Source organism: Sus scrofa, chromosome 17 (assembly GCF_000003025.6).
Source record: "Sus scrofa isolate TJ Tabasco breed Duroc chromosome 17, Sscrofa11.1, whole genome shotgun sequence".
NCBI lineage: Eukaryota > Metazoa > Chordata > Mammalia > Artiodactyla > Suidae > Sus > Sus scrofa.
In genome coordinates, this window is record NC_010459.5 from 8,639,742 (window position 1) to 8,711,830 (window position 72,089).

General features: G+C 44.0%; 2 protein-coding genes and 1 long non-coding RNA gene across 3 annotated transcripts in view; 1 reads left to right on the forward strand and 2 right to left on the reverse strand.

The window, feature by feature from the left end:
• On the forward strand, nt 1,207-2,688 carry LOC102164657. Its single transcript, XR_001301997.2, has 2 exons — nt 1,207-1,837; nt 2,544-2,688. It is a non-coding gene; the product is annotated as an uncharacterized LOC102164657 (long non-coding RNA).
• Nucleotides 4,647-25,263, reverse strand: LOC100154844 (heparan-alpha-glucosaminide N-acetyltransferase). The gene is made up of 13 exons (XM_021077734.1): nt 25,172-25,263; nt 23,742-23,839; nt 21,004-21,080; nt 20,013-20,043; nt 18,744-18,904; nt 17,315-17,430; nt 15,243-15,364; nt 14,755-14,881; nt 13,217-13,303; nt 7,357-7,434; nt 6,385-6,455; nt 6,183-6,295; nt 4,647-5,360 (listed from the first exon to the last, which is right to left on the reverse strand). Exons 3-13 carry the CDS (start codon nt 21,062-21,064, stop codon nt 5,179-5,181), a joined length of 1,149 nt encoding a protein of 382 aa, XP_020933393.1. The 5' UTR covers nt 21,065-21,080; nt 23,742-23,839; nt 25,172-25,263; the 3' UTR covers nt 4,647-5,178.
• The window catches only part of LOC110257387 (ankyrin repeat domain-containing protein 26-like), a 17,088-nt gene continuing 3,272 nt past the window's right edge, over nt 58,274-72,089 (reverse strand). The window contains exons 2-5 of the mRNA XM_021077675.1: nt 71,608-71,809; nt 68,831-69,014; nt 65,303-66,250; nt 58,274-58,544 (exon numbers count right to left, since the gene is read on the reverse strand). Coding sequence (XP_020933334.1) covers nt 58,323-58,544; nt 65,303-66,250; nt 68,831-69,014; nt 71,608-71,717 — 1,464 coding nt within the window. The 5' untranslated portion in view covers nt 71,718-71,809 and the 3' untranslated portion in view covers nt 58,274-58,322. The remainder of the gene's footprint in view (nt 58,545-65,302; nt 66,251-68,830; nt 69,015-71,607; nt 71,810-72,089) is intronic.

A 72,089-nucleotide genomic window follows, 5' to 3' on the forward strand; every position in this document is an offset into this window, starting at 1 on the left:
GTAATGATGGCCATTCTGACTGGTGTGAGGTGGTATCTCGTGGTTTTTTTTTTTTTTTGCCTCATCCATAGCATGTGGAAGTTTCGGGGCCAGGGATTGAAACTGCACCACAGCTCGGCTGTTCTGAGAGAAGCTTGGGAGCTTCTGTGAGTCACCAGTTTGTCAGTCCTGTGGGCACGGTTTCATTACTTTGCATAGAAAGTTTTAGAAGTCTTTTCTATAAAAGACCCTTAGGGGGACAGGGCACATGCCACAGAAGTGACCCAAGCCATAGCAGTGACAATGATGAATCCTTAACCATTAGGCCACCAGGAAACTCTGAAAGACCCTTTTATAGATGTAGTAAAATCAGTAAAGTAGTTCAAGCTGCTGCAGTGACAACACCAGATCTTAACCCACTAAACCACCAGGGAACTCCCTTTGTGCCATATTTTAGATTCCACACATAAGTAATATATGATTTTGGTCTTTCTCTTTCTGACTTACTTCACTTGTTTGATAATCTATAGTCATATCTATGTTGCTGTGAATGGCATTATTCTTTTTCTTGGCCGAGTAGTATTCCGTTGCACATATGTACTACATCTTCTGTACCCATTCATCTGTTGATGAACATTTAGGTTGTTTGCATATCTTGGCTATTGTGAATAATGCTGCTATGAACATAAGGGTGCATATATCCTTTCTATTTATGTGTTTATTTATAATATAGTCGATTTTCAATGTTGTGCTGCTGAATATATCTTTCCTATTACAATTTTGGCTGGATATATGCCCAGGAGTGGGATTGCTGGATCATATGGCAACTCTTTTTCAGTTTTTAGAGGAATATCCTCATCCCATTTTCCATCGTGGATGTACCAATTTACATTCCCACCAACAGTGTAGGAGGGTTCCCTTTTCTCCACACCCTCCCCAGCATTTGTTATTTGTAGACTTATTAATGATAGCAATTCTGACCAGTATGAGACAGCACCTCACTGAAGTTTTGATCTGCATTTCTCTAATTATTAATGATGTTGAACACTTTTTCATGTGCCTGTTGGACATCTGTATGTCTTCTTTAGAGAATGTCTATTTAGGTCTTCTGCCGATATTTGATTGGGTTGTTTTGTTGTTGAATTGTATAAGCTGTGTGTATATTTTGGAAGTTAAGTCCTTGTGGATCACATTGTTTGCAGATATTTTTGTCATTCAGTAGGTTGTCTTTTCATTTTGTTTGTGGTTTCCATTGCTGTGCAAAAGCTTAGTTTGATAAACCCATTTGTTTATTTTCGCTCTTTCTATTGTCTTGGGAGACTGACCTAAGAAAACATCGGTATGATTTATGTCACAGACTATTCCGCCTATGTTCTCTTCTAGGAGTTATACAGTGTCATGTCTTACATGTAAGTCTTTAAGCCATTTTGAGTTTTATTTTTGTGTATGGTATTGGCTGGAGTGAAGAGAGGTAAAGTCTAAGACCAGTCATTGATTCACTTAATTATAAATAGGAATTGGGAATGTCAAGTTATCACATCCCGACTCTGGAACAGTCTCTGCCCTGTTACTCAGGAACTCCCCCCTCCCCATAAGATGTATTGTCCCATGTGTTTTCTGAGGCCAGTGTTACAGGGGCTTGTCCCCGCCACTGTTTCCTGCTCTCCCCCTCGTCCCGTGTGTTCCTGCCCCTCCCCAAGGAGGTGATGCTGTCCCCCCACTCAGCCCTGGGCCTGGGCAGTCCAGGCTCCCTGTCTTGCCCAGCTCGGCAGTCCAGGGAGGCACCTGCAGCCAGTGAAATGTGCAGGAACAGCGGCTGAGCGACTTCAGGGAGGATCCTCTGCAGTAAAATCACAAGGTACAGAGGGACACCTGCTCCTTCCCGAATGTAATGTCTGCTGGGCGTGTGGCTGTCGTGACAGCAACCGGGTAGGCATCTCAGCCGTGAAGTGAGGGGGCTGAGCCTTGGGGCTACCTACGTGAGGTGACTTCCTTATAACCTAGCCGCATCAAGAGTTCCTGCTGCTTACGGCTCAGGACCCCCTGACAGACGTACTCTCCAGGCTGGGAAATGTTTCTGGAGAGGCGCAGCCCAGCCTCACCTGCTGGGCTTCAGGATGACCCAGCTGTGATCACCCACGAAGATTCACTGCAAGAGAAGTGTTTCCTCAGTGTGACAGCTCGCTCACACACACACACACACACACACACACACACACACACACACACTCCAGATACACACCAAATTATATCAGTACTTAAAAAGAGGAGTTCCTGTTGTGGCTCAGCGATAAGGAACCCAACTAGTACCCATAAGGATGCAGGTTTGATCCCTGGCCTCGCTCAGTGGGTTCAGGGTCCGGTATTGCCGTGAGCTGTGGTGTAGGTCACAGATACAGCTCGGATCTGGCATTGCTGTGGCTGTGGTGTAGGCCGGCAGCTGCAGCTCTGATTCGACCCCTAGCCTGGAATCTTACATATACCACAGGTATGGCCCTAAAAAGAAAAAAAAAAATATATATATATATATGAAACAAACCACTACCACTGCTTTGCTTTAACAGGTGTTTATTTAGCACCCGCTCTGCATGAGGCACTGTGTTGGTGCCGTGAAGAACATGCAGGTGGACGAGGCGTGGCTCCTGTCCTCTGCAGGCTCACTGTCCAGCATGGGAACTTGGTCATGGACACAAGTGACCGTCACACCAAGGCAGAAAACAAATAATGCTACAAGATCGGCCTCCACCAGGTATTAAGAGAATCCAGAGGAAGAAAATATTACTCTGAGATGAGAATAAGAGATTACAGAAGGTGCCCTAGAGAACGTGACAGGTCAGATGTGGATGGGAGAAAATGAAAGGAAAAAGCAATCCAGGATGACCGCACGCAGAGGCAGAGGCAGAGGCCCGCCTACCACTGCTGATGGAGGTGGTCGGGCCAGGACTCGTCGTGTGGGTCCAGGGCTGGGGAAAGACACCAGCGGGTATGATATGCTCGGCTCCGTGGAGGATGCATCCATCTGTAGCAAAGCTGTAAAAGGAGGGGCTTTGATCGGAACTGTTTTATGAAGCGTAATCTGAGGGTGACAGAGTGACTTTGGGGAAAGAGGCCGGCTTAAAAATGATTACAAGAGTCTGCACAAGCATAACAGGCAGTGACCAGGAGAATGAGATGTTCCAGGTGGGAGGTGGAGACAGAATTGAGAAGATTCAGTGACAACTGACCGTGGGAAAGGGTGTGAGATGTGGGAAAGACGACGGCACTTTTGTACCAAGACGACCATCCACAGAGCCAGGTCAGTCCAGCGGCGGGAAGGGCTGCATTTGGGAAGAGACGGGGGAGGGGCCTGGATGCTGGCGGGCATCCGGGGGTCCGAGGGCGGTCACAAGTTGGAAGGAGAGTTCAGGTAGAGATGGGGTCCCCGCAGGGACGACAGCGGACGTGGTGGGACAGGGCCCACGCAGAGGGTCCCAGGTACAGCCCGGTGCCACGTTTTCTTTCTCACAGGAAATTCCCAGGTACAAGGATGCCTCCCATGGAAGACCTGTTTCTCGCTGTGTTCTCCAACAAGTCCTCATTCTGGGGATTCCGAGCAGGAAATCTGCCTCCACTGCGAAGGGTCATTCTGAAAAGATTTACTCCGATGAGAGGTTTTTGTTTTTTTTTTTTTTAACTTTTCCTGGTCATTGATTTGGAAGAGTTTTCTGTAATAAAAATATTTTTCTAAGGATTTCAGAAAAGCCAGCGATGCAGGCCACCCCACTGAGCCTCAGAACTGGCAGGGAGCGGGGAGCCCAGCACCACCTCCCTTGTTGCTCAGGGACTTGCCTGACATCGCGCACGGCAAGGACGGCAAAGCAGGAGCCCAGGAGACACCGCAAGCTCCTCTCTTCCTAGGGACAGAGGCTGGCCCTGGGGACCAGATACCATCCAGATACACGGAGAGAAAGGCCCCCAAGTAGGAGGTGAGTGGGTAGGCTGACAGGTAGGCACTTAAGTAGTTAACTGTAAGCAAGAGTGGCTGCAAATAATACATCTATGGTTTTAACTGTTTTTAAAATGGAGAAAAGGAGAAAAAACAGCTTCTGATAGAAAGGCATTTTGGGGGAGTTCCTGTTTTGGCTCAGTGGTAACGAACCCGACTAGTATCCAGAGGACGTGGGTTCAACCCCTGGCCTCGCTCAGTGGGTTAAAGATCCAGCGTCGCCATGAGCTGTGGTGAAGGTTGCAGACTTGGCTCGGATCCTGCATTGCTGTGGCTGTGCTGTAGGCCAGTGGCTCTGATTTGACCCCTAGCCTGGGAACCTCCATGTGCCTTGGTGCAGCCCTTTAAAAAAAAAAAAAAAAAGCCTTTTTTGAATATGATCATAACTTTAATTCAACCTGGCTTTTTGGTTTGTTTTCATTTTTTTGGCCAGGCCAGGGGTCAGATCTGAGCCACAGTTGCACCTACACCACAACTGTAGCAACACCAGATCCTTTAACCCACTGTTAGGGGCCAGGGATTGAACTTGCATCCTAGGGCTCCAGAGATGCTGCTGACCCTGTTGCACCACAGCGGGAGCCCCCACTCGCTATGGTTGGTGCGTATCCTACAGCGTTTTCCCTAATTTGAGCCTTTTAAAAAATATGCTGTCATTCAATTAATAAAGTTTCTTCCCTACTGCTTAAAAAAAAAAGAAAGGCTTTTTATTTGGCCCCACCAGTGCCCTACAGAGCTGAAAGGAAATCGCTTGGACTTTCTTGAACTATTAAGCTGTACTTCACCAAAAATCTATTAGACTGCGCTACTGCACATACACCCAGCGAGTGTCACAGCCAGCCACGGCGGCCAAGGTGGCACCTTGGTCGGTGTGGATACGTGAGGAGAGGCAGGTGCAGGCAAAGAACATCAGGGAGCAGCAGACCGTGGATTGTGTTGCCCGTCACAGAAGCAAAATGGCCTGGTGAATTCCCTTCTGAAAAATTAAATGAGACGTTCCAAATGCATCCATTTCCATAGAAGACGGAGAAGACAAGACAATTATGTTTCAGGTATTTAAGTCCCACGTCCACAGGCAGATTCGCAGGAGCCACGTCAGCCTCCTTGTTGATAATCTGGAAATTCACAGCCCAGCCGCTGTTTTAACGAATGCCTCCTTTTAATGATTCCCCAGGCCCTGTGGTCTGCCAGTCACACATCTCATTTCAGCTGGGGCCTCAGATTTTCCAAAAGACGTTCTTCCTGTAGAGGACGTAGGCGATGAGCACCCAGAGTGCAGTGGCGACTATGTTCTGCACCAGATGCTCCCTGTGGGACTGGCTGTCCCCCAGCCTCCACTGGAAGGGGAAGTAGTTGGCAAACACCTCGTGGCCCACGTACACCAGGATCGAGTTCATGCCTGGGGAGACACAGCGGTCATCAGTCTCACTCGGGGAATCTGACTTCAGTGAAAAAAGAAAAGGCGCCCGCTTCTGTTACGGGCTACCTCCAAAAGTAAGTGGTGTGTATCTTAGCTACTGAAGTGCAAACTATATCAAGAAAAGTAGCAGAGGCGTTCCCACTGTGGTGCAGCAGAAACGAATCCGATTAGTATCCATGAGGATGCGGGTTCGACCCCTGGCCTCACTCAGCGAGTTAAGGATCCGGCATTGCCACGTGCCGTGGTGTAAGTCACAGATGCGGCTTGGATCCCAAGTCGCAGTGGCTGTAGCGTACGCTGGCAGCTGCAGCTCCGATGAGACCCCTAGCCTGGGAACTTCCATATGCCGTGGATGTGGCCCTAAAAAAAAAAAAAATTAGAAACTATTCACGTTGGAGATGTAATTGTGGAATATTTAATCTGAAAGGAATGCCAGATTATTAACTTATAGACCAAAGAGACTATTATTGGACTCGGAGGCTCAGGCGAGTCATGAAATTATCTGCTGCACTCGTCTCAGGCGAAACCCTCGCATCCCTGGGGGCATCTCTCACGCATCAGGTGTAAAGCAGGGCATTTCCATCAGAAAGTGCGGCCCCATTTCTGAAGCCTTCGGAACTGGATGACGTGACTGAAGAAGCCATCGGAGCATTGTTTACGACCCCACAACCTAAATGGTAAAACGAGGGGGTGCTGCCCGGGAACACACCAGGGACACCCTGCTTGGGCCCCCCTCGGACACACCCAGCCCCAGCTGCTTGCAGGTCCCCTCCTCCGCACGGCCTGGGGCAGGGGGCTCACCCGGGTAGAAGAACGGGGTTCCTGTCCACAGTCCCTTCACATCCACAATGGGGTACAGGACCAGCAGGATCAAGAAGGCAGAGGAGCTCAGCGTGGTGACGTAGGAGGTGGACCTGGGGGACAGCGGGCGTCTCAGGGCTCCGGAGAGCACTTCTGACGTCAGCCCAGTTGGATGTGCACATGACACGTCTGCTGTACCTACCAGAGATTTTTGTTCACTGGAATAAAGCCTTCATTTTCAGAAGCTTTCGTCAAAGCAACAGAAATAAGCCCCTGTGAGGGGAGAGAGGTGTTAAAGTTTCTTACATCATCTCAGGAAACAATTGCAGGTCACTTTGCTGAACAGCACAAATTGATAGGACATTGTAAATCAATGACAATAAAAATTTTTTTTAAAAGAAACCACTGTGGTTCACAACTGAAAAATATGAGCCACTAAGTTGCTTGGGGAGGACTGAAAATCGTGCTTGCCATTTTCTTTTAACTGGAAAAACGTTTTAAAGTTGTACAATTGAGTTCCCCTTGTGGCTCAGCAGGTTAAGAATCCAACATAGTATCCATGAGGTTGCGGGTTCGATCCCTGGCCTTGCTCAGTGGGTTAAGGATCCGGTGTTGCCATGAGCTGTGGTGTAGGTCGCAGACGTGGCTTGGATCCTGAGTTGCCGTGGCTCTGGTGTAGGCCGGCTACAGCTCTGATTTGACCCCTAGCCTGGGAACCTCCATATGCCACAAGTGCAGCTAAAAAGAAAAATAAATATAAATAAATAAATGTTGTATAACTAAAACTATTCTCCAAAAAATACCTCTCCAGCATTGCTCTGAGCTGAAGGTAAATGAACAGATCAATGAGAATGAATCCTGGGAGGAAACCCACCTGCAAAGTCGAGGGTTGAAGGAAGAGCTTTATCTTTTACTACCTGTGAACCTGTTATCATTGGCCTGGTCCTTCTGGAAAAGGTCCCAGAAACCCACACCCCAGCTCCATTTCTTCGTGCATGCGTGGATTTATTTATAAAACATTTTCCTGAGAATTGGGCTGTAGAGTTTTTTCCTCTCTGCTACTCAGAGGAAGGCTGTAACAATCATGACGTGACAGCTCTATCCCACTGCTGCCCAGTGTGAAATAAATGTGTGTGAAGAGAAGGAATTTCAGTGAAAAACATGGGTCACTCACCAGAAAACACCCCCAGGCGGCGAATCTGATCAGGATGCCTTTGGTCCGATCCTTGTGATACAAGAGTATTTTCCCTGCCTGCAGAAGAGAACACACTGTGACCAAGAGACCCGCTTACGGGGTCTTCTTCAGATTCATCCACCATCCTAACCACTCAACAGACAGCCTCAGCTGCAGGTAGTGGGGTCACAAGGAGAGTGAAGGAGGCCCCTGCCTGTGGCTAAGTGCAGGCCGAGAGGCACAGGGACCCCTCGGGAGGGAGGTGGGGGAGGCGTGCAGAGGAGCAGCTGACCCGCTGAGGATATGGGCACGAAGCAGGACCAGCGCTTGGGCAGGATGGAACAGCGAGCACGGAAGCGTGTCATACAGGGGGAAACACAGCCTCCCTGAGGTGCTGCGGGTAGTTCAGAAGGGCTGGGGTGGGGAGAGGTGGGCCTGCAGGTCTTACTTTAAGGCACAAGCTTTCTCCCCTAGGGGAGGGGAGCCAAGGAAAGTCACTTTTTCTCCCCACGTAACAAGGGACCAGCTCAGGCTGGCCTGCTGGATAGTCCCGTCTGGCAGGGACACAGAAGGGGGGCAGGGGCAGGGTGGACCTGGAGGCCGGGAAACATTTTTAAAAACAGAAAAATCTGGGCTTGGCATAAAAATCCCCCCAAAGTAGGAATTAGCTTCTGAAAACGCTGAAGAAAGTGTCAATAATAATTTATCGGGGCTCCAATCAAGGTGGTGGAGTAGGACGTGGGACCCGCCTCCTCCCACAAATGCATCCAAAAATGCATCTACTGGTGGAACAGTTCTCCCAGAATACAGAACACCTCCTGCGCACGAGCCGAAGACCTCAAACACCTGAAAGGACAGGAAAGACCTCCACGGAATGCGGTAGGACGGAAGGAAAACAAAAGAGGAAACAGGATGGGACCTGCACCCCTGAGAGGGAGCTAAAGGAGAGGAGAGGTTCCTGTACCCTGGGGAGCCCCCTCACTGCTGGGGGGGTCAGCCGGGACTGAAAGGGAGCTTCAGAGGCTCGGAGGAGAGCTCAACAGCTGAGTTGTGGCGGGTGAGACAGAGACCAGCATGGAAGGCCTGTGCCACCGCCCTGCGCACCCCAGCCTGATAGAAGCATCTGCTAGTACAGAGGTAGCAGGGAGAGGGAGGCTGGAACTTGGGGTGTAGAGGACAGACGGGGGAGAGGACTGGCGTTGGCTGCACAGAGACAGTCTGAAGGGCTGGAGTGTGGTACAGTCGTAACTGGGAGTGTTTACAGAAGAAGCCCAGACTTGTCATAGAGGCGAAGTGCCACTGTTAAGTGGCGCTTGAAGCGGGGTGGGTGGGGGGGCTGCCATAACAGCTTCTTTCTCCCTGGGCCAACTTCTGCCTCCGCAGCTCTGGAGGCAGATGCCACTGGGTTGCTCACATGCAGAGGCACGTCTAAAACCAGAGCTGAGCCTCAGAGGCCACACAGCTTAGGAAGCAGGGCTGAAATCTCTCCCTGAGGCTGTGCAAGCTGCAGACTCTGAGTGGACAGTGGGTGCTCCCACGGATGGGATGGGCCTAGACTTAGCAGCTATGGGCTTTTGTGGGACACATCTGGACCCGCTATGGGAGCCATAGAGGCAGCTCAGACCCTGGCCCAGCCCAGCCCCCACAACATGCACATGGGGGCTTGGCTGGGCCAGGGTCTGAACTGCCTCTATCACTCCCATAGCGGGTCCAGATGTGCAATGACTGCAGCCCTGGGACCTGACTTCAGGAGATCTGCGGTGGTGGCCTTATGAAAACAATGCAAGGGACACCACGGCCGATTGCTGGCATTCCCATGGTTGGGTGGGTCCAAGGGTGGTGCCAACAACAGTGTACTTTGTGTGCCTGCATAGTGGGAGACAGATGGCACAACAGAGCACACTCACAGGTGAACAGCTCGGGCAGAGGAATACTCAGGGGCTCCTCTCCCAGTGGGAGTGCTCCAATCCCACCTACCTCATGCTCCAGCTCATAAATGTAGCTCAGAAATGGAACTGGGGGCTTCTACCCTAAAACTAGGGAACAGATCTGGTCCCTGACAGGGCAGTGAAAACCACAGAGCAAAGAGGAGGTCCTGCTCATATCCACTGCAGGCTCTGGTCACCACACCCAGTCACACCTCCTACCAAGGTGATAATGGCCAGCACAAACTGAAGAAAGGAGTGGCAGGCATCCACACTAAAAACAGCTCTTGCAGAGTTCCCGTCGTGGCTCAGTGGTTAACGAATCCGACTAGGAACCATGAGGTTTTGGGTTCGATCCCTGGCCTTGCTCAGTGGGTTAAGGAGTCAGCATTGCCAGAGCTGTGGTGTAGGTTGCAGACATGGCTCAGATCCTGTGTTGCTGTGGCTCTGGTGTAGGCTAGCAGCTATAGCTCTGATTAGACCCCTAGCCTGGGAACCTCCATATGCCACAGGAGTGGCCCTAGAAAGGCAAAAAGACAAAAAAATTAAAAAATTAAAAAAATAAAACAGCTCTTGCAACAAAAATATTAAACCTACACAGGGACACTCCCCATAAAAATAGCCCTCCAGGACCAGCGTAAATAACTGCTTCCCCTAAACTCATACAGTAAGAAAAATATAAATTAAATGAAGACACATAGGAACCACTCCCAATTAAAAGGTCAAAAAATTCCCCTGAAAAAACAATGAAATAGACCTCTCAGTGTGATAGACACCGAGTCCAAACAGGAGATAAAAATACTGAAGGAATTAGGACTATTGATAAAAATGCAGATTACCGTTAAAAGAAAAAAGGAGCTAGAAATCATGAGGAGCCAAGATAAATTACAAAATTCATTTGCTGAAATGAAAGCTGAACTAAAGATGATGAATAGCAGAATGAATAATGCAGAAGAACAGATAAGTGATCTGGAAGATAGAATAATAGAAATCATTGAATCAGAATGGTAGACAGAAAGCCAAATGAAAAAGAAAAAAAAAGTCAAAGTAATATAAAAAACCTATGGGATAATATAAAGTATGCCAACCTATGCATAATAGGCATCTCAGAAGGAGAAGAAGGAGAAAGGGGGATTGAAAATGTATTTGAAGAAATCATGGCTGGAAAAAAAAAAAAAGAAAGAAATCATGGCTGGAGATCCCACTATGGTGCAACAGGGTCAGCGACTCTGTGGAGCACTGGGACTCAGGTTTGATCCCTGGCCTAGCACAGTGGGTTAAGGATCTGGCATTGCCACAGCTGTTGGAGGGGTCACAACCACAGCTTGAATCTGACCCCTAGCCCAGGAACTCCATATGCCGTGGAGTGGCCAAAAAAGAAATTATGGCTGAAAACTTCCAAATCTAAAGAAGAAAATATCCAGATACAGGAGCCACAGAGGATACCCAACAAGTTGAATCCAAACAGACCCACACCAAGACATACTATAATGAAAATGGCAAAAGTTAAAGAGAGGATTCTAAAGGCATCAAGAGAAAAACAAAGGGTTAGTTACAAGGGCATCCCCATAAGGCTCTCAACTTATTTCTCTACAGAAATGTCACAGGCCAGAAGGGAGTAAATGGAAGGATACAGTCAAAGTTCTGAAAGGGGAAAATCTGCAACCTAGGATATTCTACCCGTCGAGATTATCATTTAGAGTAGAAGGGGAGATAAAGAATTTCTCATACAAGCAAAAACTGAAAGAATACTGCACTATTAAACCTGTCCTACAGGAAATATTGAAAGGTTTTCTCTACATAGAAAAGAAGTAAGAATCTATAGGAAAGAGAAAATCACAATTGGAAAATCCATTACTTACATAAGCAAGTACAAAGATTTGTTGTTGTTGTTGCTTTTTAGGGCTGCACCTGTGGCATATGGAGGTTCCCAGGCTAGGAGTCAAATCAAAGCTACAGCTGCCAGCCTTTGCCACAGCCACAGAAACACCAGATCCGAGCAGAGTCTGTGACCTACACCACAGTTCATGGCAATGCCCGATCCTTAACCCACTGAGTAACGCCAGGGATCAAACCTGCAACTTCATGGTTCCTAGTCAGATTTGTTTCCACTGCACCATGATGGAAACTCTGACAAAGATTTTTTTTTTTAAATCAAAAAATTTCTGTGAAAGTGATGATAACCATGGTGAATAGCAAAAAGATGAACATGAAGATGTAAAAGAGGACATCCAAATCATTAATGTAGGGGAGGAAGGAAAGAAAACTTTTTTTTTCCTAGAATGGGTTTGAGCCTATATGACTAAGGCACGTAGATATAAAAAGGGTTAACATGCTTGAAAAACAGGTAACCACAACCCAAAAACATGCAATAGATTCACAAAAACCAAAAGGAAGAGAACATAAACATAATACAAAAGAAAATCATCAAGCTGCAAAAGGAAAAAGGGACAAAGAAGAAATATAAAATTAATAGGAAAACAAAGTTTAAAATGGCAATATACATCTATCAATAATTATCTTAAATATCAATGGACTAAATGACACAATCAAAAGACACAGAGTAGCAGACTGGATTAAAAAACAAAAAACCAAGAGCCTACACTATGCTACCTACAAGAGACCCACCTTAGGGCAAAGGACACACAGATTGAAAATGAGGGGATGGGAAAAGATATTTCACACAAATGGAAATGACAAGAAAGCAAGGGTTGCAATACTCAGATGAGACACAGTAGACTTTAAAATAAAGGCTGTAAAGAAAGATAAAGAAGGACACTATATAATGATAAAAGGATCAATACATGGAGAGGATGTTATACTTGTCAATATATATGCATCCAAATACATAAAACAAATACTAACAGACATAAAGGGAGAAATTGATAGAAATACAATAATAGTAGGAGGCTTTAACATTCCCACTCACATCAATGAAGAGATATTTTAGACAGGAAATCAATAAGGCAACAGAGATCCTAAATGATACACCATAAAACAATTAGACTTGATATTGTTAGGATGTTATATCCAAAAAAAGCAAAATACACCTTCTTTTCAAGTGCACATGGAACAGTCTCTAGGATTAACCACTTGCTAGGGCACAAAACAAGCCTCAACAAATTTAAGAGTATAAAAATTATTTCAAGCATCTTTTCTGACCACAACAGCATGAAACTAGAAATCAACCACAGGAATATACGTGAAAAATTAGGAGACTAAAGAGCATGCTACAAACAACAACAACAACAACAATAACAACAACAACAACAACAGGGCACTGATGAAATTAAAGAAGAAATTAAAAATACCTTGAGGCAAATGGCAATTAAAACACAACCGTACTACTCAGCCATTAAAAGGAACGAAATAATGGCATTTGCAGCAACATGGATGGACCTAGACATTATCATGCTAAGTGAAGCCAGTCAGACAATGAGACACCAACATCAAATGCTTTCACTGTCCATGTGGAATCTGAAAAAAGGACAGAATTAACTTCTTTGCAGATACTGACTTACAAACTTTTAAAAACTTACGGTCTCCAATCCGGAATACCTAGAAAAAGGGCTGACACCTAATAAAAGTTAAAAAAAACAAAACAAAACAAACTTATGGTCTTCAAACTTATGGTTTGGGAGGGTGGGGGGATGTGCAGGGGTTGTAGGTTAGAAATCCTATAAAATTGGATTGTGAAGATCATTGTACAACTATAAATGTAATAAATTCATTGAGTAATAAAAAAAATTTAAAAAAAACCACAAACACAACCATACAAAATCTATGGGATGCAGCAAATTTAAACACAATTTTTCAGACCTGAAATACACAGAAGATATGCTTCCAATTACTTATTTTAATCGAATGGTTTTGCAATTAGTGATAAATCAGTCATCCCTAACTGTCATAAAAGTGCATCTGAAGGAAACAAATACCTGAACTCCTAAATATGCCATCAAGATGGAGTTGATGGTCCCCAGGATGCCTTCAGGATCGTAGGCCACCTTGGTGTGATAAAGCACCTGAACAAGAACAAGAAGGCAGCCCTGGCTGCAGCAGCACACAAGCAACTTGGAGGCAAAATACAAACGCAGGTGCCTCCAGACTCCACAGGTTTGTTTTTGATGCAGAAATTCATTGTCCACTTGTGGGAATTACAGGCAGAATGCCTTTTTTTTTTTTTTAACAATGATTCCAGCCAAGAACGTGTATGGCATGTGACACTCAGGAAGGGAACAGAGATGTGAGCCTGGCCCAGCACAGCCACCTCAGCTTCCGGGGGCTCAGGAGATAGTGCTGGGCCCCGCACCCCCCAAATGATGCCTCTCTAACCAGGATAGAACATGTCTAATTTTCAGGTTTAGTCTTTGTGGTCAACCCCACTGTAACATCAACAGCTTCCTTTCTTCTTTTAAGCAAATAACATTCAAAAATACATTCATATTGGAATTCCCATTATGGCTCTGCAATAATGAACCTGACGAGTATCCATGAGGACATAGGTTCAATCCCTGGCCTCACTCAGTGGGTTAAGGATCCAGCGTTGCCGTGAACTGTGGTGTAGGTTGCAGACAGAGCTTGGACCCTGTGTTGCTGTGGCTGAGGCGTAGGCTAGCAGCTGCAGCTCCAATTCAACCCCTAGCCTGGGAACTTCCATATGCAGTGGGAGCGGCCCTAAAAAGAGGAAAAAAAAAAGTCCATATTATTTACTGTAGAAACTGTAGAAATCTGGAACTACACATTATAGTGAATGCCAGGGGACAGGGGGCATTATGGCACCACACTGCTACTCCCCCCCTCCCCCCCCCTTCAAGGACTATGGCAGCCACAGCCACCAGAGGGAACCAATGGCCTGAAGCTCTCAGCCACCTCTGGCTTTGTCCCTGCTGAAGACAGCTGCCTCTGCAGGAGGTACCACCTTGCTGGGACAGCTCACATCCAACCCAGGATGTCAAGGGCCGGACCCCTCGCCCCACTGACAGCAATTCTGAGGGGCCACCCCATCCCCCAGGAGACCAAGCAGGGCCTTCATTGCCAGGTGCCAACCCCAAAGCACCACCTGGCAAACCTCCCACAGGGAAGGTCTGCCCCAGGACCTGAGATGTCCAGGGAGGCACTAGGCTCCATGCTGGATGCCACACATTCTCACTTTAAAAGCCAAAGAAAGGTTTCCATTCTGCCCACAACCTGCATTAAATTGACATCTCTAGAGTCGGTCAGCTTTGGAGTTCCCTGGTGGCCTAGCAGTTAAGGACTTAGCATTGTCACTGCTGTGACTCGGGTTCAGTCCCTGGCCCGGGAACTTCCTCGTGCCACAACCATGGCAAAATAAATAAATGAATAAATAAAGTCAGCCAACTCTGCAGAAAAGATTGGTTCCCGTCCTGTTCTATTTCATGGACCAGCTCCAAGTTGGCCCTTTCTCCCCAGAGCCCCTAAGCCCCCAGCTCCGAGGACGAGGCGGGCCACTCACCGCCGGGGAAGGGTGCTGGTAAAGGTGGTCGTCCCCCAGAAGCAGGCGGTCAATGTAGCCAGCAGCTCCTCCGGTACAATTTGGATACTTGCCCAGGTCGCCAATGCCGCCGGGGCCCAGGTAACCCCTGGGGGATCGAGAACATGAACTTCACCAGCCATACTTCCGAAGGGAGGAGGGGACACGCTGGCGATCTGCACAGGCCACCAGAGACCCGTGCATACCTGGCAACCCGACGACCCCCGGGCGCCCCTGACTGGACAGCAGCCCACACGGAAAGGCCCAGGAGAGACCCGGCTTCCTCCACACGACTCCCCAAACCTCACAGAGACAGTCCTCCCACAGGCACCAGCCTCCCCTCCCACACGAGGCACATCTCAGGAGCAGAGAAGCGAACTCTGGACGTGGGAGCCCTGACCCCAGAAGCCAGGGGCTCTGACTCGGCAGAAAATGACATGCAGAAAGGGCATCCCCACGGGCTCACTCACGTTGGGCAGCCGGGAACAGGTAAGAAGAACGTCAAGGCCAGCCAAACGCCTTCCAGCACCAGCACAAAGAGCCACTGGGGCCAACTGGATGTGACGTCCAGCAGAGAAAAGCAGCTTCTCTCCTGACCTGGGCCGCGGGGTGGGGACAGGGGCAGGAGGATAAAACACATGTGAACTAAAGGCAGGTGGAACAGGTGTGAACTAACACACAGCACACGTACTGGGAAATTGCCAGGCATGCTTCTCTCGGCCCTTACGGCAGTAACACAAACTAGCTGCATGTTTGTTTCACATGTAGTATGTGGTCTAGAGGTTTCCAGCTCTATGAAACATCACAGTGGAATGTCAGGTAAGAAATCAGTGGACAGGAGTTCCCTGGTGGCTCAGTGGGCCAAGGATCTGGCATTGTCACTGCTGCGGCACAGGTTCAATCCCTAGCCCAGAAACTTCCACTGCTGAGGGTGTGGCTAAAAAACAAAAAATCACAATTCTACTCCTATACCCAAGATATTTGAAAAGAGATGTTCATACAAAATCCTGTACATGAATGGACAGGGAATCATTACTCACAACAGCCAAAAGGTGGAGACAAGTCAGATATCCATCAATTGATGAATGGATACAAAATGTGGTATATTCATAAAATGGAGTATTATTCAGGAATAAAAAGAAATCAGGCACTGATGGCATAACATGGATAAACCTTGAAAAATATCATGTTAAAGGAAAAAAAACCAGAATCAAAAAGCTACCTACAATTCTATGCGTATGAAAGGTCCAGAACAGGAAGCCCCGGAGACAGAAAGTAGATCAGGGGTTCCCCAGGGGTGGGAGACCTGGGCACTGGGGAGCAACTGGTAGTGAGGACAGGGTATTTTGGAGGGTAATGAAAATGTTCTAGAATCAGACAGTAGCGATGACTGACTCTGAATATACTGAATTTCACTCAACTTTACACCTCAAATGCGTGAGTTTTATGGTATGTGAATTACATCTCAATAACCCCCTTTTTTTTTTTTTGGCTTTTCTTTTCAAAAAAAAAAAAAAAACAGATCTTAGTTTCACTGATCTTTCCTATTGATTTTCTGGTCTCTATTTCATTTATTTCTCCTCTTATCTTTGTTATTTCCTTCCTTCTATCCCTACCTCAGCTCTTTCCCTCCAAGTTAAACCTTGGCAGCACTTTATAGACACAAAAACATTCCCAGAGTCTGTGTATCTTGTACCACAAAGAAATGTAAAAATGGGCAGAAATGCCCCCAAGAGGCTGAACCAGCAAACCAGACGTGATGTTATTTAATGTCATCAAAATGCACTTGATTAAAAGAAACAAACATTTATTAGGAGGGTAGCTCTCATGTTGTGCTTTCTACCACAATAAAAAAAGACTGACATAGGAGTTCCCTGGTGGCCTAGCAGTTAAGGATCTGGCATTGTCACTACTGTGGCATAGGTCCAGTCCCTGGCCTAGGAACTTCTGCGTGCCACGGGCCTGGCCAAAAAAACTGATATAATCTTTTTATATTAAGTATTAAGTAAAAATAACTAATTGAAGGAGTTCCCACTGTGGCACAGTGGGTGAAGAACCTGACTGCAGCAACTCGGATTCAATCCCTGGCCTGGGAACTTCCATACACCATGGATGCGGCCAGGAAAAAAAAACAAAACTGGAGTTCCCACTGTAGCTCAGCAATAACAAACCAGACTGGTATCCATGAAGATGTGGGTTCAATCCCTGGCCTTGCTCAGTGGGTTAAGGATCCGCTATTGCCTGAGTCTCGGATGCAGCTCGGATCTGGCATTGCTGTTCCTGTGGCCTAGGCTGGCAGTTGCAGTTCCAATTCAACCCCTAGCCTGGGAACTTCCATATGCTGTGGGTGGGGCCCTAAAAAAAAAAAAAAAAACAAAAAAACAAAAAAAAAAAAACGAAAGAAAAAAAAAGAAAAACTAACTGAAGAGAAAAAAGAATGCTTTTGACTAACAGAGTCTGATAGGCTCATCCTGCAGTCAGAACTGAAGTTCTAACAGCTCTACAGGGACACTCCCCCCTTGTTGAAAGCAGGGTTTCTCACCGAGGCGCAGCTCTCAGGCACAGGCTTGGCAAAGAGCAGCTCCAACACCGCGACCACAAAGTAGGTCACCCCCAGCCGCTGGAGCACGCCAGGGATGCGTGCCTTCTCCCAGGACACTGCAGGGGATACCAGAAGGGGGTGTGAGCCAGCCTCCTCGCTTCCCCCCACCTCCCCCTAAGGGAAGAGAACTCCTCATGTGCCCTATGTCTTTTTCAGCTCCTGAAGGTGGAAGCCACGTGGTCAGGAGCTCGAACACCCAGGAGCGGGCCAGCGGGAGGCTGGGCTGAGAGCAAGGATCCTGCTTGGTTTGGGGATAAAATGGGGATGCCCCCAGCCCTTAAGTCACCCCCTGGCCTCTGCCATCAGCAGTGTGCATTCAACTCCCGCCATCCAGCAGCAACCCACAGACCCAGCGCAAGTCAGGTACCCACAGCCCTGCGAGTCACCCTCTGAGGACCTCCACATGGGTCTTGCTGGGAGCACCAGCCCACTCTCTGAAGAGCCATCACGTCAGCTTTTCTGCGCCCCCTCCCCTTATAACCTCACCCCCTCTTCTTCTCTAAAGTCTGGTGCCTTCTGTGTGACAGGTTCATCTGGCCACCAGCTGGGTAACTTTGTCCTCTCTTGCTAATGACACTGTCAGTCCCTTGAGGACAGTGACTAGCGTCCTCCTGGATCCTGACACTGGTCCCAAGCACAGGGCTCACATCCTCCCCGCAGCTCCCTGTGCCTCCCACACGCTCGGACAATGACAGAGATGTCACTCCTTCCTGGCGGCCGGGGGAGTCCAGGTGATGAGCAGGTGGGCTTGTGAACAAAATAACAAAACCCCAGCGTGGGAGGGGGGTCTGAGCTCCAGCAGCCTAGTCTGGTCCCTACCCTGCCGGCCACCACTACACTCGGAGGGAGCCCCCACTCGCCCCCTGTCGCGCAGTCTCCCTTTGTACAAACGAAGGGTGTGAGGGACTCAGACGCACCTCCTGGGTCTAAAATTCCAAGACAGTAATACCCCAAGTCGGGGAGTTCCCTTTGTGGCTCAGCGGAAACCAATCTGACTAGTATCCATGAAGACACAGGTTTGATCCCTGGCTTCGCTCAGTGGGTCAGGGATCCGGTGTTGCCGTGAACTGTGGTGTAGGTCACAGATATGGCTTGGGTCTGGCGTTGCTGTGGCTGTGACGTAGGCCAGCAGCTGTAGCTCTGATTTGACCCCTAGCCTCCGAACTTCCAATATGCCCTGGGTGCAGCACTAAAAAAGACAAGCAAACAAAAAAATGCCCGCAGTCACACATGCGTTATATATACTTTTCTGTTAACTGTTCTTTTGGCAGGTCCCTGAGATGCAGGAACTACATCTCTTTCAAATTATAACATGTATTTCCCCCATTTCAACCTGAATCTATTCTGACAGAGGGAAAAAGATACTTACGTGGACCAAGGCAGTAGTTGGGGTTCACAATGACGATTCCGATGCAGATTAACAGGAAACTCCTCCACACAATTTTCCCCAGCAATCTGAACTTGGAACATCCCCGCTGCAGGATAGAAGTCACCGACAGGAAAATCGAAGTTCCCATGATAAATACAAACCTACAACGACAACAGCTGTTACTAGGTGGACACTTCCAGTTGCTTCTGTCTCTGCATTATCGGTGTTTTATAACCCACTGCACAGGAGAAGCAACATGTGATTTTTTTTTTTAAGGAATCAATCACTGGAACAACATCAGGGAGTTCCCTGGTGGCTCAGTGGGTTGAGGATCTGGTGTTGTCACTGCTGTGGCACAGGTCCAATACCTGGCCCGGGAACTTCTGCATGTCATGGCCCAGCCAAAAAAATAAGTAAATAAGCAAAAACAGAAATATCATTAGGTGACCAGAGGGGGAAGAATCACACATTGGGCTGCTGTGCGCCTTCATATCCTGTCTTAGGAGGAAACCCTTCGGAACTCAGTGCAGTTTCCAGGAACAACCCTCCCATTTGGTCACCAAAGACAGGCTGCTATGGGGAGTTCCCACTGTGGCTCAATGGAAATGAATCCGACTAGTATCCATGAGGACGTGGGTTGAATTTCTGGCCTCGCTCAGAGGGTTAAGGATCCAGCATTGCCGTGAGCTGTGGTGTAGGTTGCAGACTTAGCTCAGATCTGGGCTTGCTGTGGCTGTGGAGCAGACCAGCTGCTGCAGCTCCGATTCGACCACTAGCCTGGGAACTTCCACATGCTGCAGGTACGGCCCTTAAAAAAAAAAAAAAGCAAAAAATAAATAAATAAAAATAAATTGTAACTTACTACTGTCACAGCTTGTCACATATTTCTCAGAATTCCCTGATACCAATACACTGCCTTTTCTTTAGGAGAGACGATTCTTACACTTATTTATCAAGATTAGTGGTTTTTAACTACACATTGAGAACTCCTGATTTCCTACAAGATGCCAGGAGCTTGTCTATCACCTCCACACTAACAAAATGTTTCCACCAAAGTCACTCCTCTTTTATTTGCACATGTCTTATATAAGCGCGAGGCCAAGCGGGAGTGCGCTTCTGGAGCACGGCTTCCAGCAGGACCTGATAACCCGTGGGCAGCACAGGCCTGTGGCCCGGAACTCAGGGCTACCGTGGGGAAAGTCCAGCATCAGCTGAAAACAAAACCCTACAGACGGGCCGCGAAGAGCAGGCGGCGGATTTGCAACTCACCACGGGAAGACGAGGTCAGCCACGGTCAGCCCTGTGGAAACACAGGCAGGCGGTGAGCAAAGGACCTGAACATGGGTGATTCCTCCCCTGCGTGGCTTCCTGCTCCCACTGAGGGGGAGGGACTCCTGAGAGCCCGGAGTTGGACACCAGGCGGAAGTGTGCAGACAGTGTGCTTTTTTTCCCCATTTTTTTTCTTTTTGGGCTGCCCCATAGCATAAGGAGTTCCCAGACCAGGGATCAGCTCAGAGCCGCAACTGTGACCTAAGCCACAGCTGCATGGATCCTTAACCCACTGTGCCGGGCTGGGGATCAAACCTGTGTCCTAGAGCTCCCAAGATGCTGGGAGCCCCAGCAGTGTGCTATCTCAAGCAGCGCTATTCAAAATCCATCCTAGGGAGCTCCCCAGTGGCCCAGTGGTTAAGATTCAGTGTTGTCACTGCTGTGGCTCAAGTTCAATCCGTGGCCCAGGAATTCCCACCTGCCAAGGGCACAGTCAAAACAAACAGAAATCCATCCTAAACTGACCTCCAAGCCATATTCACAGCCCAGCCCACAACACCCCAGGGGGACCATGAGCAGGACGCCCGTGTGGCTACCCTATAAAGCAACAGAGATGTGCTCCTGGGGCTGGTACAGGTGACTAGGACGGCTCGGCTGCAGGTGACACATGCTGCTCACCAGGTGCCCTCATGATACAAACAGACACTGAAAGAGCAAGAAACTACCGTTTCTAAGGCAAATCCAGAACAGAACAAGGGCCATTCCTTCTGTAGAGCCCTGTGGCTCCACAGCCGAGACCTTCCAAGACTCAGTTATACTGAAGCATCTCCGAGCCAGACACCCAGAAGGACAAAACCGAAAGCTGACTGAATGATCTCAGAGGCCTCCCGTGGGGACTGCTCTCTGGAGCTCTGGGGGGTGCCCAGGGGTTCTCCCACCCACTGTGCTTGGGGCCCCACGTGAATAAGGCTCCCTCTAAGCAGCATCTTACCATTCCAGCTGGCATGCTTGAAGTACCAGTACTTCCCCCCTCCGTAGTTGACAAACACCATGAGGATGAGCGCTACCCTGCAAAGCAGACAGAGACGCGCTCTCAGGGCTGGTGTGGGTGACAACGATGGCCCAGCTGCAGGCGACACGTTCGGCTCACTATGTGTCGTCATGATACAAGCAGACACCGAAAGAGCGAGAAACTACCACCTCAAATCACTAGTTAGGGCCCCACACTAAAGCGCTGCTGCAACATTTCCAACACGGTTATCTTTTTTTCTTCTTTTCAGGGCCACACCTGTGGCATACGGAAGCTCCTGGGCCAGGGGTTGAAGCAGAGCTACAGCTGAGGCCCATGCCACATCCAAAGCAATGCGGGATCTGAGCTGTGGCGTGACCTACACTGCAGCTCATGGCAATGCCAAATCCTTTAACCCACTGAGTGAGGCCAAGGATGGAACCTACATCCTCACTGATACTAGTCAGGAGTCAAGTTCTTAACCCACTGAGCCACAACAGGAACTCCTAGACATGACGTCTTAAGAAAACTTTATGCTTGACACTAAACCATGTAACTTGAAAACAGCAAAGCATTCCCCATCACTCCGTTTAGTGATAATTCTTTGGGTGTCTCAGGTTAAAGACCTGTAGCAGGAGAGGACAGTCTTTAGGGTCAAGCCCTCGGCCCCTCTCTCCTAGGAGCCATTCACCCTGGGACAAGCCTCCCATCAGTTCTCTGTGAAGGAGGGAGACCCCTAACCCGGGGGCCACAGGCAACACGATGGTGAGTAACATGCATCACAGCCCCTAACTGATCCTTGAAACATCTTTGGCACTTAATCAATGTCAGCTCCTGTCCACCTGTGAGCATCTCTGAACGAAAGAGGATGATAGATTCTGCAGGAGTTCCCGTTGCGGGTCAGCAGGTTAGGAAGCTGACGTAGTGTTCATGAGGATGCGGGTTCGATCCCTGGCCTCGCTCAGTGGGTTAAGGATCCGGCATTGCCGTGAGCTGTGGTATAGGTCGCAGACACGACTTGGATCCCGCGTCGCTGTGGCTTTGGAGTAGGCTGGCGGCTGCGGCTCCGATTGGACCCCTAGCCTGGGAACCTCCATATGCCAAGGGTGCGGCCCTAAAAAGACAAAAAAAAAAAAAAAGATGCAGCTCAGATCCTGTGATGTAGGCCTGCAGCTGCAGCTCCAATTCAGCTCCTAGTCTGAGAACTTCCATATGCCACAGATGCAGCCCTGAAAAGTAAATAAATAAATAAATAAATAATAAAATAGATTCTGCATATGCTGTTGTATGACACTAATTCTGCAGAACATGGGGAACAAGGACCTTAATGCGTCAGTGGGGTGATTTGCAGGAACTCTGGAGCCCACCTGCCAGGATTCAAAACCCACCTAGTTCCTGAGGGACCTCAGGCAAGTTACTCAATGCTGTGGCTCATTGTCTTCACCAGGGAAGTGGGCATATTAAGAATACTTCGAGGAGTTTCCATCATGGTGCAGTAGTTAACGAATCCGACTTGGAATCATGAGGTTGCGGGTTCGATCCCTGGCCTTGCTCAGTGGGTTAAGGATCCGGTGTTGCCGTGAGCTGTGCTGTAGGTTGCAGATGTGGCTTGGATCCTGCGTTGCTGTGGCTCTGGGTAGGCTGGCAGCTACAGCTCTGATTCAACTCCTAGCCTGGGAACCTCCATATGCCGCGGGAGTGGCCCTAGAAAAGGCAAAAAGACAAAAAAAAAAAAAAAAAAGAATACTTCAAGCCCCTGTTGTGGCTCAGCAGTAATGAACTCGACTAGTATCCATAAGGACACAGGTTTGAACCCTGGCCTCACTCAGTGAGTTAAGGATCCAGTGTTGCAGTGAGCCATGGTGTAGGTCACAGACAAGGCTCGGATCTGGTGTGGCTGTGGCTGTGGTGGAGTCTGGGAACTTCCATATTCAACCTCTAGCCTGGGAACCTCCACATGCTGTGGGTACAGCCCTTAAAAAAAAAAAAAAAAAAAAACAACTAGGTACCTCATAGGATCCCTAAGAGATAAAATAAACGAGGACAAGTTGGAGTGGGGCCGGGCACACAGGGAGGACCCGCTATCAGCCATCGCTAGGACTAGTATCATTACTGAGGTTGGTCCCTGGCTTCAGGGACACACCAGGAGCACTCAGGGCTCTGGGAAGGCTGGCCCAGAGCTCTCAGGTTGTCACAGGGTCTACAAGGCCTCAGTGGGTAGGAACAGATGACTTGGCACCTACGTATTTCTTTTTAGGCATACAGTTATAGGCTTTCTGTTCAGAGTTCGGTCCTGGCCTTCATCCTCAACCCAGAATTAGAGAGTAACAGCTATCCCCTGTGACTCTGGGTCTGCTACCCAAAGGGCCTGACGTTCCAGCTGCCTGGCCAGTGCGGGTGAGGAAGAGGGCGGCCACCTGCCCACACATGGGCCCACAGGAAGCTCTGTACTAACGTGAGAGGCTTCTCAGGTCCCCATGGAGCCTATTCTGGCCCCCCCACCCCCCTGTTCCTGCCTAGGGACACGTCACACAGGCTCTTGGGACAGCTTCCAAGTCAGGAGCAGCTGCTGATTTATCTCTACAGCAGGAACTCCTTTCTAGCCCAGAAAGTAAATGATTCATCAAATGCCTTAGGTTGGCGGTGTGCGTATGTGTGAACCTCTCACCTGAGGTGTCCTGTGCCCCACCCCCCACTGGGTCCCCAGGGGCCCCACATACCCCCGGAATGTGTCCACGCAGCGGAGGCGCAGTGGGGCCGCCGACAGTCACCAGGCCTCGGGTTGAGGGTCAGCTGCCCTGCTTGGAGAGCCCAGCTCCTTCTGGAAAAGGGGAGAAAGACTAGATGGTTCAGAATGCTAAAGTGTCAACTACACTTTTCTGGTTTATTAGGGAAGAAATGAGCAAAGTGGAAGGCAAGGATGGCTCTTCTGGACAACACTGTAGTTTGCTTCTGTAAGACCCCGCCTAGAGGTTTGGTTTTTCACCTTATTTGGTTTTGTGCCTCCTGCTGACCTGGCAGTGGCCAAGCCGATCAACGACCACAAGGGACATCAGGAACAAGGTAAGAGCAAGTATGGCCGTAAATGGACATAATATGGCCACAGGAAATGATTAACACAAAAAACATGTTTGGTCGCCACAGCAGGCCATCACTTTTATAGATTTTTTTTCTGGCCATGCCCGTGGCATGCAGAAGTTCCTAGGCCTGGCGTTTCCACTGTGGCTCAGCAGATTAAGAACCCAACATAGTGTCTGTGAAGATGCAGCTTCCATCCCTGGCCTCGCCCAGAGGATTAGGATCTGACATTAGCTGTGGTGTAGGTCACAGATGAAGCTCAGATCTGGTACTGCTGTGGCTGTGGTGCAGGCCTGCAATTGCTGCTCTGATTTGACCCCTAGCCCAGGAACTTCCATGAGCCGCAGGTACAGCCTTGAAATGAAAAAAAAAAAAAAAAAAGGAGAGAAAGAAGTTTCCAGGCCAGGGATTGAACCCATGCCACAGCAGCAAAAGCAGTGACAATACTAGGTCCTTACCCCCTGAGCCACCAGGGAACTCTCTATAGATTTACTATTGGTGCCTCTTATTCTTTTGTTTTCATCTTGATACTCTCTACTTAACTGGACGAATTAATAGTGCTGCTGGCAGAGTGAAAACAATCTGCACACCCAGCATCACGATGAAGCCCAAGCTCCAGCCTCACAAAGAAAGAGAAAGGACTGCACCCTTTACAGAGGCCAGAGGAGACTGCTATTTATTAAGAATGCAAGACACTGGAAGTTCCCCTTGTGGCTCAGCAGAAACGAATCCGACTAGCATCCATGAGGATGCAAGTTCGGTCTCTGGCTTCACTCTGTGGTTCAGGGGATCTGGAGTTGCCATGAGCTGTGGTATAGGTCACAGATGCAGCTCAGATTCTGCACTGCTGTAGCTACGGCATAGGCTGGCAGCTGCAGCTCCGACTGGACCCCTACCTTGGAAACTTTCATATGCCACAGGTGCAGCCTTAAAAAAAAAAAAAAAAAAAGAATGCAGGACACACAACCTGGCCTTCCAAAACATAAGATAATAAAGATTATTCAATGGGGAACTGTCAATTCCAAATCTAGGAAACTACCCAGAGCACACATGATGTGCTCCAATAACTCACAGAATTGATGAGGCGATCGGTTTCCCGCGTGTTTATTGCTTTAGAAATCCAATTATGAAAGTCTTCCAAACTGTAAATAAATAAAAGGCTCGGTTAACTGACTTTCTTTGGCAGCATTTTCAGAATGATAGCAATTTGAAAGAAAATTAAAGTTCACATTCTATACAAGTTAAAGAATTAGACATTTTAAAGTTTTTTTAATGAAGCAAAAGTAGGAATCAAAGTTTACAATAGCAGTACTTTCAAATGCTCAACCCTGACAGCATGGGTTCCTCATTAATGAAAGAAGAATAAAGACAGTTGCCAAGGGGGAGGAGGAAGGAGTGGGATGGACGGGGAGTTTGGGGTTATAGATGCAAACTATTCCATTGAGAATGGATGAGCAATGAGGTCCTGCCGTACAGCCCAGGGAACTCTATCCAGTCTCTTGGGACAGAATATGATGTGAGACAGTACAAGAAAAAGTGTGTGTGTGTGTGTGTGTGTGTGTGTGTGTGTGTGTGTGTGTGTGTGTGTATGACTGGGTCACTATGCTGTACTATAGAAACTGGCACAACTTGGCACCACTGTAAATCAACTATACTTTAATAAAAAAATGAAACAGGAGTTATTGAGGTAACAATCCTGACTAGTATCCATGGCTCAGAGGCAACAATTGTGGCTCAGAGGTAACAATCCCGACTAATAGCCAGGAGGATGCAGGTTTGATCCCTGGCCTCCCTCATTGGGTTAGGGATCCGGCGTTGCCATGAGCTGTTGTGTAGGTCACAGAATCTGCGCGGATTCTGAGTTGCTCTGGCTGTGGAGTGGGCTGGCAACTGTAGCTCCAATTCGACCCCTAGTCTGGGAATTTCCAAATGCTGCAGATATGGCCCTAAAAACAAAATAATAAAATAAATTAGGTTTCAATGATTAAAAAAAGAAAGGCTGAAGCCACCATCTCTGCTGGATATAAAAGAAATTAGGGAATTCCCATTTGGCCCAGTGGTAAGGAATCTGACTAGTATGCAGGAGGATGCAGGTTCGATCCCTGGCCTTGATCAGTAGGTTGGGGATCTGGCGTTGCTTTGAGCCATGGTGTAGGTTGCAGACTCAGCTAAGATCCTGTGTTGCTATGGCTGTGGCTGTGGTGTAGGCCAGCAGCTGCAGCTCCAATTCGACCTTTAGCCTAGGAATTTCCATATGCCTCAGGTGCAGCCCTAAAAAGACAAAAAAAAAAAAAGTTATATGTTGAGAACTGGAAATCAAACTTGTGTTGAAGATAATTCCCTATGTGTTTGTCTTTAAAATATACCATATTACCCTGTTTGAAAAAATTACTTTGGAGAATAAAAGAACTTAAAACCAAAAGAAAAAAAATAAAAGGAGCCTTCATTCAACAGTGTCGTGAGGATGAGAGGTGATCATTATTCCCCATGACTAGAATTCTGATTGACAACATGTTAAAGTCAGGACAGCAAAAGGCTGCAAATAACCACACGTGCTCAATGCAGCAATGACTGATCACGGTGTCTGCAAGCTGTGAGAGATGAGCTACGGCTGTTAAAACAGCAGGAACAGTGCAGCAACGTGGATGGACCTAGAGAGCATCATGGAGTGAGTCAATGACAAAACACCGTTGGGTATCACTTACGTGTGGAATCTAAAACACGACACTGGAGTTCCCGTCGTGGCACAGTGGTTAACGAATCCGACTAGGAACCATGAGGTTGCGGGTTCGGTCCCTGCCCTTGCTCAGTGGGTTAACGATCCGGCGTTGCCGTGAGCTGTGGTGTAGGTTGCAGACGCGGCTCGGATCCCGCGTTGCTGTGGCTCTGGTGTAGGCCGGTGGCTACAGCTCCGATTCAACCCCTAGCCTGGGAACCTCCATATGCCGCGGGAGCGGCCCAAAAAATAGTAGCAACAACAACAACAAAAAAAAAAAAAATAAAAAGACAAAAAAAATAAATAAATAAATAAAACACGACACAAAGGAACCTACCTACAAGACAGAAACAGACTCACAGACATACATACAGAACAGACTTGTGGTTGCCAAGGGGGAAGAGGAAGGAAGTGGGAGGGACTGGGGGTTTGGGGTTAGATGGAAATTACTACATACAGGATGGGTAAGCAACAAGGCCCTACTATACAACACAGTGAGCTCTATTTACTATCCTGGGATAGACCATAGTGGAAAAGAATTTTAAAAGGAATGTATATATGTGTATAACTGAGTCACTCTGCCGTGCCGAAATTTGCTTAAATATTCTTTATTCAAGTATAGCTGATTTACAATGTTATACCAATTTCTGCTGTAGAGCATAGTGATCCAGTCACACATACACATATTCTTTTTCTCATAATATCTTTCACCATGTTCGATCCCGAGAGATTGGATACAGTTCCCTGTGCTGTGTTGTAGGACCGCATTGCTCATCCATTCTAATAGTTTACAGCAATAATTAACACAACATTGTAAATAAAGCATACGTCAAGAAAATAAATTTTAAAAATGTAAAAAATAAAACAGTAGGAACAGGACAGTCAAGGTGTACAGCTGACTTTCTCTCAACCCTGATTTTATTAATATTTGTCTGCTCTGGAAAAAAAAAAAAAAGAATGTCCATACAAAGAAATATAAATACAAACAGGGAGTTCCCATCGTGGCTCAGCGGTTAATGAATCCAACTAGGAACCATGAGGTGGAGGGTTTGATCCCTGGCCTTGCTCAGTGGGTTAAGGATCCGGCGTTGCCGTGAGCTGTGGTGTAGGTTGCAGACCCGGCTTGGATCCCGTGTTGCTGTGGCTCTGGCGTAGGCCGGTGGCTACAGCTCCAATTCAACCCCTAGCCTGGGAACCTCCATATGCCTCGGGAGCGGCCCAAAGAAATAGCAAAAAGACAAAAAAGACAAAAAAAAAAAAAAAAGAAAGAAAAATAAATATAAATACAAACAGCAAAACCCAGTATTCCAGACTCAATGGCAAAATAAATAAAAATGCGTGTATGCAAACTGAGAAAGTCTGAAAGTGACCTTGGAGTGATTCAGACAGTTACTGTGCTGGGGTCTCTCTCTTGGATCAGTGGTTTAGTGCCGAAAGATATCCAGATGAGATTAAATTGATTTACACGAGTAACAAAAGATAAATACATTAACTCATTTTTCTTTAAAAAACGAGAGTTCTTAGGAAAAATCAAACAGTTTATCTTAGCTCTTTCACACAATGTTTTCATTCTGAGTTAGTTTACTTCTCCCCTTCTCTTTCTTTAAATTTTTCAGTGGAAACGAATCCTGATTTCTAAGACACTGAAGATTGCTTAGTGACCTGATGGGGTAATATCATTTGTTATTTACCACCCCTGAAATTTTCTAGGATGGTTTCACTTTCATTTTGTGCCCCTAAGAATAAGAACAGGAGGAATTCCCTGGTGCCCTAGGGATTAAGGACTTGGCATTGTCACTGCTGTGGCTCAGGTTCAACCCCTGGCCCAGGAATGTCCATATGCCACGGCATGGTCAAAAAAATTAAAAAAAAAAACAAGAACTTTCCAAGTTTATGTCCCCACATTTAATGATTAAAATCTACAAATCCTTTCTCAACCTCAACAACCATGGCAAACTCAGAGCTCCAGGACAATTTGTTCTTTTTCAAATAATAATGATTACCTTGCATTTTTTATTTGGAATATGAGAGCAATTAAATTTATCCTTTTAGTAGGTACATGTCTTTGATGAGAAAATCAAGAGAATGCATATCTTTGAGTATAAATCATCAAGGGCTTTCCAGTGGAAATTACACAAAACATTTCTAAAAACTGAGTCCTTTTATGTACTGTGCTTCTAGCTCTCTTGATACTGAAACATGTAATAAACTTTATGTTACCAGATTTGGAGACATTGAAAATAAATCTTCTATTTAAAAAAAAAAGTGTATGTTAGCCTGGCAAAAAAATGCATGTTTTGGAGTTCCTGCTGTGGTGCAATGAGATCAGCAGTGTCTCTGGAGCACTGGGACACAGGTTCAATCCCTAGCCCAGCACAGTGGGTTGAGGATCTGGCATTGTCGCAGCTATAGCTTAGGTTGCAACTGTGGCTTGGATCTGATCCCCTGATCCCTTGCCTGGGAACTCCATATGCCGTTGGACAGCCAAAAAAAAAAAAAGCATGTTTTGCATAAAGTTTGCACATTTGAGTTATTCAATAAATCATAGGATTTTTTTCCTTTTCTTATTTTTGGTCATGGACAGTTCCACACATATACATACACATAAGCAGACACTCCAGTATAATGAACCTGCATGGACCCATCACCTACCTCAACGTGTCAGTCTTACTTCATCTATGCTCCCACCCACTGCCCCTTTCTCCTGCCTTGGCTTGATTATTATTACTTTTTTGGCTGCAACTGCATATGCGGAAATTCCTGGGCCAGGGATCAAACCTGAGCCACAGCAGTGACAATGCCAGATCCTTAACGGCTGGGCCACCGGGGAACTCCCTGGGCTTTATTATTTTAAAGAAAAGTCACAGACATCATACCATTTCACCCAGAAATACTTCACCATAAATACCTTTAGTATTACTAAAAGATAAGGATTCTTTATTTTTAAATGTAACTACCATACTATTACCACATTTTAAAATATTATCAATAATTACTTCGGAGTTCCCAAGGAATTCTTTATTTTTAAATGTAAGGATTCTTTATTTTTAAATGTAACTACCACACTATTACCACATTTTAAAATATTATCAATAATTCCTTGGGAGTTCCCACTGTGGTGCAGTGGGTTAATGATCTGGCTTGTCTCTGCAGAGGCACTGGTTCAACCTGCAGCCCAATGCAGTGGGTTAAGGATCTGATATTGCTGTGGCTGTGGCATAGGTCGCAGCTGCACCTCTGACTCAGCCCCTAGCCTGGAAACTTCCATATGCTGTGAGTTCAGCCATTAAAGAAAAAAAAATCCTCAACATTATCAAATATCCAGTTCAATTCTCCTATCTTTTCTATAGTTTAATTGCTCAAATCAGTATCTAAACATGATCCATATATCCAGTCATAAAAATATATATATATTTCAGGAAGGGTGTACCTGCGGCATGTGGAGGTTCCTGGGCCAGGGCTCGAATCCACACCACAGCAGCAACCTGAGCCACAGCAGTGACAACACTGGACCCTTAATCCAGTGCAGCACAAGGGAACTTCCTGAACATAGTTTTCCTATATTCTATTTTTCCCAACGTGTCCACCCAAACCCCTGCTCACTTCATCAGGAACCTTAGAAAGGACAGCACAATGATGAGTGACAGGCCGACAAGGAACGCAATACACACAGCTGCAAAGAGAAAAGACACGTCGTCACCAAAGGTGTGATTCTGAGCATCAGTGCAGTCCTGTCATTACAGTTTATGACATTAAGTTAAAAATGCAGACAAATACAAACAGAAACAAATGAAGGGAAAGTCTATATCCTTATGCTACATTTCCTGTTAAAACTGAGAACACTCTTCATGGGGTGGGGTGGGTTGGGGGGGAATTGTCATCGTGTACTCCAAAAGTACAGAGAACAGTACAATAAACCCACATGCACCCATCACCTAGGTTCTAGAATTATCAACACTGCATGTATTAATTACTACTCTCCCCTTCTCCCCTCCTTGTGTGTTTGTGTGTGTGTGTGAAGTATTTTTAAGCAAGTTCCAGATACCAGGTTATTTCTTCCCTACACCTTCAGGATGCACACCTGGGACATGACGAAGCTCCTGGCGTCACCCCTGAGGAGGGCACAAGAGTCACTTCTGCAGGACTCCCCTCGAGACACTCCACCCGAGACACCCAGCCTCTACCCAGTCATGAGAGGGCAGCAGGCAAACCCAAGTAACAACATTGGCCAGTTCTCCTCAAAAATGTCAAGGTCAGGAGTTCCCGTTGTTGCTCAGCAGTAATGAACCCGACCAGTCTCCTTGAGGATGCAGGTTCGATCCCTGACCTCACTCAGTGGGTCAGCGATCGGCAGTGCTGTGAGCTGTGGTGTAGGTCGCAGACGTGGCTCAGATCCCAAGTTGCTATGGCTGTGGTATAGACCGGCAGCTGCAGCTCCAATTCAGCCCCTAGCCTGGGAATTTCCATATGCCACAGTCGTGCCCCTAAAAAAAAAAAAAAAAAAAAAAAAAATGCCTTTCGTAATCCCTGTATTCAGATCAGGATCCAAGCGAGGTTTGTACTAGTAAGTGTCTTAAATCTCATGCATCCATCAACAGCCACGGTCCCCTATCAGCACATATCATTCGCATTCTTGATCTGCCAGGACACTTGTGCCTGGGCTTGTTTGGTCCTCCATCCTCCAAGTGTTCTGTAAGTGGGAGATGAGCTGTCAAGCCTCGGCTGAGAAGCTCCCCGGCAACACTGTGCAGGGGCTCTTTCCCACCGGGAGAGAACTTCCTGCTTCTGGCCATGTGCCTGACACATGCATCCAGCTGGGGACAGCCTGCCCGTAAAGTTCCCCTTTCATCCAGTGATTCCACCCACTCATGATTTTTCCTTGAAACAATTAGGTCATTAGTTGATGCAAAATATTCTGCCATTCTGCCACATTTATTAGCTGGGCTTTTCTGTAAAGGATCTACCTTCACCATCTAGGACTATTTCCTTATCATAAAAATACAGTCAAAACAGGACTGGTGGGACAGAGGATCCTTCCTTTCAAGTGACAAATTTATTTTTTTCTGCCTTTATTTAAAAAAAATTTTAAATTAATGTACAATTGATTTACAATGTTATGTAAATTTCTGCTGTATAGCAAAGAGATTCAGTCTCACACACACACACACACACACACACACACACACACACACACACACACACACACTATGTTGGGTTCTTAACCCAGTGAGCCACAGTGGGAACTCAAGTGACAACTTTTCTTTTTGCTTTTTAGGGCTGCACTAATGGCCTATGGAAGTTCCCAGGCTAGCAGTTGAATCAGAGCTGCAGCTGCTGACCTGTACCGCAGGCACAGCAACACAGGACCCTTAACCCACTGAGCTAGGCCAGGGATCAAACCTGCATCCTCACGGATAATAGTCGAATTTGTTACTGCTCAGCCATGACAGGAACTCCTCAAGTGATAACTTTAAATCATACCAGTTAACATCAGGTATCCTTGTGTACTTGTTCTTTCCAAAAGCAACCAAAGTATTGCTTTTACTTTTGTTTGGGGAAGGGGACCTTGTGCCTTTTAGCTTCATAATGAACTCTTTGGTTTTTGAATGTTCAATGTATTTCCATAAATTACATTCGTTATTCTCGATCCCTTTTTTTTTGGGCTGCATCCACAGCATGTGGAAGTTCCTGAAACAGGGATTGAACCCATAGCATAGCAGCGACAGGAGCCACTGCAGTGACAGTGCCTGGCCCTTAAGCTGCTGCACCACCAGGGAACTCCTCCTGATTCTTTTTTAATGATTAAAACTGCCCTTTCATGTTGGCTCTTACCAGTGTTCTTCTGACACGACCCCACAGTCTGCAACAGCAGCACTGTGAGTAGTTCTTACTTCTCGCTACAGTACCAGGGATTTCTGACACTAAATAGGGGCTCAGAGTGACAGATTTTCTCCAGTGATCAGCGAATGAATGATCCCTCCTTAGCCCAAGGGGATCTGGACTGTCAAAGATACATAGAGGAGGAGTTCCTGTCATGGTGCAGTGGTTAACGAATCCAGCTAGGAACCATGAGGTTGCGGGTTCGATCCCTGGCCTCGCTCAGTGGGTTAAGGATCCGGTGTTGTTGTGAGCTGTGGTGTAGGTCGCAGATGTGGCTCGGATCCTGCGTTGCTGTGGCATAGCCCAGTGGCTACAGCTTCAATTCAAGCCCTAGCCTGGGAACCTCTATATGCTGCAGGGGCAGCCCTAAAAAGCAAAACAAACAAACAAACAAACAGAAACAAAAACCTGTAAAGATTGGAGGAGGGACGCTATCTTAGGAACAAGTCTATAAGGATGTGCCCACAACAGGGCAGGACAAAGGAGCAGGCTAAACTGCAAAGCCGTTTCAAAGGCCTTTCTACAAAGGCCTCAGCCAGGCTCACAGGGGTTCTTGCTCCTAGGATGCCCTTCCTAGACAGTCTGATTTGAGGTAAGAGGGTCCCCATGTGGACCAAGCTGCTGATAGCAAAGAGGTGTAATCCTTCATTGATGCTCACCCACTGAGTGAGGCCAGGGATCGAAGCCATATCCTCATGGAAACTAGTCAGATTTGTTTCCACTTGAACCACAAAGGGAACTCCCAAATGGGACCTGATTAAACTTAAAACTTTTTACATGGCAAAGAAAACCCTAAACAAAACCAAATGACCACCCAACAGAATGGGAGGAAATATCTGCAAATGAAGCAACTGGCAAAGGATTAATCTCCAAAATATATAAGCATCTCCCTAAACTCACTATCAAAAAAATAAACAACCCCATCAAAAAAAAAATTGGCAGAAGATCTAAACAGACAATTCTCCAAAGAAGACATACAGATGTGAAAAGATGTTCAACATCACTAATTATCAAAACTACTACCACCTTACACCAGCCAGAATGACCATCATCAAAAAGTCTACAAACAATAAACGCTGGAGAGGGTGTGGAGAAGAGGGAACCCTCTTACACTGTTGGTGGGAATGTAAATTGGTGCAACCACTATGGAAAATAGTATGGAGATTCCTCGAAAAACTGAAAATAGAATTATGATATGATCTAGCAGTCCCACTCCTGGGCATCTATCTAGAGAAAAGAATGACTCAGAAAGATACATATACCCCAATGTTCATTGCAGCACTGTATACAATTGCCAAGACATGGAAGCAACCTAAATGTCCACCAACAGAGGAGAGATTGAAGAAGATATGGTACATAAACACAATGGAACATCACTCAGCCATAAAAAGGAATGAAATAACGGCATTTGCAGCAACATGGATGGACCTAGAAATTATCGTGCCAAGTGAAGTTAGTCAGACCGTGAAACACAAACGTCATAAGATATCACTTATATGTAGAAGCTTAAAAAAGGATCCAAAGAACTCATTTGCAGAACAGAAACTCATAGACTTTGAAATACTTATGGTTACCAAAGGATCCAGGTTGTGGGGGAAGGATGAGAGTTTGGGATGGAAATGTTCTAAAATTAGGTTGTGGAGGTGCCCTTGTGGCTCAGCGGGAACGAATCTGATTAATAGCCATGAGGATGCAGGTTCGATCCCTGGCCTTGCTCAGTAGGTTAAAGACGGCGTTGCCATGAGCTGTGCTGTAGATCTCGGCCATGGCTCGGATCTGGCATTGCTGTGGTTGTGGCGTAGGTCGGCAGCTATAGCTTTGATTCAACCCTTAGCCTGGGAACCTCCATATGCCGTGAGTGAGGCTCTAAAAAGACAAAAAATTACAAAAATTAAATCAGGTTGTGATGATGGTTATACAACTATAAATATAATAAAATGATGGAATTTTTTAAAAAAGCAATGCCCTTTGCAGCAATGTGAGGCAACTAGAGATTTGTACTAAATGAAATCAGAAAGAGACAGACAAATACCATATGACATCACTTATGTGTGGACTCTAAAATAGGATACAAACAAACCCATCTCTGAAACAAAAACAGACTCACGGACAAGGAGGACAGACTTGCAGTTGCCAAGGAAGATGTGGCTGGAGGAGAGATGGAGTGGGAGGTTGGGGTTAACAGATGTAAGAGAGGATAAACAACAAGGCCCTACTGTATTGCGCAGAGAACTACATCCAATATCCTATGATAAACCATAATGGAAAAGGATATATATTTAAAAATTATATGCATAACTGAATCACTTTGTTGTACAGCAGATATTAACACAATATTGTTAGTCAACTATACGTTTATTAAAATTTAAAAAAGACTTCTAGCCGCTCCACATCTTCCCCCAAACTTGGTACTGTCGGTCTTTTTCTTTTCTTTCTTTCTTTTTTTTTTTTCTTCTTTTTTGGCTACTCTGAAGCACATGGAGTTTCCAGGCCAGGGATCAGATCCCAGCCACAGCTGCAGTAAGGCCGGATCCTTTAACCCACTGTGCCAGTGCTGGTGGAGTCCTGGGACCACAGAGCTGCCACCAATCCCATTGCTCCATGGTGGGAACTCCTAAGTCTTTTTCATTATGGCCATTCTGGTGGGTGGGTACTACAGCTCACTGTGATTTAAATTTGCCTTCCCAGGGTGAGTCATGATGTTGAGCACATTTTTTTTTTTTTTTGGTCTTTTTGCCATTTCCAGGGCCGCTCCCATGGCATATGGAGGTTCCCAGGCCATGGGTCTAATTGGAGCTGTAGCCACCAGCCTATGCCAGAGCTACAGCAGTGGGGGATCTGAGCCGTGTCTGTGACCTACACCACAGCTCACAGCAACGCTGGATCCTTAACCCATTGAGCAAAGCCAGGGATTGAACCCACAACCTCATGGTTCCTAGTCAGATCTGTTAACCACTGAGGCATGACGGGAACTCCAGCACATGTTTTTCATACCACAAAATGAAGAAATGGGGTTACGTTAACCCTAACTTCACGTGCCTGTGACTACAGCAATGGGGAATAAATAACAGTCAAGCTCCATAAAATGCCAGACCACTGCTTTGTTTCTGCAACTAGAACACTGTTGCTTCTGGAAGAATTTTATTTAACATATTAGAAATCTAAATCAACATACAGGCTGACTGTTCTTCTGTGAAAAATCCCAAAATAGGAATTATGACTGATCAGGGACAGAAGAGGAGGACAGAGTTAATAAGCACTTATTCATTCAGCAAATCTTTCCTCAGCATGTACTGTGTGCAGGTACTACCAGACCCTGGAGCACGGCAGTGACTAGGCCAGACACCAGCCCTGGGCCAGCAAAGCTCACACTTCAGCCACTTGGGATGGACGTGATAGTAAACTCACACTGTTGGGGGTTGTTTTCTTTCTGCCCCTTCTAGACTGGAAAGTGCTTGAGGGAAGGCTCCCAGTCTTGCTCCTCACTGAGTCCTCATTTTATTTTCTTGAATTTTTTTAAATTTCCCATTAAAGCATAGTTGATTTAGAATGTTGTGCCAATTTCTGATGTGCAGCAAATGACCTACGCCACAGCCACAGCAACATGGGATCTGAGCGGCATCTTCATCCTACACCACAGCTCATGGCAACGCCGGATCCTTAACCCACTGAACAAGGCCAGGGATTGAACTGGCATCCTCCTGGATGCTAGTCAGGTTCGTTTCTGCTGAACCACAAAGGGAACTCCTGCTTTTGTTTGTGTATCTTCAATTCCAAGCATTCTACAAAGTTCATGCTAAAATTGTACTGCCATCAAGGGACGCCTCAATAGAAAAATGAACAAGAATCTCAGCCCATTACTATTTCATTCCGTCAAGGTCATTTCCTCACAGTCAGGTCAGCCCCATCAGCACAGCCCACTCAGATGTCCTGGGCCCCCACCTCTGCTCGGCATACCAGTTCGTGAGAACTGGCTGCCTGGAGACTAGACAACCTGGTACCATCTCCTCCCACAATCAGTCTCCCACTCCTTCAAGCTTATCTCTGGTGTCAGAGAAGAATGAGCCTTAGAGCTTGTACATTTTGACTCCAGCACTTGGGAGAAGCCTCAGCACAGCCATCACCATCTGGTGGGCAGGGCAGGAGTGGCTGGCTGTGTAGTCACCTGCCACCTAGGCCACCCCCTCATCCCACCAGGCAGCCAGAACTGTGAACAAAGTCAGACAGGACCCCAGTGGAGAGCACTCATTCCGGGTCTCTGGGGGAGCCTCTATTAAGCGTATTTATTTCTGGGGTTCTGGGGATAGGATGGGGACAGCAGTGCTCAGAACCCCTAGAAACTCCGTCCAGTCATCTAATTCTCATCAGGTGCATCTACTCAGCCATACCTGTGGGAAAAGGCCCATGATGCCAACTACGCAAATGAGCCCAGAATAAAACAATGAGGCTTGGGTCGCCCTTCCTTCTCACCAGATTATTCGGACTCAACTGTGTGAGTCCAGACAAGCCAATTTCCCTCAGTCGGCTTCAAGTTTTCTCCCTCTAAAATGGACAGGGAGAGATGGAACTTCTAAGACATGACTCTGATTTTGACCTAAATTCAGAAAAGAAGTACTGCCAAGTGTATAATACAGGCTCATTGTTCTTCTCCCATAGGCTGAAGTTCACTGACATGCTAACATTGTCATCTTCTTCCAAAAGCTCTTTCCCCCAAAGATCCATGGAACGACTGAGAATCTGCATTGGAAATTTTGTGACTCAGTTTTCTCCTACCATTCCCACCCCTACCTACACCTACCATGCCCGTCTCAACCCTCACCTGAGCCCTTCTCAGGGTGGGGATTCAGAGTTCCTGTTGTGGCTCAGCCAGTTAAGAACTCAATGTAGTGTCCATGAGGCTTGCTTAGTGGGTTAAGGATCCATTGTTGCTGCAAGCTGTGGCGTAGGTTGTCTGTAGGTTGTGGCTCAGATCCCAAGTTGCGGTGGCCATGGTGTAGGCCGGCAGCTGCAGCTCCAATTCAACCCCTAGCCTGGGAAGTTCCATATGCCATGGTGCAGCCATTTAAAAAATAAATAAATAAATAAATAAATAAATAAAGGCTGGCATGCTGGCAGACCTGGACTGCAAATCTCAAGTACTTGAATTTAACATTTGCTATTTTGAGTCCTGCACCATCCATTCCTGGCACCATGGAGGATAATCTGTTTCATCTTTTTTCTAGGGTCATACCCGAGGCATATGGAGGTTCCCAGGCTAGGGGTCTAATCGGAGCTGTAGCCGCCGGCCTACACCAGAGCCACAGCAGCAGCAGATTCCAAGCCTCGTCTGTGACCTACACGACAGCTCACAGCAATGCCGGATCCTTAACCCTCTGAGCAAGGCCAGGGATCAAACCCACAACCTCATCGTTCCTAGTCAGATTCGTTTCTGCTGCACCACAACGGGAACTCCCATCACCATCTACTTGTTGACTGTTTCTCTTGAGTGCCAGACTCTACCCTGGGCACCTGGGCTGCCGAGAAGAACAATGTGTCAGGGTCCTAAATTAGGGCAAAGCCACATCAGTCTACATCACAGCAGTTAACTCCTGGGAGAAAACACCAAGTGAGGGCCTGCCTGGGGGCAACCTTGAGGGCACTACAGCCAATGCAGAAGGTCCAGCCTCACCTCGCTGATCAATGGTCGCTGTAGGCTGCGGAGAAACGCCACTTGCACCTGCGGAGCTGGATGCAGTCCCTCCCAGGGCGCCCTGTCTGCGGGCCCCATGCACTGGCCACCGGCCACTGACTCCATCGGGCTGCCCAGCAAGGCCAGCATTGGCAGCAGGAGCAGAAGGAGCGCCGCCTGCAAGCAGATGGCCAAGACTTCTGGGAACCGACTGCACTGGGTGAGGTAAGAGGGGAGGAATGATAATCAATGTCTTGTGAGCTGGAGTTTGGCCAAGTACGGGGAGAGGACAGAAAGACGAGAGAAGAGAGAATTTTAGCTCTTGGTATTGTTGGAGGAAAAACTTTTCCTCTACCCTCTTAGTTTCAGTGATTCGAAGTCTGCAAATTAGATACAAGCAGACTGCCTGAGGAAAAACCATTTTATTACATATATCTATATGCAGATGCTCACAAAGAAATGTGGTTTGGAGGGGTGGCTAGAATTTGGGATTTGCCAACTATTTAATAAGTGGCAAGGAGTAGGAAAAAGGCATCAGTGGATTTTTCCTTAAAATGAGCTTTCCATTCTTAATACTTCTATGAAACTAAAATTTTAAGGTTTGTTCCATGGTAATAATTTTTCAACATAGAATCTTAAATACATAAAATGAAGAAAGTGGTTCTGTTATAACGTCATGTGAAGATTTTAGTGGCAAAAACAAAAAAACCCCCAAAAAGCTGCTTGAAGAAAGGAATAAGAGAGGGGCTAAGCCGGTTTTCACCCTGCGTTTCTGATCATGACTTTCTAGAATTAGAAACATGGAAAACAATATGGAATTCTTGAATTGTAACTCTGGAACTTTGTTTCCATTCTAGAAATGAGGGCCGGCTTTTGGAAACATCTAATTATATTTATCCACTTCATTCTGAAATGCCTGGGGATATTTCAAACTATATTGCAAGTGCCTCCACCTAGAGTGTTCTTTTTATTATAGAAAGATCTTCATTCAAAAATAAACTACACAGTAGAAAAAAAAATTGTGGAAATACAAACAAATAAATAAATCTATTATCTCACTGTTAAAAAAAAATAAACCATCTACACAGAAGCATTCACATGAGATTTTCTGAAGCAGTGGAAGAAGTTGAGCATTTTATTAACAAAAGCGTTTCATACAATTGAGTTCTATACTGCCTTCCTTCATAACCATTTACCCTCATTACCAGGCAGGCGGCAGACCCAATGCAGCTGGTGCCTCCTCTGAAGGGAACCTGGCATGACATCCCTGCTGACCTTTGTATTCTATTGCTTTTGCTTCCAGTTAAGAATGTTGCCTATAACCTGCAATGTACAGGGCAGCCCATTCTCAAGATCCTGCCATTCCAGGTAAAGCATTTTTCTATTCCTGAAGAGATTTAAAAAGTTGCAGGACAGAAGACAGCTTGTCTTTTGTTGGAGGTTTACAGGAACATCTTGACTTGACCTACTAAAACAATTCCTACACCAAGAAGTTTGCAACAACTAACCATGGTCCTCTCTCCCCTGGCCCCTGAAAACACTTTGCTGAAACCCTTTGGGGAGTTCAGGGTTGGGGTATAGGGGCCCCCGTTCTCCTTGCATGATGCTGCAATAAAGCTTTCTCTGCTCCAAACCCACATGTTTTGGTATTGCTTGCCCTAGCTGTGCCTCAGCACACAAAACTATGTTCAGCACCAAGAAGAATGGTCAGCTCAGTAAGGTAGCTCTGTTTTAGGGGCCTTGGTCTCACTGTGGAGGAGGGTGGTGAGGACAGCATCACACCCTTTGTGTTAACTGAGTCCAAGCTCATACCTTTTGCCCCCTGACAGGCCAATGCATTGAGAGTTGTTGGGGCAAGGAATGACACCTTTATTCAGAAAGCTAGCGGACAGAAAAGCCAAAGGAGCCTCTTCCCCCAGGTGGAATTCAGGCTTCTTTCATCCTTAAGTGGGGGGAAGGGGAGGGTATGGTTGTTGGTTGCAAACTGCTTGCTGCAGGAATCCTTTGTCCATTAGGCCAGGCCACACTATGCCTACAAACTTCCAAAAGAATAAATGTTACACCCTCTTTTGCAAATTTACCTCTACATGAATAGAACTTTGAAGGATTAGCAATGAGATCCTGCTGTGTAGCACTGGGACCTATGTCTAGTCACTTAATGATGGAGCATGGTAATGTGAGAAAAAAGAATGTATGCATGTATGTGTAACTGGGTCACCTTGCTGTACAGAAGGAAAAAAAAATCTGTTGGGGAAATAACAGTTGATCACAATTTGAAAAAAGAAGAGAAAAAGAAAAAAAAAACTAAAGGTCAGAGTCTTGAGAACAAGGTTCTCGATATATTTCAGGCTATTGGCAAGAGTCTTTTACTGATACACTTGTAGCATTAGCAACAGGACACAAAGGTTAATGGAAAAGAAACAGATGCAACATGGAGTCAGAGTCTTTCTTCCCTTTTCCATTCTGAGGCCATTCTGAGGCCCCATCAGCTCCTGGATGGGCTTCAGTCCCTCAAGAGTCACCTCGGGAGCAGGAGGAGCTACTGGCACAGCACCCACACCCTGCCTCCTCTGACCCCTCTTGCAGCACCAAGTCCCTAATGGGGCAGCCACACAGGCCAGGGCACACATGGCTGGAGAGGAGGAAGACATGACTGGCACAGCAACAGCCCAAGTGCAGGAAGCCAGGCAGTTCTGGCAGTGCTGGGCTGAGAAAGAGCAGAATGAAAACCACGATTGTTGCCTGCAGTCAACAATCTATGACAAAGGAGACAAGAATATACAATGGAGAAAAGACAGGCCCTTCAACAAGAGTTGCTGGAAAAACCGCACAACTACACATAGAAGAATGAAATTAGAACACTCCCTGACACCATTAAAAACAAAATGCAAAGTGGATTCAAGATCTAAATATAAGACCGGATACTACAAACTTTTGAGGAAAACATAGTACAAACACTCTCCGACATAAACCACAGCAATATCTTCTCAGATCCAACTGCTAGAGTAATGACAAAATAAAAACTATGTCTAGTCACTTATGATGGAGCATGATAATGTGAGAAAAAGGAAGGTATACATTTATGTGTAACTGAGTCACCATGCTGTACAGTAGAAAATTGACAGGACACTGTAAACCATCTCCAATGGAAAAAAATAAAAATCAGTATATAAAACAAGAAAAAAAAAGAAAAGCAAAAATAAACAAATGGGAACTAATTAAACTTAGACATTTCTTCACAGCAAAGGAAACCTGAAACAAAACAAAAAGACAACGCACAGAATCAAGCAACAGATAAGGGATTAATTTAGAAAATTTATAAACACCTCCTACAGCTCAAAACCAAAAAAAAAAAAAAAAAAGCCCATCCAAAAATGGGCATCTTCTGATATAAACAGACAATGGTCCAAAGCAGAGATACAGATGGCCACATGAAAACACATGAAAAGTTGTTCAACATCATTAATTACTAGAGAAATGCACATCAAAACTATAATGAGGTATGACCTTACACCAGCCAGAATGGCCATCATCAAAGTCTACAAACATTAAGTGCTGGAGAGGGTGTGAAGAAAAGGGAACCCTATTATATTGTTGGTGGGAATGTAAGTTGGTGCAACCACTGTGGAAAACAGTATGGAGATTCCTCAGAAAACTCAAAATAGAATGCCCATTTGATCCAGCAGTCCCACTCCTGGGCATCGATCTAGAGAAATCCATGACTCGAAAAGATACGTGTACTCCAGTGTTCATTGCAGCACTGCTTACAATAGCCAAGACGTGGAAACAACCTACGTGTGCATCAACAGAGGAGTGGATAAAGAAGACATGGTACATATACACCATGAAATATTACTCAGCCATTAAAAGGAAAGAAAGAACAGCATTTGCAGCAACATGGATGGACCTAGAAATTATTATGTTAGGTATGGTTAGTCAGACAGTGAGACACCAACATCATATGCTATCCCTTACATGTGGAACCTAAAAAAAAGGACATAATGAACTTCTTTGCAGAACAGAAACTTACACACTTTGAAAAAATTATGGTTTCCAAGGGAGACAGGTTGGGGGGTGGGGGGATGGGCTGGGGGTTAGGGATGGTAATGCTATAAAACTGGGTCGTGATGATTTTGTACACCTATAAGTGTAATAAAATTCATGGAGTAAAAAATAGCAATCATATTTAAAATGGCATCAGAAATAACAGAACATTTACTAATAATTAAATCAAGTAGGTAAAATATCCACACACTGAAAGAAACCAAAACATGGATGATAAACCTGAAGAAGATACACATAAATGGAAAAAAGTTTCCATGGTTTTAAACTGGAAGAATATGAATGGTTTGCATCCCAGACTCCCAGTCCATCCCACTCCCTCCCCCTCCCCCTTGGCAACCACTAGTCTATTCTCCAAGTCCATGAGTTTCTTTCCTGTGGAAAGGTTCATTTGTGCCATATATTAGCTTTTAGATATAGGTGATATCATATGGTATTTGTCTTTCTCTTTCTGACTTAGAATGAGAGTCTCTAGTTCCATCCATGGTGCTGGAAATGGCATTATTTTGTTCTTTTTTGTGGCTAATAGTCCATTGTGTGTATATGCCACTTCTCCTTAATCCATTCATCCATCGATGGACATTTACATTGTTTCCATGTCTTGGCTGTTGTGAAGTAGTGCTGCCATGAACACACAGACGCATGTATTTTATTCAAGGAAAGTTTTGTCTGGATATGTGCCCAAGAGTGGGATTGCTGGGTCATATAGTAGTTCTAAGGTACCTCCACACTGTTTTCCACAGTGGTTGTACCAATTGACATTCCCACCAATGGTGTAGGAGGGTTCCCTTTTCTCCACACCCTCTCCAGCATTTGTTATTTGTGGACTTATTAGTGATGGCCATTCTGACTGGTGTGAGGTGATACCTCAAGTAGTTTTGATTTGCATTTCTCTAATAAACAGTGATGTGGAGTTTTTTTTTCATGTGCTGTTTGCCCATCTGTATACCTTTTTTGGAAAATGTATATTCAGGTGTTTTGCCCATTTTTCAATTGGGTAGTTGGTTTTTGTTTTTGTTGTTGTTTTTGTTTTGCTGCTGAGTTGTATAAATCATTTGTATGTTTTAGTCAAGATTAAGTTCTTGTCAGGTGCATTGTTTGAAACTATTTTCTCCCATTCCATAGGTTATCCTTTTTTTTATGGTTTCCTTCTCTTTGCAAAAGCTTGTCAGTTTGATTAGATCCTATTGGTTTATTTTTGTTTTTATTTCTGTTGCCTTGGGAGACTGACCTGAGAAATCATTTGTAAGGTTGATGTCAGAGAATGTTTTGCCTATGTTCTCTTCCAGGAGTTTGATGGTGTCTTGTCTTATGTTTAAGTCTTTAAGCCATTTGAATTTATTTATGTGCATGGTGTGAGGGTGTGTTCTCGTTTCATTGATTTACATGTGGCTGTCCTGTTTTCCCAGCACCCCTCGCTGAAAAGACTGTCTTTTTCCCATTTTATATTCGTGCCTCCTTTGTCAGAGATTAATTGACAGTAGGTGTCTGGGTTTATTTCTGGGTTCATTGGTCCATCTGTCTGTTTTGGTAGCAGTACCACACTGTCTTGGTGACTGTGGCTTTGTCATATTGCCTGAAATCTGGGAAAGTTATGCCCCCTGCTTGGTTTTGGTTTCTCAGGATTGCTTTGGCAATTCTGGGTCTTTTATGGTTCCATATAAATGTTTGAATTGCTTGTTCTAGTTCTGTGAAAAATGTTATGGGTCATTTGATAGGAATTGCATCTGGCAGATTACTTTGAGCAGTGTGGCCATTTTTACAATATTAGTTCTTCCATTCCAGGAGCATCGAATATCTTTCCCTTTCTTTGAATATTCTTTAATTTCATTGATTACTGTTTGATAGTTCTCAGTATATAAGTCTTTCATCTCCTTGGTCAGGTTTACTCATAGACAGTTATTTTTTTGGGGGTGCAATTTTTAAAGTTATTGTATTTTCATATTTTTTTCTCATATTTCATCGTTAGTATACAGAAATGCAACTGATTTCTGAATGTTCATCTTGTATCCTGCTACATTGCTGAATTCATTGCTCAGGTCAAGTAGTTTTTGTATGGAGTCCTTAGGGTTTTCTATACATTCTATCATGTCATCTGCATACAGTGACAATTTTACCTCTTCTTTTCAAATTTGGGTGCCCTTTATTTCTTCTGTGTGTCTGACTGCTGTGGCTAGGACTGCTAATACAATGTTGAATAACAGTGGTGAGAGTAGGCATCCCTGCCTTGTGCTCGGTTTTTCAGTCACATCCTTAACCCAGTGCCCCATAGCTGGAACCCTGAGACCAAAATCTTTTTCAGTGGATTAAGGATCTGGTGTTTCCATGGGCTGTGGCATAGGTTGCAGATGGAGCTTGGACCCAATGTTGCTGTGGCTATGGGCTAGGCCAGTAGCCAAGGCTCTGTATCCCTGGCCCAGGAATTTCCATATGCCGCAGGTACACCTCCCCAAAAGGAAGCTTCTTAACAAGTTCATAAGAGAACCAACCCCTAAAACACCAGTGCCTAATAATAAACTGATGAGAGCACTCAGTGTGGGTCATAATAGATGGGCCTAGAACAATGCTGTCTTAAATGTTCAGCAGCAAGAAACAAGGAGAGGACTCCATGTAGGTAACACCCTGTCAGGGCAGTTTCATGGAGGAGGAGGTGGGGAAGGGCAGGTGGGGTCCACACAACCAGGTGTGAGCCAGGAGAGGACCCTGCTGAGCAGTCACGGAATCCAGTGGACAGCTGTCCTGCCACAGGGATGAGACAGGAGGAGCCCCAGACATTAGGATAGATGGGCTGGGTGGGCAGGATGTGGCTGTGGCTGTGGGTTTTGCTGAGAGGCTAAGACTGTTCACCTCAGTTATTTGTGCAGTACCCACCCTCTTACCCTCTAGTCTCCTCTAGGGAGGAGCCAAGATGCTGAGCAGTGGGGGGGGGGGAGGGCCCTCCAGGGGAAGACCTGATCCTTCCTCACCTTGGTCAGCTTTTGGTGATTTGTTGACATTTTGATTTAATTGTCATATTTTCTGGCACAGGGCTAATACAGTCAACTGGTTTTGGAAAGCTGGTGTCTAAGAAGGGGTGGTCCCAGGGTTACTCCCTAGACAGGCCACAGCTTTCTACAAGCCAGGGGCCAAATTCCATCCCTGGCTTGTGCCGGTAGGATCTACAAGCTAAGAATGGTTTATGTTTTTAAGTGGTTGAAAGTAATTTAAAAATATTACTTTGCAACACATGAAAATTATGTGACATTCACACTTCATTGTCTATAAATAATGTTTTCTGGAAACACAATTATACTCCTGTATTTACCCTCCGTCTGTGGCTGCTTTGTGGCCACAATGACTGGGATGATTAGATACAACAGAGGTGAAATTGTCAAATCTAAAACACTGACTCTCTCTCTGGCTCTATTTGCCAGAAGTTGCCAACCCCTGCTCTAGAAAAGTGGTGGTGGTTGATCTTGTTTTTCAGGTGTGCTGGGAGTTACACTCTAAAAGCAGTTAAACTTTTAGTGAATCTTGCCCCTTGAAATAAACCTCCATTGTGTAGCGGTAAAACTGGTTGCATCACTCTCAGTAATCTCAGTTGGAATGAAGCCTAAACCACGAAATGTGCGATTATTACCTCACGAAGAGGAAAATCCACCTGCTGCTGTCTTTTTCTCATCTCAGACACAACCACAACTCTAGCACCTATCTGAATTAGGGTCAACTACAAAACTGCTAGATATTTCCAAGTCTCAAACTAGGGCATCTTGAACCATAAAAGTATTTATTTTCAACTCTGGAGACGTCTCTTGACTGTGCTGGTATGTGCAAAGAGAAATGATCAGGAAGAATTTCACATATAGTCATGTTCCAATAGAAAACTCAGGAGTCCGTACATTATAATTGACCCTTGGAGTAAAACCAGAAAAATGTCACTGCTATTCAGAGCATGTAGTTTCTTTTTAGTATCTCTACATATTCTTTGCATGCTCTTTCAAGTCCATCTTCATGACAGAGACCTTGGAGGGAAGTTCTGTAAGGTTCAGATTCATACTTAGCATCTGTTGAGAAAAAGAATGACATCCTTTATCTAAAATACTTCCTGTTTAACTAAATATAAATTAGGTAAGAAGAGCTGAGACCTTTAAACGTGTTAAGAAAAATGAAAAAATATCTATATTCAACTATAACACAAAATACACCATGATTATTTTATCATTCCCCCACCCCCGCCCCTGGTTTCCTTGCTGAGCTAACTGCTCTCCAGGCTGGGTATCAGAGCTTCTGGTTTTCTTATTTCTCACTCATTTACTTAACAGCCATGGGCTAAGGTACTGTGACAAGCATTGGAATTACAAGTGGAAGGAGACACAGGGCCACCCTGAAGAATCCCACACTATAATCTGGGAAAATAGACCAACAGGAAATTTCCACATAGTCATAAGTCCTATGAGGGGTGCAAAAAGGGGCACAGTTGGAACACTCAGAAGGGACATCCATCTTGGTGTTAATATTAACAGCTTTTTGGTGGAGGTGATACCTGAAGGATAAGGAAAAATGGGTAGAGCTGTTTGGAATTGTAAGCTGTCTATCTGACTGGATGCCAGCCAGAGGAAAGGGGCAGAGGAGGGGAGGAGGGCAATCTGACTTGGGTGTTTTATTCCATGCTAAGGAATTTGGAATTTTTCCTGAGGGCAAAAACTAAACCAAAGACAAAGTCAAATGACAGGAAATGCAAATGTCACCCAAATGAACTCTGATTGCCTGAGCCTCTCTCTCTCTTTTTGATGCATGAACTCTGCCTGAGCCATTCTCTCTCTCTCTCTCTCTCTCTTTTTTTTTTTGCCTTAATCACTACCAGAAACTTGAGAAGTTGGTGAACCCCATGCTTTCTGAGGACAGTGTCAGAGTGCAGGTGACAGGTTGATGGGGATGGCAGAAGTAGAAGAAGGATATAGCCAGGAAGGAAAAGAAATATCTAGACTTTTTTGGAAGCTATGGAACATGGTGAATAAAGGAGTAATAAGAATATTTTTCATGATGAATATTTACATTCACATTTTTCATGAGGTAATAAGAAAATATTTAATGCAGTATCTGTTCTACAAACAACTGAGGTGCCATTTACTGTTTACAGTTGATTTCTGAAACCCTTATCTAAATTTAATTCATAAATGTTGAAAACATACCTTCCGCTAGTCCTCTAGATAAATTTTTTTCCAACTCCTGGTAAGTCTGAAATAAGTCAAATAGTATTTAAAATGTTTAGGTTAACAGACATTATCATATAAATGACATATAGCTTATGAAATGTGGCCTATAAATAATGCTTTTAGAGCATTGATCTAACTTAGAGATTGCTCAAATAGAAAATTAGTCACATGAATAAAATAAAATAAATTCCCACTTATTTGGATTGTAGATAGTAGAGAACATACATATGTAATGCTATTAAGATTAATCTGATAAAAAGTACAATATATATTGGTCAACCGAATATACATAATTTCAGAGGATGCTGTTTGATCTTTCTGGTATCAGGGCGTTTCAACAAATGCTTTACTTTGCAATTCTTAGGAAAACTGGCCTTTATAAAAGTTTAACCAAAGGAGTTTTCCTTAAAATGAGCTCTCATTTCTTTACTTTTATGGAACTAAGATTTTAAGGCATGTCCTATGTCAATTAAGAACTTGTCAACACAGAATCTTAAATCCATAAAATGAAGAAAGTGGTTCTGTTGTAATGGCATGTGAAAACTCTACTGGCAAAAAAATAAATAAAAATGAAAATAAAAATCTGCTTGAAGAAAGGAAGAAGAGGAGCTAAAACCAGTTTTCAAACTGGGTTTCGGACTCATGGCTTTCTAGAATTAGAAACAAGGAAAACAATACAGGATTCTTTGATTCTTTACCTGTAACTTTGTTTCATTCTAGAAATTAGGGCCAGTTTTTGGCAACATCAAATGATAGCTCTCTACTTCATTTTGTAATGTGTGGGAATATTTCAATCTGTATTACAAGTGTCTCTACCTAGACTGTCCTTTTTAAGGTTTTTCTCATGAAAGGCACTCTCTCACTAAACAGTGTCTAAAATAGTATCCTGTTGATGTCAGAGAGTGTTTTGCCTATGTTTTCTTCTAGGAGTTTGATGGTGTCCTGTCATATATTTAAGTCTTTCAGCCATTTGGAGTTTATTTTTGTGCATGGTGTGAGGGTGTGTTCTAGTTTCATTGCTTTGCATGCAGCTGTCCAGGTTTCCCAGCAATGCTTGCTGAATAGACTTTCCTTTTCCCATTTTATGTTCTTGCCTCCCTTGTCAAAGATTAATTGACCATAGGTGTCAGGGTTAATTTCCGGATTCTCTATGTGGTATATATACACAATGGAATACTACTCAGCCATAAAAAAGGATGACATCATGCCATTTGCAGCAACATGGATGGAACTAGAGAATCTCATCCTGAGTGAAATGAGCCAGAAAGACAAAGACAAATACCATATGATATCACTTATAACTGGAATCTAATATCCAGCACAAATGAACATCTCCTCAGAAAAGAAAATCATGGACTTGGAGAAGAGACTTGTGGTTGCCTGATGGGAGGGGGAGGGAGTGGGAGGGATTGGGAGCTTGGGTTTATCAGACACAACTTAGAATAGATTTACAAGGAGATCCCGCTGAATAGCATTGAGAACTATGTCTAGATACTCATGTTGCAACAGAAGAAATGGTGGGGGAAAAACTGTAATTGTAATGTATACATGTAAGGATAACCTGACCCCCTTGCTGTACAGTGGGAAAAAAAAATAAATAAATAAAATAAAATAGTATCCTGAACCTAACACTGTGCTGATAGTGACAACATGATAGGCAACACCCTTGGTTTAGCTAACATAGCTTCCAATATCTTCAGAATGTTTTCCACAACATTTTTCTTAAAATAGCATTACAGAGAGGCCGAATAAAATGAATAATGTGACAACTTTCCTAGACAGATCTTGTGAAAGCCATAGCTTCTAACAGATAAAGGGAGAACACTTTATAGAAATAATTTTATATTACATTAATAAACACTATGCAAAAATGTAGATCACATTTATACAGGAGTTGAATTAGGGACAGACCAATGTAAGACTATGATCTTTTCCACCCAGAGCTCTTCCTAAATATGTACTTTGGAGACCTTGAGGTTGATATCTAGGGCAGGATGGTGTTCAGGTGAAGGAAGATGTTTGAAATCCAATGTTAGCAAAGAGAACACACCCACAATGTTCTTTAAATGTTTCCATTTAACAAAAACAAAGAAAGCTGAGAACATTAGATAGGAAGAGACTGTATCTGCAAGTTATAATTCTAAAGATTTTGAACTAGAAGGATTCCTTCCTAACCTGTAGTTTCCAAACAGTGTCCCACAAAAAAGGCATGGGGGCACTGCAGCATTGAGGGACAAAGAAGTCTCATCTTCAGAGGCTCCTTCCCTCCTTTGGCTAAACAGCTCCATGCTTGTCTTTGTTCTGTATAATACAGTTTCATGCAAAAAAGCATATTCTTTTTTAAAAAGGAAGATTTTTTTCTTTGAAAAAACAAAATTGAACATAAAAAAGTCATCAATTTACTCAGCCCGTAATTTGACAAAAGGTAACAAAGGCCCAGCGAGAATGCAGCTTGCCTGGGCTCACAAAGCCAAAGGCCTTCTTGCTCTGTCTAGAGTTGTATGCCAGCAACTTCATCAGATTAGGGCAAAACACACAGATTCTAAACAATAATTTAGAGAAAATAAATATGGAAGACTGTCATGTAGCTCAATAATATTTGAGGCACGAGACATGAAATGGTACCTTTCTGACTAAATTCTATGTTTTGAAGGCACGAACAAGAATAAGTTATTACCATAACCCCTAGTATATGCAGTGAACATGCTCAATTTATGAAGCACCAAGCTTTTGAAGCACAGGATAGAGGACTAGAAGGAGAAAAGCTTTAGCTGAGTCAAGCTCACCAAAACTGAGATTCTTCCTTAAAAGAATACTTGTTTCCTCCAAGTCAAATTTGTCTCCCCAGAGTGAGTTAGCAAAGGAATTATCCACCTTGGGGCTTATTTATGGCAAGATTGAGAGCACAAAACAGATGTCTCTTGGCCACCTAGCATCCTTCGCTTCAATCGCTCATCACTACCTGCTATGTATACAAGATAGAAGCTTAAGCCCAACTGTAATTGAAGTCAGTCAGAAATTACAGGTGGACTTCTTTTCCTTGGCCTCCGGTTTCCACATGAGGACTCACACCCCCTCAACCCTCTTTGGGAGAGGAGAGGAGATTTACCCAAAGTCTGAAGCTGCAAGAAGGAACTAAGGAATCCTTGTGTGGATCCGAATCTCTTCTTTGAAAACATGTGTCTGCCCAGAGCACTGTGAACTTGGGTCTCACATCTGCAGTAAGCAGCCTGCCCCCAGGACAGGTGTCAAGGTTTGCTTCCTCCGCTTAGGCCTCCAAGGGGAAGGGCCCAAGTGGGGATGAAGTATTCGGATGGCCACTGTGGCTGCGCATCGAAACTGCATCCTCCAATTCATCTGTACGTGTAGGCGATGAAGCTCCTTAGCTGATCTCCACCTGCCTGACTCCTTCCCACATTCTGTCCTCACAAAGACAAGACAAGTGTCATTTGCCACCTACCCCACTACAGCTCCCACAAGGACGATGACCAGACAACACTCATAGAAATGTCTTCTTCTTCCCTGACTTTATAATTAATGTACAGTGTTCCAAACAACCCATACTCTCCCAACCCCCTTTGTTTTTTAGCTGCACCTGGGACATAAGGAAGTTCCTGGGTTAGGGGTCAAATTTGAGCCTCATCTGAAACCTATCCTAGAGCTTATGGGATCCACAGAAATCCCAATCCCTATTTTATTTTAATTTATTTTATTTTGCTTTTTAGGGCTGCACCTGCAGCAAGCATACGGAGGTTCCCAGGCTAGGGATTGAATTAGAACTACAGCTGCCAGCCTATACTACAGCCACCAAAATGCATGATCTGAGCTGCATCTGCAACCTACACTTTGGCTAATGGCAATGGCAGATCCTTAACCCACTGAGCAAGGCCAGGGATCAAACCCAGAACCTCATGATTCCTAGTCGGGTTTGTTTCTGCTGCTCCACAAGGGGAACTCCACCACCCCTATTTTAAAGCAGGGAGAAGTTGAAAGGACTATTTTAGAGAGATATATATTGGATCCAGTCACAATACAAAGGGCAGAAAGTACAAATAGATGTTCATTCATTCAACCATATTGTATTACCATTAAGTGGTACTTGAGATGACAGGCTAGAAAATAATGTTGTCCTCTTTTAGAGACCAATTTAATAAATACATACACACCACACACCCACATACACACTCATTCCCAGAGTTCAGTAGTTATTGATACTTTTAAGTTAAACTTTTATATCATTCTATTTTGAATGTTATAAAAGTAAATGCACCTAGGAAAATGCAGTAAAAATCAAGCCATTTCAGCCACTTCAATTCATTACCCAAGTGTAAATAGGTTACTGTGTGAAGGAAATTACATGTGTCAGTGTGTTAACATAAATACGTGTATTTTGCTGCACAGAAACGTACTGGGGAAGACTTTGTTGATCAAGGCAATGAAAAATGAAGTACAGAGGGGAAAAAAACAAGTGAAAAATATCTTTCAAAGATAAAATGCCTCCTCCCTGGTTTATGTGGACAAAATGAATTGGGGACATGAGAGAGTGTGTGAGTCACAGAAATGAAACAATAACCTGGTTTACTGAACTCTGCTTCTGCCGTCTGAGAAACTAGTTTCATGCTGTTATCATTTGACCAGACTTAAAATTCAGAGTGGAAGGCACTGCCTGGGTGATTTCAACAGGAGGCTTATTTTGTTTATAAAGGAAATGAGACTCAATCTTCTGTTGAGACACAGTTTTGTGTCATGTTATAAGTTCGTCTTTAGGTTAGAAAGAGAAAGATAAGTACCATACGATAGCACTGGAATCTAATATATTGGAGAAATGAATCTATCTATGGAAAAGAAAGAAACTCTTGGACATGGAGAACACACCTGTGGTTGCAAAGGAGGAGGGAATGGGAGTGGGATGGATGGGGAGTTTGGGGTTAGTTGATGCCAACTATTGCACCTGGAGTGGATAAGCAATGAGGTCCTGCTGTACTTAATTTTTCAGCTCCTTGATCAAAACCTACCCCTTTTTATCATTCTAGACAGTATATTAACACCTCTCAGAGGATTAGTCTTTTCCTACTAGAAATAATTACATCCCCAGCAATTCTAGAAGGCACATACTTTCTGTAACTCTTACTAAGAATTCTGTCAACAATACCTTTATAAGAACCCTTTCAAGGCATCCTGCCCATAATGGTTATGAGGACAAGTTTTGCTTTGTTTACAATACCGAGGAATAAAAACCAAGCAGGAGGCCTAACTTTCCGAGACTTGAGGCAATACTAAAAAGCCACGCTAATGAAGACAGTGTGGTACTGGTACCAAAACAGACATACAGACCAAGGGAGCAGAATAGAGAACCTAGAAATAAACCCAGACTCCTACGGTCAATTAATCTTCAACAAAGGAGGCAAGAATATAAAATGGGAAAAAGACAGTCTTTTCAGCAAGAGGTGCTGGGGAAACTGGACTGCTGCATGTAAATCAATGAAACTGGAACACACCCTCACACCATGCACATAAATAAACTCAAAATGGCTTAAAGGCTTAAACGTAAGACAAGACACCATCAGAGTCCTAGAAGAGAACATAGGCAAAACATTCTCTGACATTAATCTTACAAATGATTTCTCAGGTCAGTCTCCCAAGGCAACAGAAATAAAAGCAAAAATAAACCAATGGGACCTAATCAAACTGACAAGCTTTCACCAGCCAAAGAAAGCATAAAAAAAAAAATAAAACTTACAGAATGGGAGAAAATAGTTTCAAATGATGCAACTGACAAGGGCTTAATCTCTAAAATATACAAACAACTTATATAACTCAACAGCAAAGGAGCCAACAACCCAATGGAAAAATGGGCAAAAGACCTGAATAGACATTTTTCCAAAGAAGATACACAGGTGGCCAACAAGCCCATGAAAAAAATGCTCCACGTCACAGTTTATTATAGAAATGCAAATCAAAACTGCTACGAGGTACCACCTCGCGCCAGTCAGAATGGTCATCATTAACAAGTTCACAAATGACAAATGCTGGAGGGGTGTGGAGAAAAGGGAACCCTCCTGCACTGTTGGTGGGAATGTCAGTTGTTGCCACCATTATGAAAAACAGTGTGGAGCTACCTTAGAAAACTAGACATAGAACTACCATATGACCAAACCCACTCTTCGGCAAAACTTTCCTTGAAAAAGATACATGCACCCATGTGTTCACTGCAGCACTATTCACAATAGCCAAGACGTGGAAATAACCTAACTCTCCATCAACATATGAGTGGATTAAGAAGCTGTGGTATATATACACAATGGAAAACTACTCAGCCATAAGAAAGAACAAAATAATGCCATTTGCAGCACCACGGATGGGACTAGAGACTCTCATACTAAATGAAGTAAGTCAGAAAGAGATAGACAGATACCACATGATGTCACTTATATCTGGAATCTAATACTTGGCACAAATGAACCTTGCCACAGAAGAGAAAATCATGGACATGGAGAACGGCTTGTGGTTGCCGAGGGGGAGGGAGTGGGAACAGTCTGGGAGTCTGGGTTAATAGATGGAAACTCTTGCCTTTGGAATGGATCAGCAATGAGATCCCACTATATAGCACTGGGAACTATGCCTGGTCACCTATGATGGAGCGTGATCATGGGAGTAAAAAGAATGTATACATATATGGGTGACTGGGTCACCTTGCTGTACAGTAGAAAATGGACAGAACACTATAAAGCAGCTAGAATGGACAAAAATACAAATCATGAAAAAAATAATAAAAATTTGCTTTATTTAGCTACATATTTAGAAATGTTCTACAATTGTTCAGGAAGACATTTTATAGAAGTTGCATTAAAGGTGATATAAGTAAAATAGAAAGTAAGAGTGTACCCCTCATATAAGAAAATGACAAAAGCTTTAACTTAAACAGGAATGAAGGAGTTCCCGCTTTGGTGCATTGGGATGGGTGGCATCTCTGCAACCTCGGGATGCAGGTTCAACCCCCAGACCCCACAGAGATTTATAGGATCCGCACTACCGTAGCTGTGGTGTAGCTATGGTGCGGCTCAGACCTGAACCCTGGCCCAGAAACCCTATATGCTGTGGGGTAGCCAAAAAGAAAAGAAAATGCAGATGTGAATCTTTTATTTTATTGTACTTTTATGGCTGCACCAGAGGCATATGGATATTTCAAGGCTAAGTGTTGAATCAGAGCCAAAGCTGAGGCCTACACTGCAATCAGGGTAACGCCTGATCCAAGTCACCTCTGTGACCTATGCCGCAGCTTGGGGTGATGCTTAATCCTTAATGAGCAAGGCCAGGGGTCGAAACTGCGTCCTTACAGACACCGTGGCAGGTTCACAACCCACTGAGCCACAATGGGAACTAAGTCTTGTTATTCAGTGTTACAAGTTTTTTTGATTCTTAAAAGGGTTTATCTTAGCTTCCTTTAAGTAAAACACATCCGTATGTGCTTAAGTGTTTAGACGCCAATCATTCACTAATATTTAGGGGTAGAAAAACTGGAGTGCAACAAACTTGAAAATGATGAACTATGGCAAAACTGAAATCAATTAGAAAGTATGCCAAACATCTGAAAGTATTTCTTTGGTTATTAGGCAACAATATTTAATTTCTAATTTAAGGAGTTCCTGCTGTGTCTCAGTGGTAATGACCCTGACTAGCAGCTATGAGGAAGGGCTTTTGAGCCCTGGCCTCCCTCAGTGCCTCAGGGATCCAGTCTTGCAGGGCGTTGTGACAGGTCACAGATGTACCTTGGATCCTGCATGGTTGTGGCTGTGACAAAAGCCAGCGGCTATAGCTCTAAATGGACCCCTAGCCTGGGAACTTCCAGATGCTGCACATGCTGCCCTAAAAAGAAAAAAAAAAAGTTATTTTAATGCAAGTTCTCAAGACATTTAAAATTTGTCAATCTGGGAGTTCCCATCGTGGCGCAGTGGTTAACGAATCCGACTAGGAACCATGAGGTTGCGGGTTCGGTCCCTGCCCTCGCTCAGTGGGTTAACGATCCGGCGTTGCCGTGAGCTGTGGTTGGTGTAGGTTGCAGACGCGGCTCGGATCCTGCGTTGCTGTGGCTCTGGCGTAGGCCGGTGGCTACAGCTCCGACTCAACCCCTAGCCTGGGAACCTCCATATGCTGAGGGAGCAGCCCAAGAAATAGCAAAAAAAGACAAATAAATAAATAAATAAATAAATAAATAAAATTTGTCAATCAGTTACATTCATTGAAATAAAGTTAATGATAGGTGTATCTCTCAAAAATGAGAAATCCAGGGACTTAAAAAATTTACAAAATGTGTCTCCTTTCTTGATTAGCACCAATAACGTGGCTTTTCCTTAGTATGCAAAAGTCAAATAAACAACTCACCATTCCACCACTTAAAAACAAGAATTACATCAGAAATATGAAACCCGAGAAAGAAAGGATAATACAACTAACCTTGGTCAAGAAAGCATCGATGCTGTTATTTGGAGGATGTGAACGTGCGGTAGAAGCCACTGAGTTTTCTCTTGGAGTAAGATTTCCACGAAACACTGAACTGTTATGAAGATTTCCAGCACGAGGTAGCTCCAGGACTGGTCTTGTAGTCAAAGTTTGAGGTCTGTTTAGCTCTCTCTCCACCTGAAGTTGAGCGGCGGTCTCAGCCAGCCTCTCTTCGGTCCTGTGAAGATTGTAAAATGCGTATTTCATTCATTTCATTTTTTCTAAATGATTCCTAAATGATATTCACTGAACTGTGTTTTAGCACTGAAAGTGTATCAGAGCAGAAGTACATATGTGCCTAAGACATTTTTTTTTGGGGGGGGGCACCCTGGCCAGGAACTGAACCAGCGCCACAGTCAGGACCCAGACACTGCATTGACAATGCAGAATCCTTAAGCCACCGTGACATCAAGAGATCCCCTGCCCCTAAGGGATTCTTAACCGACAAGTAATTCAAAGTCAGGAGAGGAGAGAAAGGATGTCAGTGATGGAGGTGGCTTAATGGGTGACACGTGCTGCCTTCTGGAATGCCTGCACTTAGACAAACTTCTCTTAAGTAAACAAATATAGGGAGAAAAAATAAACCATCCCTCAAAGACATGGTCAACGTCTGTGTTCACCACCACTGTGTACACATTTCATTCATGACTTTGGAGAAATGAAGCACGTGGCCCAGAGGAAGGATTTAGAGCAACAAACCTCAAGGGGAGGATGCCCTAGTGGAGTCGGTTGATCCCAAAGACCTGAAACAGCTGCAGAGGAAGCTAAGCATACCCCCTGCTTCTTGAAAGTATATCTTACTTCGCTTTTATGAAAGGGTTACATCAGTATGTTTTTGATAACTGAAAAACAATCTGAACAGGATTTCTAATGTTATGGAACAAAGGCCAAAAGCCAAAGCAGCAGTCAGTGTGCATTTTACAGGGTCATCTCAGAGGCACCACACCCCAAGCAGGGAGAACAGGCCCACCCACCAAGCTCTTCCCCCAGGAAGTACATTCAGCATCTCAGCATCAAGCCCCTGAGGCTTTGAACTGTCCTGGGAGCACCTGTGCTTTCTTGATGCTTATTTATTTTAGGCACCCACTAGCAAGATATGTCCTCCATTCACTGCTTCTTTGCGTTATGTCATTTGGGTTTTACAAGAGATTTCATGGGGGAATTCCCATAGTGGCTCAGTGGGAATGAACCTGACTAGTACCCATGAGGATGGGGGTTCCATCCCTGGCCTTGTTCAGTGGGTTCAGTTTCTGGCATTGCCGTGGGCTCTGGTGTATATCCCAGATGTGGATCGGCTCCTGCATTGCTCTGGTTGTGGTGTAGGCTGGCAGCTCCAGTTCTGATTTGACCCCAAGCCCAGGAACTTCCCTATACTGTAAATAACAGCCCTGAAAAGCAAACAAACAAAAACAAACAAACAAACAAAAACAAACATAGGCACCCACTGCTTTTGGATGTGGGGAATCCTGTAGCTTCTAACAGTATTTACCAAAGACCTGCAGGTGAGATCTGCCCTTTCCGTGTTCCGCACATGCCCCCAGGCAGGACGCTGTTTTATGTTCAGCCACCAAGTGAAGTATGCTGCCCTTCACCCCTACATTAACGTTCCCCTATTTCACAAGCCTACCTTTGTATAGAGCAGAAAACTTAACAGCATACATCAGAGTTTGCCTCAGGGTGCTATCCAGTGATGGTACCGAACATCAGAATCAAGAAGCTAAATTTACCAAAAGCTAGAATGTGACCTTTTCGGTTGAAGGGGTCATCTTCCAAAAAATAGTTCAACATGTTCATGTCGCTATTTAGAGTAATTCCAAAAGGAAAATTTATAATAATATTGCTGTCTAAATTGCAAAGCTGGAGTTTCCGTTGTGGCACAGTGGTTAGCGAATCCAACTAGGAACCAGAGTGACTCAGACTAGGAACCATGAGGTTGCGGGTTCGGTCCCTGGCCTTGCTCAGTGGGTTAAGGGTCTGGCATTGCTGTGAGCTGTGGTGTAGGTTGCAGATGCGGCTCGGATCCCACGTTGCTGTGGCTCTGGCGTAGGCCGGCGGCCATAGCTCCAATTAGACCCCTAGCCTGGGAACCTCCATATGCCACGGGAGCAGCCCTAGAAAAGGCAAAAAAATTTAAAAACTAAAAAAATAAATAAATAAATTGCAAAGCTTCAAAACCCCTTAACTTCTGACTCTAGGTTTTAACTTACTTGTTTAGTTTATTGTCCAATGACATTCTAACTTTTACTTCTTCTAGGAAGAGTTGCTTATACATTTTCAATTCTGTTTCCTTATCATAGTCTGTACAAGTTTTCACTGTGGAGAGTTCAGATTCAAGATCTCTAGGTCTGAGTTCCATTTCACTTTTCATTGGAACAGATTTGTTTTCCCATAACTTCACTAAGGTTTCTTGAGATGTTGATTGTTTCTAAAGCAAATGAAAATAATACATTGTAAAAATAACTGTAAGCTAGTAATTCTGGTATATTTGCTCCCTTTAATTTGGAGTTTCAGACAGCAACTGTAAATATGGCCAAAAAAAGCTGAACCTTAAAATATTTATCATCAATGTCAACTGAATTAATCAAAATTGAATCATTCTTATATTAGTACTCATGTAATCTGAAAATATAAAGAATCATAGGATCAATTTTCATTTTAAAAAATTGAAAAATACAATTTGGCATTGTCCTCCCTCACTTTCCATCACAAAAGGCTGGATAGAATTTCTTCTGCTATGCAGCCAGAATAATGTGAGAAAATGTATGTGTGTGTGTGTGCGTGTGTACATATATATATACACACACACATAAAATGTATATAAATACACATATTATATATATATACACACACACACAGGACGTGTGCTATGCAACAGATGAAAGCAAAATTGATGAGAAGGATAATTCAACAAAAAAAAATTATTAAGTATAAAGAAACTAGGTTCACTGGGTTCAAATATCTGTATCCCATTGATAGCACCTCCACATGTCCACCTGTCAAGCAAAACTAAAATAGAGAAATGGCTTCTGGGCTAAGAGCACATCTAGGGTGCTCCCAGGAACACATGACCTAAAGATGAAGCCAAGTCTGTAAAACACTTTATTAAGACCTTGGAAGATTGAAGGTCTACCTCAAATTCCTTCTTTTAGGATCTTAAAAGCATAAGCATTTGAAAGGTATCTTCTCGTGACAACTTCACAGGAAGCCCAAGGTGAAGAGTTATCTCAAAAAGATTCTTGTGACGGTAGCTTTTTTGAAGGAATGAACCCCAATAAAATTCACAGGAAACTCAAAGTTATAAAGAGAGCTGTGGAAACAAAAACACTGCTACCACAGTTGGACTAAAAGAGACCAAGACCTTACAAAATGTGAAGAGGACTTCAAAAGGTTTTCCTTAGCAATTCTACGCGGCGGAAGTTGCCTGAGAAAACTACTTAGCTACAAACCCAGGTCACTGCTCATGAAAAGGACAGAACTAAGAGCCCAGAGGGTAGAGCAAAGGAGAATCGCTCCCAAGTCCTAATCAAAGAGCAGGTACCAGGCTGTATTTCAGAACTGCTGTAGTCCACTGTGCCTCTCCGTTTCCATTTCGTAATGGGAGAGCCTTGAGCAGCTTACCAGAATGTTGGGTGTGGGGGTGGTAGATAACGTGACCCTTTAGTTCCCAAGTCTTCATGGTGAGAGGACTGCACTCAAGGGGATAAACTCTCGAAACCACACCAAGTTGACTCGTCCCTCTCTGTACCTGATGAAGATGGTAAAATCTGGGACTTGAGCCTGAGCCTGACACACTAACGGTTGAGACTCATGGGAGAACTGGTAAGGTTCAGTGTATTTTCACGTGGATGGAATATGAAACATTGTGACCAGCGAGTAGATAACGCTGGTTTCTGAATGTAAACATAAGTTTTAGAAAATTCATCTCCTAAAAATGGTGGGACACGGGGTAACCTTAGTCACTTGCTCCTTATGAACACAATACGGTGGAAGTGATGTTTTGTGAACTGCAAGGCTACGTTAGAAAAGACAGTACAGGAGTTCCCGTCATGGCGCAGTGGTTAACGAATCCGACTAGGAACCATGAGGTTGCGGGTTCGGTCCCTGCCCTTGCTCAGTGGGTTAACGATCCAGTGTTGCCGTGAGCTGTGGTGTAGGTTGCAGACGCGGCTCGGATCCCGTGTTGCTGTAGCTCTGGCGTAGGCCGGTGGCTACAGCTCCAATTCAACCCCTAGCCTGGGAACCTCCATATGCCGTGGGAGTGCCCCAAGAAATAGCAACAACAACAACAACAACAACAAAAGACAAAAAAAAAAAAAAAAAAAAAAAAAAAAAAAAAAGAAAAGAAAAGACAGTACAGCTTCCGCCTGGACCTTAAACTTTGGATCCCAGATCCCTGTTGTGAGGAAGCTTAGGCCACAGAGAGAGGCCAGGCGTTCAGGGCAGTTGTTCCACCTGCCTGCCCAACCAAAGGTCCAGACAGCCACCAGAACCAACAATCAGCATGTGAGGGAACAGACCTTCGAGTGATTCTAGCCCCCAGATGAAGCTGAGGGGAACACAGACCTGCTGTCCTGGCCACATTCTTCCCAAATGTAGATTGTGAACAAAATACACATTGTTCCTTTAAACCACTGCACTTTGGAGAGTTTCTCAGGGAAATACAGATAAACAGGAACGTGGATTAAAAAAAAAGATCAGAAGATATGTAACATAAATACAGTAGAGACTGGTCTCCTGTAACCTGGAATCTAAGAAGTGCTGCAACTGATTGCTTAATGACAAACTCTGCTGAAGAGAAGAAGATAACTAGAAGAAACACCTAAGAACTACTGAGGAAGAAGTGTGTTTAGCGTTCCCTTCAATTAAATTTCTTACAAACAGGCAGGGATGCCACCTTAAAATTCCCCCTCATGGTTGAGGATAAGGAAGACTGGTATGCAAGGAGACACATGATTTGAAGTACAGCAACTGAGAAACAAGTAGAAATAGTCCATTGAATAGCCAGAATCAGACTTGCAAACCCATTTCAATTAACTGAAATTCTAGAGATAGGCAGCTTTGAGTATTTAATAATCTAGCACTCAATCCTCAGTTCCCTTTCCTCAGAGAGGAAATAGAACCCTGTGGAAGCATTTTTAATTTTCTCAGTAGTAAAACAAATGGAGAGTCCTCTGGCCGTCTCTAAGGGCAGTACAGTCTTCCCTTTACTTTCCTCAAGGCTCGTCCGTACGGGGAGGTAAAATGCTCTCATCTTAGGTGGTACCACAATGCTTCTCCATATCACACAGATAGGCTGTGAAACTGTGAAGTACAAACTGCTCATTTATTGTCTGTCTCTGATAAACTGGTTGAATATTACCTGTTGTGGTGGTGGTGGTGGTGTTTGGGCCTCCCCTGTGACATGGGGAATTTTCTGGGCCTGGGATTCAGCCTGTGACAGAGCAGCAACCTCGGGTGCTTAAACTGCTGCACCACAATGGAATTCTGAATATTACCTGACTTTCAACAGCTGCACCCTTGATAATTTTTCTTTGGATGGCATGAAATATTTATTCCATTAATTACATATTACGCTATAAAGAATAGCTCTGCATCTCTTTCTCTTTAGGTAAAAGGAGGTAGATTCAAGGGGCTGTGGATTCTGAGAGCAGGATCTATGCCAAGAACAAGGTCAGAACAGTGTTTTACACAAGAACCAAATCAAGAGATGATTTCATTGTGAATTGCAAGATGCTGGATTAAAGAGATTTCCCAAGGGGAAAGCTGACAGCCCAGAGTTAATCTTCTCCTCTTAACTGGTGAAGTTTATGGATGAGTCTGTGAATTCTAATAGGTATACATAATGAAGTATATAGTAGACTGAGGCAGCAGATCCTGTGACTAGGATTTGATGAAAACTGGGGTAAAGTGGGAGGCTCTGGGTGAGAGAATAAATGTTTGAATGGAGGGGCAAAAAGAAATGGAATTTATCTTTGTAAGCCTACTTCCCATCACGTCACAGTGTGAGCAGCATAGAAGCTGGTCATAGTTCCTTTCAAAGCAGAAAATCTCCACAGATGTGTTTAAAGGCATTCCACTACTCTTTTTATTGCTACAGAAAACAACTGGGAACCTGAAGGATGACCAAAAGAGTTCTCATAAAATGTGAGTTAGCACTGGCACATACTGATTAATGCATTACCACTGAGGCTCTAAAAAGGAACCGTCATGGAATTCCTGTCGTGGCGCAGTGGTTAACGAATCTGACTAGGAACCATGAGGTTGCGGGTTCGGTCCCTGCCCTTGCTCAGTGGGTTACAGATCTGGCGTTGCCGTGAGCTGTGGTGTAGGTCGCAGGCGAGGCTCAGATCCCGCGTTGCTGTGGCTCTGGTGTAGGCCGGTGGCTACAGCTCCGATTCGACCCCTAGCCTGGGAACCTCCATATGCCGTGGGAGCGGCCCAAGAAATAGCAAAAAGACAAAAAAAAAAAAAAGGAACCGTCATGTTTAGTGTCAATTGACTATCAGTAAGAGTGACAAAAGAATTTGATTTTAACAAATGATAGTGGGACAAATGTATGCTGACACACAAAAGAAGACAATGAAACCTCTACCTCATCCCATATGTAAAAATTAACTCAAAATGAAGAGCTGCATCTGCAGAATTCTTTAGGGGAAAACATAGGTGTGTTATTTGCATGACTGGATTTGAGAATTGTTCCTTAGATATGACACCAATAAACAAAAAAGAGATTATTTTCAAGTCATAAATATTAAAAGCTTCTGGGCTTCAAAAGATACCGTGAAAAAAGTGAACAGGTGAGGAACAGGGGAGAAAACATCTGACAGTCCTGTATCTGGGAAACACAGCTGTATTTAGGAAACAAAAAGAACTTTTACACTTCGTTAAAAAACCGGCAAAAAATGTGCACAGACAGTTCTTCAAAGAAGATACACAAATGGGTCATAAGCTTGTGACTAGCCCCTCAACCTTATGAGTCATCAGAAAAATGCAAATCAAAACCACAATGAGATGCCACTTTACACCGACTACGATGGCTGGAATAAAAAAGATGGGGAATGCTAAGTATTGACAGGCATGTATTGAATTGAAATGCTGACACACTTTGGATAAAAACGTAAAATGGTGAAGCCACTCTGGAAAAACATTATGGCTGTTTATCAAAAGGTGAAAGGGAGTTATCAAGTGATATAGCAATTCCGGTCCTAAGCATATTCCCCAAAGAAATGAACACATATATTTACACCAGAACCTGGATGTAAATGTTCACAGCAGTATTATCAACAATAGTCAAAAAGTAATAACAACCCAAAGGTCCATCAGCTGATGATTGGATGGATAAAAAGTGGTATGTCCATACCATGGAATAACATGCAGCAATGAAAAGAAATGAAGTGCATGCTACAAAACAGATGTACCTCGGAAACATGCTAAATGAAAGAAGGCAGCCACAAAAGACCCCACATTGTGATTTTATTCATGTGAAATGTCCAGAAAAGGCAAATCCCTGTGTAGAGACCAGGAGAAGACTTGTGCTTCCCCAGGCCTGGGAAGAGAGGGGAATGGGAAACGTCAGGATGGCAAAGAGGTAGAGGGTTTCTTTTGAGGCTGATGAACATGTTCTAAAATTGGCTGTGGTGATAACTGAATAACCCTTGGAATATACTGAATGTCCCTGGATTGTACAACTTAAATGAATGGCTTCTATTTCAATAAAGCTGTCACTAAAAAACAGCTGATGTTTTGGGGTCAGTAATGGTGTGCTGTTCAACTTCAGGTCACAGGCCAGGGATCAAGACATAAGAGAGTCAACAGTCTGCCCTCTGGAATAGGAAAAAGCGACCTTTTCTACTTGTACTCAATTTAACAATAGGAAAAGCTGTGTTTCAGGACTCAACACATTGAGGGATTTATATTTCCCCAAATTAAGTGATTTTTTTGGGTCTACTGCCCCTGCCCCCGCCCCAAGAAACCCAAAGAAATAGGAAAAAATAGGTGTATAGGTCGAATGAGTAATGGTAAATTCCACTCTGTGTAACATCTTCCTTCCTTTTTCTTAGACGCTCCAATTACCTTCCGATTTCCCACTGTAAATCAACTCTACCTCACTATAATTAAAAATGAAACCAAACCCAGAGTTCCTCACACATTCAATCCCATGCTCAAGTCCTTCCAGCGGATTCCTCACTCAGAATAAAAATGAGGCCATGCCCATGGCCTCCAGGGCCCTTGATAACCTGGCCTCCACCTGCCTCCCTGACCGCAGCCCCTGCTGCCCTCCCCCCCACCCACTCCACGAAGGCTCCTCATGAATCCTGCCACCTCGCATTAGGCTGAAAATGGGACTCCAACGCCAAACTAATCAATCAGAGAGCTACAGTTCAATCTGGGTTGGACAAACTCATATCAAATAAGAGCAGCTCAGGCGTGAAATGAGAATGAGGAACCAGTCACTCGTAAAAATGGCCAAAGTAAATTATAAGTAGCAGTGGGAAGATTAAGTCAAATGCAGGTCTGCCAAAACTCACCCCATGGGTGCCAGATTATGGTTTGATGAAAAGGAGATGCCTTTAAAGAGTTGAGACGCCGTAAGAATACATGATTTGAGATTGAAATATTTCCAAACTTACATCAAATGGACATGAATAAAAATAACACTGTACCAATGAGAAAGGTCTGAAAAGCTACTGAAGGAAAAGAACTATGAGACACAGCACTCATACATGAGTCCCTCTGGGAAATCTTGATGGGCTGGCAAGGTCATCCACACAACCGAATCTTAATGTCAAAATACTCATCTGAGGTATTTGCATTTCACTTATCTTCTCCATCATGCTCTCACAATGTGGTGACACAGAGACAGAAATTATCGTCTTGGCACCATAACAGTACATCGTTAACAAACGTCTATATCTACGAACAATTTATAACATCATCTCTTACAACTGCATAGGTGACACAATGTCTTGACCCAAAGCCAAGCACCTCTCAGGTCTAATTTTTGTTTGCTGATTACAAAGGAGGCTTTCAGGCTGATTGATAGCATATACATATACATATAGATATACAGATATATAGATATCAGTTTTGACATTCAACTAGATTCCGTTGTGGTCACCATAAATGTTACTCTGAACTTCCCTTCAGCAAGTCTGAGAATCCCTTCTCTTTCTGGATACTTACGGCTCTCTGTGTTTTCACATTTTCAGCCTGAGACAGCCTCTCCTTGAGAAGATGAAGCTCATTGGTTAACTTCTTAAGGCTTTCCTCCAGCATCAGACTTTCCTTTTCCCTTTGGTCTTGAAAGGTCTTCAGGATATCCTGAAACCGTTCTTGGCTATCCATTACCATCTTCTCTTTGCTCTCGATTTTGTTTTTTGCATCATCCAGCTGTTCTTGCAGCAACAGGTTTACACTCTCTAGTTGGGCTAATCTCTCCTCCAAGCGCTCCTGCTTGCCCATGTATTCCTTCAATTTGCCGTGTTCACATAGACATGGGTCTTCACTTTCCTTCTTCTGACACTGTGCTTGGCTCAGTTCTCTCTGTACCTGCTCTAACAGCAAAGAGTTTTCTCTGAGAGCATCTCTCGTGTGATGCATCTCAATGTCTAGGCTACTGAATTTACGTTGGGTTTCAGACAATTGCTGCAAAAGTAGCTTGTTGTGATCTTTCAGGTTAGACATCTCCAAATTCATTTTGTCCTGTAAGCATAGCCACTCACCTCTTGCTCTCTGAAAGGTGAGTTCTAGGTCTCTTTTTGCTGTCTGACTTTGCTCATGATCACTCATGGCAGTAGTCAGCTTGGAACAATATAACTCAACATCTGTTTCCAGGCTTTCTTTCTTTTGTTCTTCCTTCTTCAGTTTAGACTTCAGCCTTGTATTCTCAGCTGTCAGATCATGAAGCTGTCCACTGTATGTCTGTGTCAATTTTTCCTCATTAAGTTTTATTGCCTTTTGAAGTTCATCATTCTTTTGTTTTACAATTTCAATGTCCTCTAAATATTTCTTTTCCTTTTCCTGGTTCTCATTTTTTATTGTGTCTATTTCTCGTTTTAACGTGGCAATCTCATCCTGTATCATGAGATTTTCATGTAACAGATTTGTTGCTTTTTCGTGACTATCAGAAACCTAAGTAAAAGCAAAGGAGATTTTTAGCCTGCACGCAATAAACTGACCCATGCTTTCCTCTGAAATGAAACACTAGTCTATGTGTTTATACAATGAGAAGACTGCAGTGAGTGGAAACCCAACTGGACAGAAATAAAGCTTGGATACATCTCTCAGACTTTCCACACCAGGAATCCCTTGAAGTTCAAAAACTGAATGGAAGATAAGGAATCCATGAAAAGGAAAAAGGAAACCAAACCACAAGAGAATTTTTAAAATGCTCAGGATTAGAAAGGACTTTCTCCGAATTACAAGAAGCCCAGAAGGCATCTAATAAAAAAGGAATGAATCTAACTCCACTTACGCATGGCTTCTGCTGTCTAATGTGTCCAGCCACCCCACAGGAAGAGCCTTTTCTCTGTACATGCACTGAACAGACCGAATTTCCTAAAATGTTTTCTTCTCTCCAGAGAATAATAGTTCATAAATATTTAAACTTCCTAACATGTTTTACAGTCAGTTACAAGAATTACACCTACTGATAACTGACAAAGCTAGCCACTGTACTAAGCACTTCTACAAACATCGATTCCCTCTCTAGGACATTTCTAGGATGAAGAGATTAAAAACATAAGCAAGGTCTTCTGTTTCTACTATGAATCCGCTTACACGAAACCACAAGTACTTCTGGAGTATGATACATAGAAACCCAAAATAAGCTTGAGGTTTCACTCTTGGTGAATACACTAATGGTAAATCAGGTCAAACGCATAGAGCTCTTCTTAGAAAATCATGAGAGTATTTGCTGCTGCAATAACTTTTATTTCCTCTTATTAATGTTAGAATATTAATCAGTGGGAAATAGGTGGGACATTCGATTGAACTCTTTTACTAAAAATAAGATACTTCTCCATAAATAAATTGTAACTAAGCATATACTGTGGCATATCTATCACTATTCTCAAAAGTTCCTTGCACTGAAACAGGATACCACATGGAGCAAAGTGGTAAGTTTCTCACAAGGAGAAGGATGACATCCAACACAGGGTCTCTGAACTGGCCCTCCGCTTCCTCCCTGCCATCGGTGGAAGGGATGATGTCCCGGTTAATCTATCGAGGAAGTAAAATCACTGGCGAAACCAAGAATATCTATTATGACTACTAGTAGCTTTGCAGTTATGGAGAGTTCATCAATTCCTATGGAAAACATTAAAGGCCTCTCCTTGGATGAGGCTGTCATAAATGTCATGACATGACTGCTGCAGACAATGGATGTGAATTAAAAGGGTTACTTTAGGAGTTCCCGCTATGTCTCAGTGGGTTACGAATCAGACTCAAGTAGCAGCTCAAGTCACCATGGAGGTACGGGTTTCATCCCCAGCCAGGGGCGGTGAGTTCAAGGATTTGGTGCTGCCACAGTTGCAGTGCACTCAATCCCTGGCCCAGAAACTTCCATGTGCCTTGGGTGCAGCCATAAAAGTTACCAAAAAATGTTACTTTACCCAAAGGGCCAGAAATGCCACCTGCCCCCACAAATATACTTACATAGGCTCTAAAAATCCTCTCTAGCATCTGGAATACATAGTGTTGGTCCTCAGAATATATACATATACAAACACACACACACACACACAATCTTCTACAACCTGCGGACACATTTCATTAGGTTTTTGGTCTCACACCTTCTAAAAGAAGTCATAAGCTTAAGAGAAGAAATTGAAGGAAGAATATGTTGAAAGGAAGTGGCCTTCCTTTAAGCACAAAGATATTTATTCCACACGAACAGTTCAACTTTTAAATTAAATGATAGCTAAATTAATCACAGAGCAAAAAATACAGGCAGGTAAGGTATGGGGAAAGTAAATTCCTCTAAAAACATATAACTTGTTCCATCACAGTCTAAAGGCACTGTATTTTAATTTAGCCTGTATTTTCACATAAAACACCCTCAAAATTGGAATTCCCTGTTGGCTCATCAGGTTAAAGATCCAGGGTTGCCACTGCTGTGACTCAAGTCACAGCTGCTGTGCAGGTTCAATCCCTGACCCAGAATGCTGTAGGCAGAGCCCAAACAGAGCCAAATGAATGAACAAAAAGCCAAAATGAGTCCATGGATTTGAAATAAGAGTATTACTTTATTGGAGTTCCCACTGTGACTCAGTGGGATCGGTGGCATCTCTGCAGGGCCAGGACACAAGTTTGGTCCCTGGCAAGTGCAGCTTGAGTTTGCATGGGAATTCCATTTGCTGCTGGGTGGCCAAAAAACAAAACAAAACCAAAAAAAAACCCCAAAAGACAAAAAACAACAACAGAGAATATCACTTTGCTGAATAGACCAAAAATGCCAATCATTACATTCATGATTTAGCTCCATTTACCTAGCATTCCTCCATTCATAAAATACATACAGAGCATCTATTAGAAGCCAAGAATTGCACGAAGTTAATAATTTAATCTGTAAATATCATAGTTCATATTTCAGAGGAGAAAACCTTTTATTGGTTTAAACCTAAATGACACATATTAAATCAAAGGGATAGGATAAATGACATGGGTGAAATAGTGTTCGAAATATGGAAGTTTCACCAAAGATTAACTTACCTGGGTCGGTTTACTTCTCACAGTCTGCACTTCCAGTTCTAGTATTCTGAGAGTGAGTTCAAGTTGGTCTCTCAATACAACATCTTGCCTGTGTTCCTCTTCTTCTTCTCTTAATCGCTCTGTAATGTCTTCATATAACATATCTGTTTCTTTTCTTTCCTCTTCTTCTTTTTGTAAGGACGATCTGTAGGTAAACATGCTTACCTTAGAATTTCCTCTTTTTTTCCTGCTGAATAGCATTGAGAACTATGTCTAGATACTCATGTTGCAACAGAAGAAAGGGTGGGGGAAAAACTGTAATTGCAATGTATACATGTAAGGATAATCTGACCCCCTTGCTGTACAGTGGGAAAAAAAAAAATCTTCTTTCCACTTTAAAAAGAAAAAAAAAAAAAGAATTTCCTCTTTTAAAAAAAAGTCCATTTTATGATCTTGTTCTTCAGTAGTTGATTTACTATTATAAGGAAATGTCTCTGTTCTCCAACTTTTCTTGCATTTCTAAGTCTCATTTCCTCGATTTTTAAACTATTTATTTTTTAGTATTGTTATTTTTTGTTTTTAGGGCTGTACCTGCAGCATATGGAGATTGCCAGGCTAGGGGTGGAATCGGAGCTGTAGCCACGAGTCTACACCACAGCCACAGCCACAGCCACACCTGATCTGAGCCATGTCTGCGACCTACACCACAGCTCATGGCCACGCTGGATCCTTAACCCACTGAGCAAGGCCAGGGATCAGATTTAAATTGCATCCTCATGTATGCTAGTCAGATTCGTTTCCACTGAGCCACAATGGGAACTCCCTGAATTTATTGTAGTTGATTTACAATGTTCTATTTCTCCTTACAGCAAAGTGACCCAGTCATACATATATGTACAGTCTGTTCTTGTATTATCTTCCATCATGTTCTATCACAAGCGATTGGATATATTCCCTGTGCTACACAGCAGGTAGGTCTCCTATTTGTAATTTGTCACATCAGTCTCTTCACAGAGATATAAACACTTAAAAGAAAGCAATGAGGGAGTTCCTTGGTAGCTCAGCAGAAATGAATCTGACTGGTATCCATGAGGATGCCGGTTTGATCCCTGGGCTCAGTCAGTGGGTTAAGGACCCAGCGCTACTGTGAGCTGTGGTGTAGGTTGCAGACACGAGTCAGATCTGGCATTGCTGTGGCTATGGTGTAGGCTGGCGGCTACAGCTCTGATTCCACCCCTAGCCTGGGAACCTCCATATGCTGAGTGTGGCCCTAAAAAGTCACGCGCGCACACACACACACGCGCGCGCGGGCGCGAAAGATACCAGTGAAAGAAAAACATTCTGCTACTTAGTAAGTTTTAATCCAGTGTAACTAGTGAATTGTGTAGGAAAGAAATTTTGAAATTATTCAGGAAAATTAGAGGTGAAAACTAAACTTATGTCCCACACAGTCATAACGACGCTCCATTAGAATGGATGATTTTGTTACTAATTAAAAGGGGAAGCTGTTGTTTAGAAACAAGTTTACAAGTTCACTAGAAATGGTAGTGCAGCTTCCTGAACGCTTATGTGTACCCCCAAATGATTTAGAGTGCAAGATAACCTCTGTGGCTATTTTTGCATCTGCAAGTCTCTACATCTACAGTGCGTAATATCGTCTGTAGATGTCTTTTACAGAACATCTATCCGGAAATTATTAGAATCAAACCAGGCGAAGGAGTCTAATATCTATTGTCCTACAATTTTGTTTTTCTGTTTTTGGCCACACTTGTAGCATACGGAAGTTGCTGGACCAGGGATCAAATTTAAGCCGCAGCTCTGACATACATCACCACTCTCACCACCACAGAGACAATGCCAGATCATAATCCTGCTGTGCCACAGCAGGAACTACCTCCCCTGCACTTTGTATTTTTTTCTTTTGCAACACTTTCAACTTATCCTGTTAAACACTATTTAGTAAATCATTTTAAAATCAGCCCTCCCCCCAACAAGACAGGATACATTTTAATTAAACCCTAAAGAAAAATATGCCCTTTCAGCATAGACCACAGAAGCAATTTTATCTACATATGAGAAAGATGTTGAATAAGCTAATCAATAATCACTTTCCATTTTACATTTTATTCTATCCACACGTGCTAAGAAGACAACTGAAAAATACTTAAAAAAATTTCTGCCTTGAGAAAAAGGGCCACTTCATACGTCTGTGAGTGGGAATGTAAAGTAATAGAATCTTCTCTGAGAACAATTCAGAAAAATGGATTGAGGAGTCCCCACTGTGGCACATGGGGTGGAGGACCTGGCTTGATTCCATGTCACTGCCACTTTGATCCCTGGCCCCAGAACATCCACATGCCAAGAGTACAACCAGAAAAGGAAAAAACAAGCAAACAAAAAACAGAATTCTGGATTGTAGACTTTTTTTTCAAGTTCTTATACTTTATCCAAGTCATAAAATATTAAAGAATTTATAGAAAAGATGTTCCTTGTATCATTAATACTAATACAGAAAATGAAAAATGACCAAAATTCAGTCTGGCAACTAAGGAATGTAGTATCTATAAGGTGGACGTTGGTATGGTCATGGCAATGATTATGTGCAATTATATGCATTAAATTATCAGATGTTTTCAATGTTAAGAACTTGCTAATTTATCTTCAGGAACTCACGGTCCACAATACTAATGACGATTTTCCCCTCTAAAATCCTAGAAGGTAAGATAGCACTTATAAAACATCTCTTCTATAACTGCATCATGAAAACAGTTAAATGGTAAAACCAAGATGCTCAGTACCTCAAGCTGCAGAGCTCTCCTTGCCACTCTGCCATTTGATGCTCTAACTGGGACTTCACTTCTTTTGTTTCTGATAGCTCCTTTTGTAGGCCACTGATCGTACTTTCCATGTTGTTAACTTTTGCTTTAAGGCATTCACATCGGTTGTTTTTCAATTCTAGCAATCTTTTGTATGCAAAAACTGCACCTAAGCTAAGAGAACCTGCATTCGGGAGAAAAGAAAAACAGAAATAAAACACATGAGCAATTCTTGTGGATAAAGGGTGGGGTGCTTTGTACATTCACTCATCCATAACATGAGACAATACATATTGGATATGTATAATGTGGAAGCATGCGAATAAGCTCTGCAGATAAAACACACAAGACCCCTGGCTCTTGTTCAGCTTCGAGTCTAGTAGAAGAGAGAGACAAACAAAGAAAAACTCAGAGAGGTACTATAAGACAAGAGAGGTCCTTGATCAATAACGTAACTGGATGTA

What these genes read in the sequence shown, in the direction of transcription:
- LOC100154844 (XM_021077734.1), bottom strand. Translation starts at nt 21,064, where the DNA reads ATGGTGTTTGTCAACTACGGAGGGGGGAAGTACTGGTACTTCAAGCAT. An exon ending in CCGCCTGGGGGTGTTTTCTG is followed by an intron (nt 6,456 to 7,356) that starts GTGAGTGACCCA and finishes CTCCCCTCACAG; the next exon opens with GGGCTTATTTCTGTTGCTTT. An exon ending in CCAGTGAACAAAAATCTCTG is followed by an intron (nt 6,296 to 6,384) that starts GTAGGTACAGCA and finishes GCTGTCCCCCAG; the next exon opens with GTCCACCTCCTACGTCACCA.